The 60,948-nt window shown below is 42.8% G+C and overlaps 2 protein-coding genes across 3 annotated transcripts; one reads left to right on the forward strand and one right to left on the reverse strand.

Annotated features, from left to right (window-relative positions):
• The first annotated feature begins 6,534 nt into the window (after nucleotides 1-6,534).
• On the forward strand, nucleotides 6,535-28,823 carry PDIA6 (protein disulfide isomerase family A member 6). The gene is made up of 13 exons (XM_030555430.1): nucleotides 6,535-6,656; nucleotides 12,689-12,830; nucleotides 14,763-14,820; nucleotides 15,446-15,572; nucleotides 16,183-16,289; nucleotides 19,090-19,226; nucleotides 19,755-19,869; nucleotides 21,119-21,259; nucleotides 22,857-22,941; nucleotides 23,032-23,104; nucleotides 24,605-24,763; nucleotides 27,047-27,143; nucleotides 28,357-28,823. Exons 1-13 carry the CDS (start codon nucleotides 6,623-6,625, stop codon nucleotides 28,423-28,425), a joined length of 1,344 nt encoding a protein of 447 aa, XP_030411290.1. The 5' UTR covers nucleotides 6,535-6,622; the 3' UTR covers nucleotides 28,426-28,823.
• A 1,420-nt stretch (nucleotides 28,824-30,243) lies between these two features.
• ATP6V1C2 (ATPase H+ transporting V1 subunit C2) lies at nucleotides 30,244-59,245 on the reverse strand. Of its 2 annotated transcripts, XM_030558438.1 has the most exons (14): nucleotides 59,065-59,245; nucleotides 57,665-57,816; nucleotides 55,922-55,989; nucleotides 51,721-51,806; nucleotides 49,938-49,967; nucleotides 41,431-41,525; nucleotides 39,502-39,593; nucleotides 37,012-37,110; nucleotides 34,268-34,336; nucleotides 32,779-32,871; nucleotides 32,212-32,305; nucleotides 31,766-31,863; nucleotides 31,196-31,325; nucleotides 30,244-30,541 (listed from the first exon to the last, which is right to left on the reverse strand). In XM_030558438.1, the coding sequence occupies exons 2-14, from the start codon at nucleotides 57,791-57,793 to the stop codon at nucleotides 30,446-30,448; spliced, it is 1,179 nt and encodes a 392-aa protein (XP_030414298.1). In that variant the 5' UTR covers nucleotides 57,794-57,816; nucleotides 59,065-59,245; the 3' UTR covers nucleotides 30,244-30,445. The 2 variants fall into 2 exon arrangements, with proteins under 2 accessions (XP_030414298.1, XP_030414299.1); XM_030558439.1 differs by lacking the exon at nucleotides 49,938-49,967.
• Nucleotides 59,246-60,948: the final 1,703 nt, after the last annotated feature.

The following is a 60,948-nucleotide window of genomic DNA, read 5'->3' on the forward strand; positions in this document are numbered from 1 at the left end:
TCTCCATCTCTGGAGATATTTAAGAGTAGGTTAGATAAATATCTATTAGGGATGGTCTAGACAGTATTTGGTCCTGCCATGAGGGCAGGGGACTGGACTCAATGACCTCTCGAGGTCCCTTCCAGTCCTAGAGTCTATGAGTCTATGAGTCTATAAATTAGGCTTGAATGAAGACTGGGAGTGCATGGGTCATTACACAAACTAAAAACTATTTCCTCATATTAATTTTCCCCCTACTGTTACTCACACCTTCTTGTCAACTATTTGAAATGGGCCATCCTGATTATCACTACAAAAGTTTTTTTATCCTGCTGATAATAGCCCAACTTAATCAATTAGTCTAATTAGAGTTCATATGGCAACACTCATGTTTTCATGTTCTCTGTATATATACTGTATTTTCCACTGCATGGATCTGATGAAGTGGGTTTTAGCCCACAAAAGCTTATGCTCAAATAAATGTATTAGTGTCTAAGGTGCCACAAGTGCACCTTGTTCTTTTTGCTGATACAGACTAACATGGCTGCCACTCTGAAACCCTTCCCCATTTGTGAGATAACTTGGGGCTAATACTGTCTGGGAGTCATTTTCATTACTGTGCTAACAATGTAGTACTGTTGGGAGCCAAACATAAGTAGTACTAACTTCATTACTTGTGGGTACATCATCATCAACAGCAGGAAAAAGCTAAACACTGGATCTATGTGAGGTCTGCTCATCTTTGGTTCCAACCCTGAAACTGTACCATCAAAGTTGAAAATCGGACTAGCCATTTTTACTGCACCAAAAAAATCCTGACCTCAGCATATCCTCAAGCCTGAGCACTGCAAAAACCCCAATCTGATATCTGGATCCTGCTGTCTTCAGCCAAAGTTTGGCTCAAATTTCCCATATTCTAGGGGTTAGAGGAACAGTCTATCAACTCCTACTGCACCAAAACTTCTGGATCCTACAGTCCATAAGCCTTGTAAAAACTCAGATCACGCAACTGGTACCATGTATATGTGAAACCAGGTGTGTTTTCAGTGCTATTAGAATGGGATGCAGAGTTTTTCCAGTAAAGAAAGAGCAGCTACACTGATTTTCCATTTCTACTGAACAATTTAGGGCCAAAAATTGCCAAGGTGCACCTAGATGCAGGTGGTAGATCAAATTTTTTCAGTGCTCATGTGACAGGATGCATCAAAGCCCATAATGTTTTTGGTGCAATAGAAGAGGCTAGAGTTGTTCTTGATTTATGTATTTTAATGTGAGGAGCCTCGGGCCAAAACGTGCCTGGATCCAGGGGCTGGAACTGGGATTTTGCAGCAATTTTGCTCAAGGCTGTCAGAATCCAGTGGGGGTTGGTGAAGGAAAAGGGGACTTGAGACTAAATAGCAGCAGGATCCAGGCAGATTCCAGCTTTGGTCTTTTTCTCTGGTTGAATAAAAAAACTCTAAATGTGCAGTTGCCCTTTCTCTGCTCAGCGGGTGGGTGGCTGGAGGCTGGGCGAAAAAATCTGTTTGCATTTTGCCCTTGTCCCTCTCCAGGGTCTGTTCAGAGGGGCAGTGGGGCAGTGCCAGGGATTTACTACACACACCCCCCAAATCTTCTCAGACCCCCCGTCCCCATGATCAACTAGTTACATGCAGTCTTGTCAGTTTAGTCAGTGGCTAGAAATTTGAATTGAAACTGAAACATTAATACACACTTTAAAAGCACATACAGTATATAATAAAATACTTGTATCTGAAAAAGCACAATAGGTTTGAAAACTATAAACAAAGACTGGCTTCCTCGCACAGCTGTGTTTTTTATGACAATGTCAACACATTTGTTTTGGGGATGTTGGCTGATCTTTTGAATTATGATTTGCAAGCAGGGTCTGAATGAGCTCTCCCCTGACAGCTAGTGATGAGCTGGGGGTTGGTGGAGAGGTGAGGGGGAAAGGCTTCAGGACCAGACTGTATTTATATGAACACACCTACTCCTAGATAGCCAGCAGACTGAGCTGTGTTTTGGCTGGTGTTGGGTTATAAATCACTTGAGAATTGAATGCCAGGATAATGAAATACTGTTATCAATGTTATTTTATGATTAAAGGGCAGCAGAACTGTGCTTCGCCTGTCCTGATTGACAGGGTCACCTACCCTCAAGTGAACTGCTCTCGCTAAGCAGAGGGCTCGGGCCAGATCCAAGTGGAGAGAGAGCATGGAGGCAGGTGTTTTGCTTGGTGGTATGAGGTCTGCCTAAGGCTTTGTCTGCTGAAAGGTCTGCAGTGCAGACATAGCCTAAGGGCAAGTGGACACTACCGCGCTGTGTCACTGCAAGATGTCAGGTGAAGACGTGCTATGCCAGTCGAAGAGCGCTCTCCAGTCGGCATCATTGCTCCATCTCTGAGAGAGGTGGAAGCTATGCCAGCGGGAGAGCGTCTCCCACTGACAGCGCGATGTGGACAGCGCTTAGACCACTGTAACTTGCGTTGTTCAGGGGGTTTCTTTTTCACACCTCTGAGTGATGTCAGTTAGATTGACTTAAGTGGTAGTGTAGATCAGGCCTAAGAGTGACCAGCACTATTTGACCTGCCGCTCTCCCCTGTTAAAGACAGAGCTGATTAGGCACCATAGACAGTCTTTTGCTGTTAAGATACCGCAAGAGGTGAAATCACTGATAATCAGGACCAAGTGGGACAGAGTTTCCATGGAAGAGACTTACTCAGTCTTCACCAGCAGTGAGGTTCCCCCACTGAGAGATGAAATCACTGAGAGCTGGGTGGAACCTCAAGAGACCTACATGCAGAGGTTATAGTGGCAAGTGGCAGCAGAAGGTGACAGTGCAGGGCCGTCGGTGAAGGAGAGTGAAGGGCGACATGATGAACAACAGTAGCCAGAGCGAGTGGCGAGCAGCTGGAAGAACGAGCAAGGTACTTTTTCCCCACTCTCTCCACTATGGGAGGTGAACTCTTGTGAAAGAAAGCACCTCTGAACTCTGGATCTCCACTGAGCAAGGACAACAATGGTGAGTGGGGTGGGTGGAGGGAGACTTGACGGTCACGTTAAATGAACATTTGTCTGTTGGACTATGTTTTAGTGACTTCGCTCCAGAATGCTAGATTTGTGATTGGGAAACTTATATAAATATATATTTCCTAGTACGCCAAGATTTTTAAAATGTATTACTTGCCAAGGTCATTATCTCACATTGTTGCTATCTCAAGAGGTCATTATCTTGGGGAGTTTCTGTATTAAATATTTTTATTATTATATTATACACCTCTACTTCGATATAACGCTGTCTTCAGGAGCCAGAAAAATCTTACCACTTTATAGGTGAAACTGTGTTATATTGAACTTGATTTGATCCACTGGAGTGCGCAGCCTCAGCCCCCTGGAGCACTGCTTTAGTGAGTTATATCTGAACTTGGGTTATATCGGGTGGCATTATAATGGGGTAGAGATGTAATTAATTTTTACATTAGCACAGCCATATTGGTCAGACCAATGGTCCATCCAGCCCAGTATGCTGTCTTCAAACAGTGGTCAATGCCAGGTATGTCAGAGGGAATGAACAGAACAGGCAGTCATCAAGTGATCCATGCCATCATCCAATCCCAGCTTCTGGTGGACAGAGGCTAGGAACACTCAGACCATGCTGTTGCATTCCTGCTAATTTTGGCTAATAGCCATCGATGGACCTATCCTCCATGAACTTATCTAGTTCTTTTATGATCTCTCTCCTGCCGTCCATCACCACCCTCCGACAAACAGAGGCTAGGGACACCATTCCTTACCGATCCTGGCTAATAGCCATTAATGGACTTAACCTCTATGAATTTATCCAGTTCTCTTTTAAACCCTGTTATAGTCCTAGCCTTCACTGCCTCCGCAGGCAAGGAGTTCCACAAGCTGTGTTTTATTTATTTTAAACTTTCAGCCCATTAATTTCATTTGGTGACAGCTAGTTCTTATATTATGGGAACAAGTAAATAACTTTTCCTTATTTACTTTCTCGATATCACTCATGATTTTATATACCTCTATCATATCCTCCCTTAGTCTCCTCTTTTCCAAGCTGAAAAGTCCTAGCCTCTTTAATCTCTCCTCATATGGGACCTGTTCCAACCCCCTGATCATTTTAGTTGCCTTTCTCTGAACCTTTTCTAATGCCAGTATATCTTTTTTGAGATGAGGAGACCTGTACACAGTATTCAAGATGTGGGCATACAATGGATTTATATAAGGGAAATAATATATTCTCCATCTTATTCTCTATCTCCTTTTGAATGATTCCTAACATTCTGTTTGCTTTTTGACTGCCGCTGCACACTGCGTGGACGTCTTCAGAGAACTATCCACGATGACTCCAAGATCTCTTTCCTGATTAGTTGTAGCTAAATTTGCCCCCATCGTATTGTATGTATAGTTGGGGTTATTTTTCCCAATGTGCATTACTTTACATTTATCCACATTAAATTTCATTTGCTGTATTGTTGCCCAATCACTTAGTTTTGTGGGATCTTTTTGAAGTTTTTCACAGTCTGCTTTGGTCTTAACTATCTTGAGCAGTTTAGTATCATCTGCAAACTTTGCCATCTCACTTTTACCCCTTTCTCCAGATCATTTATGAGTAAGTTGAATAGGATTGGTCCTAGGACTTCCCGTTGGGAACACCGCTAGTTACCCCTCTCCATTCTGAAAATGTACCATTATTCCTACCCTTTGTTCCCTGTCATTTAACCAGTTCTCAGTCCATGAAAGGATCTTCCCTCTTATCCCATGACAATTTAATTGACGTAGGAACCTTTGGTGAGAGACCTTGTCAAAGGCTTTCTGAAAATCTAAGTACACTATGTCCACTGGATCCCCCTTGTCCACATGTTTGTTTACCCCTTCAAAGAACTCTAATAGATTAGTAAGACATGATTTCCTTTTACAGAAACCATGTTGACTTTTGCCTAACAATTTATGTTCTTCTATGTGTCTGACAATTTTATTCTTTACAATTGTTTCAACTAATTTGCCTGGTACTGACATTAGACTTACCAGCCTGTAATTGCCAGGATCCCTTTTTAAATATTGGCGTTACATTAGCTACCTTCCAGTCATTGGGTACAGAAGCCGATTTAAAGGGCAGGTTACAAACCATAGTTAGTAGTTCTGCAATTTCACATTTGAGTTCTTTCAGACTCTTGGGGTGAATGCCATCTGGTCCCGGTGACTTGTTATTGTTAAGTTTAGCAATTAATTCCAAAACCTCCTCTAGTGACACCTCAGTCTGTGACAATTCCTTAGATTTGTCACCTACAAAAGCCGGCTCAGGTTTGGGAATCTCTCAGCCTTGAAAACTGAAGCGAAGAATTCATTTAGTTTCTCCACAATGACTTTATCATCTTTAAGTGCTCCTTTTGTAACTCAATCATCCAAGGGCCCAGCTGGTTGTTTAGCAGGCTTCCTGCTTCTGATGTACTTAAAAAACATTTGTTATTACCTTTGGAGTTTTTGACTACCTGTTTTTCAAACTCCTTTTTGGCTTTTCTTATTACATTTTTACACTTGATTTGGCAGTGTTTATGCTCCTTTCTATTTACCTCACTGGGATTTGACTTCCACTTTTTAAAAGATGTCTTTTTATCTCCCACTGCTTCTTTTACATGGTTGTTAAGCCACAGTGGCTCTTTTTTAGTTCTTTTACTGAATTTTTTAATTTGGGGTATATATTTAAGTTGGGCCTCTAGTATGGTGTCTTTGAAAAGCATCCATGCAGCTTGCAGGGATTTCACTCTAGACATTGTACCTTTTAATTTCTGTTTAATTAACCCCTCATTTTGCATAGTTCCCCTTTCTGAAGTTAAATGCCACAGTGTTAGGCTTTTGAGGTATTTGTCCCATCACAGGAATGTTAAAAGTTATTATATTATGGTCACTATTTCCAAGCAGTCCTGTTATAGTTACCTCTTGGACCGGATCCTGTGCTCCACTCAGGACTAAATTGAGAATCCCCATGTGGGTTCCCGTACCAGTTGTTCCAAGAAGCAGTCATTTTAAGTATCCAGAAATTTTGTCTCTGCTTTTCATCCCGAGGTGACATGTTCCTAGTCAATATGAGGATAATTGAAATCCCCCACTATTATTGAGTTATTTATTTTGATAGCCTCTGTAATCTCCCTTAGCATTTCATCCCCACTATCACTGTCCTGATCAGGTGATGGATAATAGATCCCTAATTTTATAGTCTTATTAGAGCATGAAATTGCTATCCATAGAGATTCTATGGAACATGTGGAGTCACTTAAGATTTTTACTTTATTTGATTCTACATTTTCTTTCACACATAGTGGAGGAGAACAGGGCGGGGAACCCACGCACCCCTCCGGGCTACAACCTCAAACTCAGCCACGATTCCTTCCGCCATAGGCTCAGAGGGGCCGCCAGGCTCCACCCCCGAATGCTCTCACTCCTGCTGGGCATGACCCGGCCGCCATCTATTGGCTATGCAAATGAGAGAACGGCGGCAGCACCAATGAGCAGCGGCCACGGCTGGGAACGCGAGGCCGCGTGGGCAGGGTGCTGGCGGGGAGACGCGGATTGTAGCGGCCGGTTGCGGGGAGGGAGGCTGCCAGCGGGACCCGGAGCAGCCCAGCACCATGGGGATGTTCGGCACGAGCCGCCTCTTGCTCGGTAGGCTCCCTGCGGCCGGGCCGGAGGGGCGCGCGGTGGCCTGGGGTCGTGCGGGGCTACAGGCCGGGATCAGAGGGCTCCGCTGGGAGCAGGGGCAGGGGCAGGGTAGGGCGCTGCCCCAGCAGGGCAGAGACTCCATCGCTGGCCGAGCCCCCTGCTCTGATTGGGGCCGTGAGACCCTTGGCTCGGCACGAACCCACCTTGCCTGGGGGCGTAGGGCGGCGGGCCCTGCCTCTCGGGGCTGGGGGCCAGCGCTGCGGGCCGGAGGGGTGGGGTGAGTGGGTGTCCTGGGGCCCAGGGCACTGTGAGGAGCGGGGGCTCGCGGCCGAGTCCGGGCCTTCCCTGCTCAGTCCGTGGCAGCGCCTGCAGCTCGCCCGCGGGAGCGGCCATCGGGCCCAGCGCGCTATCTAGCTACTTTGGGTTTGCAGTGGGGGGGAGCGCGATGGGCTGAGTATCCGGGACACAAGAGGGGAGAAGTGTGTGGATGGGGGTGAAAGTGTGTGACCAGGAAATGGGGTGAAACTAACTGAAAAAGAACATAGATTCAGGCTCAAGGAAGAAACGTCCTAATGGGGAGATTTGTTAGGCTGCAGAATAATCTTTCAGAGGAAACAGTCCGAGCCCTAAACAATGACCGACACATTTAGAGACCGACACATTTATTTGGGCAAACAAATTTTTTAGTCTCTAAGGTGGCACAAGGAGGCCTCCTTGTTTTTGCTGATAGGGACTAACACTTTCTCTGAAAGGAGAAGCCCTGTTCCTGAAGACATTTTAAAATTAGGCCTGACAAATAGCCAGAAAGAATCCTGCTGCTTGCTCCTGGGGGAATGGGCTACACGAGCCAGTGGTAAGCCCCTTCCACCTCTCATTTATAGGAACCAGTTCTGTTCTAACTTCAGGCCAAGCTCCCGTTGAACAACTGTGGGAGTTCATGGGGACTGTTGGACTCTGAATTCTAAAAATGGTATTTCTTTGTGTATTTTCTAACCTTACCAAGGTATCCATCTGTAGCAAAACCTTATTCTTAGTTGAGTCACACTTTCCAGTGGAGGTGTAGAAGACTGTCTCCAGGCATGAAGATGATCATTCCAGGAGATAAGGGTTCAAGTTTGTGAGATGTAACATGATTGGGGATGCAAAGGCCAAATCATAGAATATGCTGCATTGTTATGCTACTGGATTCCTGAATTGTAAAAAGTGTTGAGTGTATAACTTCGAGGGCAGATCAAAACAGCAACTAAATCTAATCAAATTGGGGTAATGAGACTGCAATTATCTGTACATAGAAGCATCATGTCCTAATGGAATCATGTTGATAAATTGTGTCTCTTAACATCTTAAATAATTGCTTGCAACTGTTAGTCTTTGCTCTTGTGTGCTCTGGAGCTATCATTCTAAGTAACATACAGGTGAAGAATTAATGATTGCTAGGCTACTGAGTACTAGTGACCACAATGTAAGTAAGTTTTTGCATGGAAGGATAAGCATTGTGACACACAAGTTTAGAAGTGAGACTTTTTTTTTTAAAAGGAAGATAGTCAAAAACGAGAACTAAATTTCTCAGATCTCAGCATATATATCATAAGTAGCAAAATACATGTATAATACCCCCTAACCAAAATAATAATAATAATTACAAGAAGGCAACCAGTATGGATGGTTAAGTGGGAAGGCTCAAAATATGGATTGTCAGATGTGATACTGGAAAATGGAAATCCATTTTGAAACCAATAGAAATGTGCAGTACCTGGCAGGTGAAATGCAAGATGAATAAGAGGGAATGGCCAGAGAGAGGACATCCAAATGCAACATAAATATATTGGAAGTGAAAATAAGTGCTGAGATGATGACTCTCTTAACATAGAAAGCAAAGCTGTCTACAGTGTGCACTTTAAAACTATTGCAAAATGATGAAGCATTTGCAGTAGGAGGCATAGTGGAAAACACTTGAGATTTCCTGTTTGTTTTTTGTAGTACAGGCCCCACAGTATATTTTCCCCCCCCCCCCCAATCCAGGCCTAATTAAATAAATTTCTGTTTTACATCTCCAGTGAGTGTCTTAATGCTTTATTTACATGGCTACACATAACTGGGATCCTGCACGCTAGTGTAGACATTGATATTTTATCAGAAAGCATAGTGTTAATGGAGGGAAGAAGAAAATGTGAGGACTAATATGAATTTGTGGCCTTTTATTCACCTCCATACTCAACCTACACCTCCAAAACTTTTGCAAGTGTGGATCCCTTACAACGGGTAGGCAACCTATGGTATGCATGCTGAAAGCGGCACTCAAGCTGATTTTCAGTGGCATTCACACTTCCAAGGTCTCTGCTCACCGGTCCAGGGGGCTCTGCATTTTAATTTAATTTTAAATGAAGCTTCTTAAACATTTTAAAAGACTTATTTACTTTACATACAACAATAGTTTAGTTATATCTTATAGACTTATATAAAGAGACCGTCTAAAAACATTAAAGTATTACTGGCACGCGAAACCTTAAATTAGAGTGAATTTATGAAGATTCGGCACAGCACTTCTGAAAGGTTGCCGACCCCTACCTTAAAACATTCACAAAGTAGTGAGAATACTGAATAACAGCACCATGCAGGGCCAGGGTGGAGTTTCTTACCTGTCATGCATGTGCATCAGTTTATGAACTGCACAGTAATCAGTACTTATACAGAAATCCTTAGTAAGGGACACGTGAAGTAATCTGCCCTTAGGGGAAATTTCTTCCTTAGCCCGGTCAGTAGTTTGGCTTTTGTCATGACAGTGAAGGTTTCTATCTAGCATTTATACTTCTATTCTGTCATAACTGTGGATGTTCTTGTTTTCTGTATAATTCATTCAAATTGTAAAGCAAATTTGATTTGACAGCGCTGGAGATCCTTTATTTTGTATTACGCCCTTTGAGCTTTCCAGCCTTGATTACTGTTTGTGTGAAAGTGAGTTTTAACCTTGAATTTTTGCTGAAGACGAATTTCAAATTGGCATATGTGATTGTAGAAGTCCAAATCACGCTTTTGTGGTGTTCGATGTCTCCAGCCTGGGAACAGAAAATGACTTGGAGCAGATTTCATAATGACTGTGAACATTTGCTGACTAACAAAAGCTTCTGATAATTGGAAGATCCCTTTATGAAAAGGGGGGAAAAATGGCAGAAATTATTGAATAAAATTCATTGAGCTCTAGTTTTGACTTTATTCTGCCACAAATCTCTTAGGCGATGTAAAGTTACTTCTGAAAAAAATCTTGCTGTAATTGTACATACAGGTATTCAGCTCTGAGAGGAGTTTCCCTTTTCTCTTAAGAGCAGCTGTACCATGCAGTAAGGCTCTCTCTCACTTTCTCAGTGCCTTACCTCACCCCCAATGTTCAGGCTGACCTACAGTAACAGCTGCCATGCTGCAGGAGCGATTGTATGTGGGCTGCATATCACTCCTGAAGTACACTGGTGTGAGCTGATCACCTGTGGGTAGGGTAGCACTACTTCCTCTGGGGGAAGAGGATGAGGGGAAGAAAGATTCTCTAGAACATGAATAAACATTCATACGCTGGTCCAGGTTTAACTCCAAAAGAACTCATAGATTTAAGGCCAGAATGTACCATTATGAGCAGTGTTGGTAGAGTGGAGATCACTGGAATGGGACTCAGGAGAACTGTGCTATATTCCCAGCACTGCCACTGATTTTGTTGGGGTTGGAAAGGAACTTTCCATCCAGGTCAGATTGACAGAGATCGTGGAGGTGGGTTCTCGCCTTCCTCTGCAGAGGGGGGGCATGGGTCACTTGTTGGTCTGAAGTAGAGTAAAAGGTGTCTCTGTAACTTGAAGTCTGTAAATCAAGATTTGAGTAACTCAGCCAGAGGTTACGGGCCTATTACTGGAGTGGAGCAAGTGAGGTTCTGTGGCCTGCTATGTGGAGGAGGTCAGACTAGAAGATGATCACAGTGGACCCTTCTAGTCATAAGGTCTGACTCTGTGACTATGGGCAAATCTCCTTACCCTCCATGGCTTAGTTTCCCTATCTGTAAAATGGGATAATGATACTGACTTCCATTGTAAAGCACCTTTGAGACCTAACTGATGGAAAGTCCTGTGTAAGAGGTGGTATTATTACCTGCTCTGACCACCTTTATAATATGGGCCATAGAATTTCATCATCACTAAGGCAAATATTCCAGAAAGGCAGCAGTCTTTCATCTAAAGACTCCAAGAGATGGAGAATCACCATTTCCTTTGGTAGTTTGTTCCAATGGTTAATCACCCTCATTGTTAAATTCAAACTAGAAACACATCACAAATTTTTATCTGTCTTAACTTCCAGCCATTGGTTCTTGTTATGTTTTTCTCTTCTATTTGAAGAACCTTTTAGTACCTGGTATTTTCTCTCCATGAAGGTACTTAATATATTGTATTCAAGTCCCCTCTTGATCTTTAGATAAGGTTAAAACAGATTGAGTTCCTTAAGTCTCTCACTCTAAGGCATTTTTTCCAGCCCTTGAATAATTTTTGTGGCTCCTTCTCTGCACCATCTTCAGTTCAACAAAAAGAGTTGCTCAGCTTTTCACCATGAAAAATCTTCCAGAGTTCAAAGGGCCTTTTAGAGTAGGGATGTAATAGCAGTTAAAAAAGGAACCGTGTAAGCGATTACATTTTATTGGTTACACCAGAGGTCGGCAACCTTTCAGAAGTGCTGTGCCGAATCTTCATAAATTCACTCTAATTTAAGGTTTCACGTGCCAGTAATACCTTTTTAACTTTTTTAGAAGGTCTCTTTCTATAAGTCTATAATACAACAATAGTGTTAGTTATATATGTAACGTAAATAGTCTTTTAAAATGTTTAAGAAGCTTCATTTAAAATTAAATTAAAATGCAGAGCCCCCCACCCCCCGGACTGGTGGCCAGAACCTTGGCAGTGTGAGTGCCACTGAAATCAGCTTGAGTGCCACCTTCTGCACACGTGCCATAGGTTGCCTACCCTGGGTTACATGGTTAAATGTTTAATTGGGAAAATAAGGAGCGGGCGGTACTGCAGCACCCCCATGTTTTACGTGAGACTCTGATCCCGGCCCCCATGCCCAGGGACTCTGTTACCGGCCTTCATCACCCGCTGCCGCGCCCGGGACTCCGCTGTCAGCCCTGCACCTGGGGCAGCAGTGGAGTCCTGGGCTCCAGCGGGCAGCAGAGTTTAATCATTAACCGTTAACCAGAACAGGTAAGACTGATGCTTATAGGTTAACCGTTATCCTTTTACATCCCTATTTTAGAGGGTTTGTTATTCCAGGAGGTGTGACCCCAAGACTGACTGCTGGTTTGCCTCCCACCACCTGAGAAACAAAACAATACTATAGGTCCTGGGACTCATCTGTAACAAGGACAGAGGATTCCTTCCTTCCTACCCCTCCTGCTGCTGCAGTTTGGTACTAGTTCCAAATTGAATGTAGCAAGTCTTAGACTCCAAGCCAGTGTAACTTGAAATAATTGAACTAAGACACATGTCCTGTTATCTTGTGGGGAAAAGATCTGAGAATTTCTATGCTGTCCTTGTATCATGTTGTTGGGTAAGGGGTGTGACCAGCCAACCCTCCATTTTTCCTGAGGATACCCCACAGATTTCCAGGGTATGCACATGGAAGTTCTAGCCTGTCTGTACTGTTCCAGGCCTTCAGGTAGTTGCTATGGCCTCCAAACGTGAGCCAAAAATCTTTGAGGGAGTTTGGAGAGGCAGCATAAATTCCAGTAGGTTTTACTGGAAGATAGTGGTATAGAAAGTATCTGTCACCTAAACCCATGGAGTCCTGGACCCGTGATCTTTGCATGGGAAGGTTTCTGCAGAATGGTGAGAAGAGAGATGGGTTGCTGCAATTTCCCTCCCTCTGGCAGATTTGGTGTTCCTGTCTCTTTTCTTTCTCCCTACTGCTAAAAGAAAAAGGAGATGGGAGGGGAGTGATTCAGCCATGAATCTAGTAGGGCCATTGATATTTTTGATGGGAGTATAATTTGGGTTTGCTTTTTGTTCTAGGAGCTGTGAGCTGCACATTCTTTCTGGCAGCTAACAGCCTATATTCATCCAGTGATGATGTGATAGAGCTAACACCAACAAACTTCAACAAGGAAGTCATTCAGAGTGACAGTTTATGGCTGGTAGAATTCTACGCACCATGGTAAGTATCATAGCTAGTCAGAGAATCCTAGCACATGCTGTCCTAGCAGGTATGCTTGTAAGAAGGTTGACTAATTTCTATAAACAAAGGACTTCCTGTTGTATCTTGGAGGAATACAAAAGGCGACTTACTAGAAATCCTGGACCAACCATTCACTCTCTAGCACAGTTCTTACTTGGGTTTAAATGCATTTCAGTAGCCTTGTGGCAAGCAAAATAAACCTGGGTTTATAGAACAGCTTGGCAGGACATAATTAGTCTGGATTGGTAAGAGGTGCATTAGATCCCAGCCTAGATGCTCAAATCTTTTTACATTTATAACTTTCAGTACTAACTTCAGTAAAGATAGAAAAATAATTAGGGCTGTCAATCACCGTTAACTCAAGTGATTAACTCAAAACAAATTAACTTGATTAATTTTTATCACAATTGCAGCTTTAATCACACTACATTAATAGAGTACCAATTGAAATTTATTATAAATATTTAAGCCTACAATCCACTCAGTCCTACTTTTTGTTCAGTCAATATCTAAGATAGACAAATTTGTTTACATTTACCGGAGATAATGCTGCCTACTTCTTATTTTATGATGGCACCTGAAAGTGAGAATAGGCATTCATATGGCACTGTTGTAGCCGGTGTTGCAAGATATTTATGTGCCAGTTGAGTGCAGTTATGTAAAACATTTTTACAATTGTAAGTTGTGCTTTCATGAAAGAGATTGCACTACAGCAGTTCTATGAATTGAATTGAAAAATACTATTTCTTTCTTTTCTACAGTGCAAATATTTGTAATACAAATAATTTAAAGGGAGCCTTGTACACGTTGTATTCTGTTATAACTGAAGTCAATATATTTGAAAATGTAGAAAACATCCCAAAATATTTAAATAAATGACATTCTATTATTGTGTAACAGTGCAATTCAAACTGCGATTAATCACAATTAATTTTTTAATCATTTGGCAGCCTGAAAAATAATTGATTAGCAGTGTGTTCTAAATGAAGAGTTTCTCTCAGTCCTGTCTTTCCCAGCCTGACCCCGCCATGAAGGCATAAGGCTGAATTTATGGGTATGATCCCCCTCCCCCCCACATCTGCCCAACTTAGCTTGTATTACTATTCTAGACAAAGCTTTGTCTCCCTCTTCTCCTCTATGAAATGTAATAGCAGCATACTAATAACGGTGAATCATTGTTGGCCTAACACATCCAGGTTCTAATCCATTATAACTAAATAGTCTGTCATAAAGTAAACAGCAAAAAAAGGGAAGTCTTCAGGGATAGCCTGGGGCAAAGCATAATGAAAGTATAAGAAAATGGTAAGATCTCAGTGTATGCTCTTGCAGAAGAAAATGTCTTTTACACACCAGAAACAGAAGAGTAGCTTACTGAAAACCGTAGCTTGCTGGAAACCATAGCTTACCAGAGCATGTGTATTCCCTTACAGTTTTTCTCTGACATGCCTCTAGTTTTGTTTTTTTTTTTAAAGCAGATCTGCACAACTCAGTTATCACTTCTCAATCAGGATTGCTGGGGTGTTCTGCTTCACTGGAAAAACTTCTCTTGTGATTTCCCTTCTCCTTTGCCTTAAGGCTTAACAGTACTAGGAAGTCCAAGTTCTTATCATTACAGTTCTCTTGCTGGGTTGGAGCTCACTGTCTCAGTTTGAGGCTAGTTTTTAGATTACCGTTGTCAGCAGGGTAAGATCCCTTTGCAACGTTTGCTCTTCGTTTCTGCAGTGACATGATATCAGAACTTGGTATTCTTCCCCCTCACATGGCTAGAATCCCAACTCCATTGCAAAATAGTAATGATTGATTATACTCATATGCTGGACTCTTGCAGAGTTCAACTATATTGATTTCTTAGGTATTTGTGAAATGAAATATCTACCAGCTTGAGCGAAAATAAATTTATTTTTCCAAAAGGTGTGGTCACTGTCAAAGACTAACTCCTGAATGGAAGAAAGCAGCGACAGCATTAAAAGTAAGTTTAAACTTTCCCCACATACATGCAGTGCTTTGGAATTGCAGGGAGATTGGCTTTGTCAGCTCTCTTAGAAACTTGCAGCTAACTTTAGGTTAGTGAAATTGTACTAGCCCTGGAAATAGTAAATCCTTCTAACAGGCAAAATGTCAGGTTTTTCTAGATAATCTGTCAAGGGTTTTGCTTTTCCTGGTGAAAGTCCATTACTGCTTGGAAGGCTCTGATAGAATCAAAATCTGTGATTCCATGTTTATAATCCAGATTTTTTGGCTGAGCAATACTTCCCCTGCCTCCAATCCTCTGAATTCCTTTTAGATCTGAGAACTAGCACAGATTGGGTGTGTGGACCTCTGTAAACTGCTGCGTACTGGCATTTTGTTTCAGTATGGAAAAATGTGACAATTGCAGTGATCTGTTGATCTTAGAATAAATAGCAAATTCATTTCTACATGTTTTTTTGTTTTAAAAAAAAGCATTAATGATGACTTTGTCTCTCCCATTCCCTACTGCTGCTATGGCCCAAACTTCCCCAGTAAATTACTCACTGGTTCTTTCCACCTGACCATTTTTGGCTCCTGCTGTCAAATGCATTAAATTACAATGGAAGCTATTTAACATTAAATAGGGTGTTGTGAAAGTCGGTGCGGTTGATGCAGATAAGCATCAGTCCCTAGGTGGTCAGTATGGTGTTCGAGGATTTCCAACTATCAAGCTATTTGGATCCAACAAGAACAAAGCAGAAGATTACCAGGGTAAGTTTTGTCTTTCGTGTGTTGTGTGTCTTTCATGTCTCATGTGATATGATTGATGTGATAGATAAAAAAAATTGTAAATTTGCTTATTCCATATCTGCTATCTATAATCTGTAAGGTTGTTTTATTCACAGGTGTTTTTAGTAAAAGTCATGGACAGGTCACAGGCAGTAAACAAAAATTCACAGCCCATAAGCTGTCCATGACTTGTACTATATACCCCTGATTAAATCTTGGGGGAAGTAGGGAGGTGCAGCCTGGACCCCTGCTTGGGGGTGGGGGAGGGGCTGAGGAGCGGGTTTATTAGAGAGGGTATTCGTGTGCTCTCATGGTGGTAGTGACCTATTGCTTGTGAAGTATTGTGTTCAATGTCAATATTGCCTTGCATGTAACTTCCTTGCTTTTTAGCATTTGTAAGGAAATACACTTGAGCAACCTTAGTGCCCAAGTTAATTGACTCCCAACATACACAAAATGTCAGTAAGGGGCAATCTTGTGCCCACTGAAGCCAACAGGAGCAGGATTGGGCCTTGAATCTAAGATTGTTAAATAAGATGCTAATATGATTTTTCAGTTCAACCCTTTACCTCTTTGTTCTGCTGTGTCACAGGTGGCAGAACAAGTGACGCAATTGTTGATGCTGCTTTAAGTGCTCTTCGATCACTGGTAAAGGATCGTCTTAGTGGCAGAAGTGGAGGATATAGTTCTGGAAAGCAGGTAGTTCTCAGGAATGGATAATGCATTATTTTTATTGATGAATTTTCACGTCTTCTGCAGCAAATCAGAGACTTGTGCTCCAAGACCTGTGTAGCACTTGAGGGTGCAATGAATCACTTTCTATGTTCATGCTGGTACGACACTTGCAAAGTGTGTGAAAGAACTTGAGGTATTGGTTAATCTGACAGAAGATGATCTCTTTTGGGCTGTTTGGCAGCACTCCCAGAAAAGCCACAAGACTCATTCTTAGGATATGTCTGCATGGCAACCAGAAAGCCTAGGGAGGGAGATAGGCTTCAGAGCACAAGCCTGAATATCTATGCAGCTAATTTTTAGTGCTGTAACTTCAGTGCTGTTGACCCAGGCTCTGAGACTTGCTGCACGTTTCTGCTTGCTGTGTTGACATACCCATAAGGTAAGATAAAGTGAATTACAGAGTTTAGAAAACAGCCAGGTTACAGTAACTATTTAGGATGCCTATAAGCCTTTTAGAGATTCAGTAATTCAACTTGGAGGAACACTTTTTTTTCTTAACAGTAAAAAAAAAAATCATTTCAGCTGTTGACTTGTAGAAGTGGAATTTTTAGGTATTAGCTGACTTTTTCATCTCCACAATGTACTGATGATAAGTGTTATAATACAGAGTAATTAATAACTCGAGCAAGTTAAATGCTGATGGCAATCATCAAAAATATGATCAATATTTTATAAGTGGCCTGGTTCTTTAGCTTGACACATCCACTGCAGTCAGTGGGAGTAGCTTGGCTAAAGCAGTAACATAGTGATTTGAATATAACGTCATTAGGTTAATGGTGGACTAAAATCCTTTTTAAAAAGAAACTCGGACACTTGGAGATTCTGAATCCTTAACTGAATGTGTATAGACTAGAGGGACATTGTCAGGAAATTTAGGTTTTACATGCATCTCCCTGAAGGGTTGCAGAACCTAATCTGAACATCCACGTTTCATAAAACCAACTTTACGTCAGTGAAAACAGCTTTGTGCAACTCAAATACTTCACCGGTGCCCTGGTGAGGGGACCTGAGAGGCTCTTGTGGCACAGGACGCGGGAGCATTAGGTCTGTTCTTGGCTCTGCTGTAAAGGCTTTCTCTGTGACCTTGGCCAAGTCATTTTGAACCAAACTGTCCTGTCAGAATGCATGGCTAGAGGGGAGGAGACTTGGGCAAATTCCAGCCAAAACTGCCAAGCGGAAAGGCCTGGATGGTAGGGAAATTAAGCCTAAGAGCAACAGCCAATGTTGCTATAAGCCCTTCTGCAGGTTTGATGCTCTTTGGGTTCTGAGAGGACTTAGTTGGGCAGGTGAGGGGAGGAGCTGGGTTTGGGCCATTCTGAAGCATCTTCTGACTCTCTGGAAATGTACCGTGTAATATGGTAGTGATCCTGCTAGTATTTCCTTCCACGGAGCCTCCAGCATGTCCCTAAACCCAGCCATCATCTGGAATCTCCCATTTCTTTCTTTGCTACTGGCTGTGCCAGCATACGGCGAGCTGCTCCACTGCTGGCCTGCAGTAATGCATTAGTTCTTGCCTGCAGCAGATGTGCAAATCTCTGGAGTGCTCAGTGCATCGCTGTGCACAATGGCCTCATGACACCAGGACCTGCAGACCCCTCCATGAGGCGAGAAGTCCTGCTGTCCCAAAGAGATGAGTGACTGCGGCTACGTCTACACTAGAAACTTCAAAGTGCTGCGAAGTGAGAGTGTGGTCATGCGTGAGCGCTGGGAGAGAGCTGCTGGTAATCCACCTCCACAAGGGGAATAGCTCGCTCCCAGCCTGTCCACACTAGCGCTTTAAAGTGCTCAATCTTGCTGCCTTCTGGGGGCTGATTTTTCACAGGTTCGGAGCCAGCAAGTTAGAGCGCTATAAAATGTAAGTGTGGACAAGCCCTGCATGTGGAGGCTTGTCGCGTTTCTAGCACTAGTGCAGAGAAATCTGTGGAAGGGGCGACTGGCCTTCAATCTTTGTCTGTTTCTCCATGTGTTAAATGGGGTTCCTTCATCCCTTCCTCAGAGTTGTATTAAGGCTAAGTTCATTAGTGTTCGCAATTCTGTGGCACATTCCATCTGAGGACCTCAAAGTAGTTAGTTAAATTAATGTGAGAGCCAGAAAGCAAAACATAACCAGGAATGAGACCAGCTGCTAAGCATTAAGTGCTGCAGAGAATGAATGAGAAATGTAAACAGAACCGTGAAAAACAAGAACTCTCAAAAAAAATCATAGGGCAATGTTGTCAAAAACCCTTGGTACCCAGCTCCCATTTTCAAAAGTGACTGAAGACCATTGATTTTCAACAGGATTTGGGCTCCTCTATGTGCCTAAGTCACTTCTGAAAATATGACTTTGCACCTAACTGATTTAGGAACCTCCTGAAATTTTATATTTAACCTACCAAGTGGATTAGACTTTTTTTATGGTCACTTTTTTTAAGCTGACTGTGTCCCTTTATGTTCTGCCTGTGAGTCTTCTTTCTAAAAGTGCACCAAAAGGTCTTGAGCCATGAAGATCAGAGTTCTGTTCTTTCCAGAGACGATAGTGTTGCTTCCCATAGGTCTTTAGGCGGATAGCGGCAATCTGTATGCTCTCTGGATGTTATTGACATGGCTAGCTCTAGTGTGGGAAACTCAGGATTGTCTAATCGTGGATATTTCTGATAAACGGTGTTCTGATTTTGCAAAGAAGGTGTGTAGGTGATCACATCTGGGCTGCTGTGGTGTGGTTATGTGAGGGAGCAATGACAAAAGTTCCCCCACCTTAACAGATTTTATTTTTGACCTACAGAGTAGCCAAGAAAGTGGAGGCGGGGATAAGAAGGATGTGATTGAACTGACTGACGACAGCTTTGATAAGAATGTTGTGAATAGTGATGACGTTTGGCTGGTAGAGTTTTATGCCCCATGGTGTGGACACTGCAAAAAGTAAGTGGAGCTGTTGTCAATCATTTAAAATTCGTACTCGCTTGTCATCTACAATGTATGTAAACAGGCTTATTTTGTGAATTGGGACCCTCGCTCTCTTGATTATTGGAAGTGGACCTTTTTACAATGGTGCAAGTTACTCTTTAACTTGCCCACCCCAGAATTTACCAGGGAACCTGTGTCCGTTTCCCCTTTCTTTGCCCCCCCCTTCCCCGCCACACTCGCAGGTTTTAATTTCACATTTGTTGGACCCAATCCTGCTTCATTTGAAATCCCTGGCAGAATTCCACTACCACCAGTGGGAACAAGAACAGGCCCTTTGAAAGTTTCTTATCTTAGGAGAGTCTTCTAATCCCAGAATTTGAGATGTCTGAGAGATTCCATGTAGTCCTTGAGTCCTTTTCCAGAGCTGCTCCTACTCTGGAGAAAAACGCAGTCCTCCAGGTATAGCCTGTGGGTTGTAGTTTCACTGACTTGCCTCTAAAATGCCAATTTTACTATAGTAATTGGCATTATGTTGCTTTCCAGTCTGGAGCCAGAATGGGCAGCTGCTGCTACAGAAGTGAAAGAACAAACCAAAGGAAAAGTAAAACTGGCGGCTGTAGATGCTACAGTGAATCAGATGTTAGCCAGCCGGTATGGGGTGAGTGTGCTCTGCAGGCTTGAAAATTCCCTCCCTGTGTTGCAACATCTCTAATAGGTCACGTTCCAGGTATTACCAGAAGAACTCTCTTACCTCAGCACTTACTAATATTTCTTAGTACTGAGAGATAAAAGTATTAAAGGGACTTGAGCAATTCATGGAGAAATTAGTGTTTTTCCCAAACGCTGAGAGAAGGTGGAATAAATATAATAGACATTGCCATTGAGAGAGTATTTTTACGATTCCTGCAATTTGCTTCCATGAGGTCTGGCATAACTGCGCCCTATAGCAGTTTACTAAGTGCCATCCTGAAGTGTGTACCACCTCTGTAAGACTGGCGGGGTTTGTACATGGGTCTGAGTGCAGCCAGTATCTCCAGCTGAAAGAATTCCAGAGGTGTCATTTTAGCTATACAGATGTAGTGAGATTGCAGGCTCAGAACGTGTTGCTTCATTGTGTCTCTGTCCCCCAGAAAGAAGTTTGTCCTGATTTTTAAAGGTCTTTAGGCACCTAATGAGGTTTTCAGAGGCACCTAGGCACATAACTTATTGATTTCAATGAGTGTGAGGTGTCTAGTTGCTTTTGAAAAAACGCACTTGGCTCCTAAGGGCCTGATTTTTAAAAGTATTACATGTCCTTCCATATCCCGCTAATACTAAAATAGTTTAAGAAGGTAGAAAGAAAAAACACCATTGAGTAGTGTGAGGATGAAGGGTGAATTCAATCTCACTGAAATACAACTGTAACTGATAATCCGTTGACAATCAGTGAAGGTACTTGAACAAACTCTTATTAAAACCAAGTTGCTTTTTAAGGTCCATGTGATGTAGAGGTGGCCACAGTTCTTAACAGGGCTCCTCCTCTCCCCTAATAAACTCAGTGGATCTTCACCTTTCCCTTCAGAGGCATGAAGGATTAAGCTGGCCTTGCTTATATTTAAATCCATGGTTTTAGGGAGATCTGGTGTCAAAACTTGGACTCTTGATGCACCACAGACACTGATACTACAATATCTGATAGTGTTTTTAACATGTATTGACTAACACAATTTTAGCTTGTAGCATAGACGAGAAATAACTAACTTGCCTTTAAAATGTTTAGGCTAAGGGTGTAGCCCTGCGATGTAATGTGGAGATCCCCTATTTTGATGCAAACTCTCCCTCTTTATCTAGAGCACATCGTGGTGGTACTCTTGCAACCACTAACATTCTTGTTAATTTGAACTAATAACTTACACATTTTATTGCAGATCCGTGGATTTCCCACAATCAAGATCTTTCAGAAAGGAGAAGACCCTGTTGATTATGATGGTGGAAGAACAAGATCTGATATAGTTGCTCGAGCTCTGGATCTTTTTTCTGAAAGTGCCCCACCACCTGAGCTTCTAGAGGTATCCCTGCTCGGCAAACTTAACTTCTCTGAGCACTTCTCCATCCTGTCTCTTGGGCCCTGCAGTTATTTTTAAGAAAAATAGTGATGGTGAAGAAAATTACCAAAGTGGTGCATGAGCAGAACTATCTTTGGGTACTTTTGATCCAAGAATCGCAACCCAGTCCATGGGTAGCTTTACATCTTTTACCATGAATAGTACTGCTCATTAAAGAAACTGGACTGATAGTCCTGAATGTTGAAGACCTTGATCCACGGAATAGACACTGTGAATGTAGCAGCAATACGAGCTATCTTGCCAGCGTATCTAAATCCTCATTTGAAGAGAGGGGGTGACAGGAAAGTTTAGATTCCATTTCCACTAAAACCTGCAGAGACTCTGGTGGTGGCTTTGTCTTGCAGACCACCTGTACACTAAGAACTGGCTGGAAGCCACACTCACGTCACTTAGTCTAACAGCAGCCTACAGGTGGTAGCTTCTAGATTTGATTGACATGGACTGGATTTGAACCACTGACTTGGAAGCAGAAATTGACTCCTGTTATGTAGTGTGTTGTGCTGCCATTATTTTAACAAGGAGCTCCCACAAACCTTGTGCCTTAGCCTGTGATAAAATCTGTGCACTGAGGTGAAGGACTAGCCAATTGAATAACTTTCCCATTTAAACAAAAACTGACATCACAGAGGCTAATGACACTACTGGGCAAACTTCTACTGAGCTGTACGTTGTAGCAATGTGTTTAGGGTAGGTATGGAGAATGTTGATTGACATTGCAGCACCATTAACAGTTCATGTAATCTGACACGCATACAAGTTTCACCGGGGTTGGGTGCCTGCATCACTTGGGTGCAATTTGATCCATTTCACAGGAAATAAACTGTTGTTCAGAAGTAAGTTACCTAGCCTGGCATCACACTGCCCCCCTTCTCTCCCCTCCTCCCCTCAATTCATGGTATCTTAGTGGCTGAAAAAATTATAACGTGCATGCACCGCTCTCACCCCCTGGAGATTGGCAGGGTTGGACTAGGCCTTTTTTGTTGTTGACAGACCACAGTATGTCTGTCTAATGAGCCTCAAGACTCGAAGTCCCTCTTGGCAGGGAAGATTTAGCAGCATCCCAACTGGGGTTGGCTCCACCAAAGGCACAGAAGTCACCCTAACTGCTTTCAGTTCAGTGGAATTCTTACTATGGAGATTCAGTCTGCTGCACCACCCCCCTTCTTCCCACATGTTACTGGTAACCACTTCACTGGCTTTTATCGTTAGCCTGCTGACAAGCTATTTAAAACTTTATTCCCTATCAACTGAGTCTCCACTTGATCTCTCCTCACATCTGAATATGCAGCATCAACAGTATTGGTGGGAATATGCATAGGTTTGGGCATGGTGTTTCAGATGAGCATCCTGCTAGTAGACTAGAGGGAGGCTCGCAGTGTCTCTTCTGGCATGTTACCATGGGGAAAAGTAGTTTTCTTTCTCACTCAAAGCAGTGGTCTCTTCAGGTAGGACCAAGTTTGAGGTTATGGCACCCAGCACTGTTAATCATCTGAGTGCTGTGGCGTTTTATAATCTGTGATTTCTTGTTTCATTCTCCCAGATTATTGATGAAAATGTTGTGAAGAGTACCTGTGATGCCCACCAGCTCTGTGTCATTGCTGTGTTGCCCCATATTCTTGATACAGGTAGAATAAAAGGAAGCATTTTTCTTTATAATGTCACTTAAGAAAAAAATTGACCTGCCTTAACTTGTTAAAATTCTGTCTGGCAAACAGGAGCTGCAGGTAGAAATTCCTACTTGGAAGTCATGTTAAAAATGGCAGACAAATACAAAAAGAAAATGTGGGGGTAAGTGTAATTTCTGGCTTGGCCACTTCTCTTGAAAAAGGGGTGGGGGGTACGGAGGACATCAGATGTCCACATTAGATTCGAAGAGGTAGTTACCCTCTATTCCGTAAGATCCCGTGTCTATTTTTCTATAGAAATACTTGGATACCTTGCAGAGATGGGCACAGCCTTGCATCTGATGGTGCTATATTGCAGATAAGCTAGGAGCATGGTTAAAACAAAAAGCCCTGTGAATAAGTCAGTGGGATACCTCTTGTCAACATGATATTTTTTAAACAGGATCTGTTTAAAAAAAACCAAACTGAATTTAATCCTTTTTTCACCTTGCTTTTAAATGTGCATTTTGACTACTTAAGGCTAATGCCATCTAAACATTGAGATTAGATCAAACATACCTCCTAGGTCTGAATGTTGAAAGCAATATTTAAGCTGTAAAATGAGTCTGGTTTCTTTGGAGCCTTACTTTGGTAGGCTGGTTTCTCTCTGTTGTTGTGTCTGATTATATTTCAGAAGTGCAGGCTCTGTTAATGCCTTGCCTCGCATTCCCACTGTGGGCCAGCTGGCATTTTCTTTCTCCTTCTCTCCCTCTTCCTCCATGCTGGGTTGAGCCAGTGCGTTTTTCCTTTCCCACCAGCCAGGGAGAGGTCTGCTAAGGAGGGTGATGCCTTAGTGTTAGCTGTGGACTCCAGGTTGCTGGGCATCACAGGAAGTGTGGGGGAGCATTCTGACATGGCAGATGCTGGGAAAGAGGCCATGGGAGGGAGAGGGGGTGGCATGACAGACTTGAGGGGAGTGCTGAGACCCTATCAACTCCTGACTGGTCTAATGCTTCACTTTCCCCGGAGGACTAGTTAGGGGCAAGAGAAACTGCATTAGTCAACTGGGGAGTGGAAACATCACGCTCCCTTTCTCTGCTCAGCAACCTGCCTCAGGTGTGATTTAAGGCTCCAGTTTTTCTTGTTTAGGTATGTGGCTTAGCCCACTGTAAGACTTGCCTGCTCAGGTTAAAGCACAGAAATCTGCTGAAATAGAGCAAGTCTGTAGCTGTTCAACTGTGCTTAAGCATTGGTTGAGTAACATGGTTCCTGTCTTGTAGGAGCATCTGTGTATAGCCACTTCTATGGTACAGACTTCAATGGCTGGGCCTCCTTTGGGACCTTGGGCTAGAAGTCATTGTTGAAGATGGAAAGGTTTTCCTCACATAGTCAGAGTATGATTCCACATCACAGCTAGGCCTTACTGATTTGAATAGCAAGAGACTGGAGAGAGATGAGATTCTCCGTTAATAGTGCAGACACTATTGCTATGATGCTACTGATCTAAAACTTTGGAATCTTCCTTAAACTTTATAGGTTTATCTGTGCAGCATTGTGAACAATGCTACAAAGGCCAAGGATGTTTTTGCTAATGAAAAAGCAGACCTGCCAAAAACTGGTGTAAAAGCAATAATACAGTATTGTCATCAAGGTTCTTTTTTTTTTTTTTTTTCTTTTTTTTAAGGTGGCTGTGGACAGAGGCTGGAGCTCAGTCTGAGCTTGAAAACTCATTGGGAATTGGAGGATTTGGGTACCCAGCTATGGCAGCAGTTAATGCACGGAAGATGAAATTTGCCCTCCTGAAAGGATCTTTCAGTGAACAAGGGATTAATGAGTTTCTCAGGTACAAACTGTCTTTTTTGTCTTTATTTATTTTTTTATTTTTAAGTAATTTAAACTGTTCATTTAACTAAGTCTCTGGATCTGTGGAGACACAGAACACAGTGTACATTGGCATCCAGTGTAAATTCAGTCAGGAGTGTGGAGCTCTGGAAATAAGATTACTAGTTGCTGTGGGATGGTTTGGGTTTTTTTGGTTGGCTTTTTTTTTCTTTTTTTTTTTTTTTAAACTAAAATGTAGGGCTAGGGAAGAGTCTCAGAAAATATAAGAGCCTGATCCTGTAGAGGATTTGCAGGATCAGACTGAGCCCTTAAACTGTAAATTGCCAAATAATCGAAGTAGCTAGCATGGCAGACCGTGATTGTGCTAATAATTCAAGTCCAGTGCAGAATTTTCCTTTACCCAGTGTCTGAAGGGAGGTCTGCACCATCGCCATTCTTCCTACGTATTACAAATGCACTGCGAAGCAAAAACATCAGTGTGGATTTCTGTGCTCCATGTCTCTCCCAGCCACCACTCTTCCTCCCTCCACCAGACTGGGCATGAACTAAGCGTGGACAGTTCTAACCACCACTTCAGAAGAAGTTGGTTTTGCACCTGTGACATCCTGGGACAGTGACTTCACCAATATTAGAAGTTCATTTTAATCCAGAGTACTTCACATCGTGATTATGCGCTCTGGGTAGCTTCAGTGAATCAGGAAGTACCGTGAAGTTTACTAGTATGAATCCATTGGTTGAGAGCAGCTGAGTTAAGGGATTTGTTGAAATAACTCCTTGGAAAATCCGATAACTGCCAACACCAGTGAGTTCATAAGAGTATTCTTTCAAACCAGTGGACACACTGTTAACCCTAGCACTCCTTTGTGACAGTGGCACAGAACAGAATCTGCCGCATAATGTACATACTTACAAGGATGTAAAAAATCATTGTGGAGGCATCAGTCTAAACCAAGTTTATTAGACTGAGATAGTGGGTTTTCCATTTAGTTTTGGGTTGGGATCTACCAACATTTTTTTCCTTGAAGCAGAAATATTTAAGTTTATCCCATGAAATTTGAGGCCTACTAAATACAAAAGAAATATCCTCAAAAAGCATATCAGGAAATGTTCATACGCTGATGGTCAGCACTGTTGTGACAAATGTCTGTCATTTCTCAAGTTCTTGCATGTTTTAAAACAACGTTAGTGAGACCTCTGCAGGGGCTGTGAATAGTGATGCTACAGGACAATCTTCCTAGGACAGATATCCCACAGCACCATATTGGTGGGCTGTATAATTAAAGATTGGTGTTACCTTACCAAAGAGAAGGACTTGCAAAGTAGAAGATGACATTAACATTTCAGCTCAGGTGTTCCGTGTCTAAGGGAAGTAGTACAGTCACAGTAGCTCTAGTTAGCTCTCTTAGTGCAAGCTGAGCATGGTGCTGTAACACTGATGACTTTATGTAATGTGATAGGAAGCCTGTCAACTGAAATCAGGAAAACGAAGCCTCCTCGGAGGCTTCGAGGAGCAGGAAAACATAGACTTTGACAAGATAATGAAGGGCAACCTCAGAATAAGTGTGAATTTACCACGGGAAAAAAATACTGAAAGGAATAATGCTTGCTCTTGTTTGCAGACTGAATTAGCAAGGCAGGTTGAGATGAATGCAGAAGCTGTTCACACTCTGAGTCACTCTGTAACTGATAAAGATTTAGGCTTCTGATTTGAAGGAGATGAACTTCTGCAGTTGGCAACTAAGTGCCTAATCCAGGATGGCAAAATAACATTACTCTCCATCTTAAAGTAAAAACAACATTGCTAGAAATTAGAACATGTAAACCAGCTAATGACTTTGGGCTTGTCTCATCTTTACTGTGTGTGGCACAAGTAGGTAATCCATTATAAAAAGGTGCTTAGAAGCTGACCAGTCATGCCGCTGCATTTGTCAACTTGTGATGCTTGGGGACTTGGCAATAGATTGTTTTTAAAAACAAATCTCCCCTGTTTATGGGTTGAATAGTTTCAAGTTTGTTTCTTGGTGTTTATCTTTGAATCTCCCTAAAAATTATTCTTGTCCTCTTCAAAGTTTTTACCATTCTCTAATGATCTGTGAACCTCAAATTAGGGTTATTTGATATTTTGGAATGGGGATCCTCTCAAGCTAAACATCCAGTAGCACACCTAATTCCCTATTAAATGTATACAAAGTAATACAGTGTGTTTAAGGTGGATGAGATTGGAAACTTCTTAAATGTTTATCTTTTTTCTCTCCCCCCCCCACTCCCCCATCCTCTCTCCCAGGGAGCTCTCCTTTGGTCGTGGATCTACTGCACCAGTAGGTGGTGGGGGTTTCCCTAAAATTAACACAGTCGAGCCGTGGGATGGCAAAGATGGTGAGGTAAGAGGCACCAGTTCTGGGTGCATGAACACCTTGTTAGGTTAAAAAGGAAATACTGGACAGAGGAACTGAACCAGGGGGGACATGCTCTCAAAATGCCTATTCCCAGAGTAAGTGAAACACTTAGTAGTTTCCCTCACAAAGTATTCAGAGTGCTACTTTTTAAACTTACCTCCATAGCCACTTGGTAATAAAGAATAGCACGGTAATACCGTAATGCTGATTCTCTAAACTAAACCTCTATTGATTCTCCTAGTTACAAAAACAACAGGATTTAAACCAGGGGTTCTCAAGACTTTTATACTGAAGACCCCTTTCATGCAGTAAGCCTCTGAGTGTGACACCCCCCCATACATTAAAAACACTTTTTTAATATATTTAACAGCAAGGTTTATGGTGGAGGCTGACAGCTCGTGACCCCCCCCCCCATGTAATAACCTCACATCCCCCTGAGGGGTCCTGAACCCCGTTTGAGAACCTCTGATTTAAACAATAGGAAACCTAACCAGGCCTACCAGATAGCTAGTTATCTGAAGTCATGGACAGTTATACTCTGCCTTGTTAATAATGTCTTATGTCCTAGTCAATAGTATTCAATTTCAAACCATTGAGGCTGAAATGCAATTTATTGCCAGCATGCGGTAATGAGGGAACTTCAGTGTGTGAACTAAAGGGGTGACTACATTATAGCACCTGAAACTTAGATGGGCCTTGACCCTGCAGCATAGTGACTGAAACTCAAAAGTTTCACTTGCATGGGACTTAACTACACAGTTCTCATTGAAAATTGAGGCATGCAGTAAATCCTTGATTATATAGGGCTCAGTGGCAAAAGTCTGTTTTGTTTTTTAAAAAGGCGGGGAGGAGCCAAAGAATCAGTGATGTGGCTTTGTTTTAATAAGAACTTGGCAATGCCGCAGAAGTTCCAACTAAATTCCTTGGTAGAAAGCACCCCAAGAAACATGTATTGTACTGGTCCCAAGCTCAGTTAAGTGGCCACTGGGCTTATGTTGAAATGCACTAAGGGTCTTTCAGTCATGTGAGCATCAGCTTTTTCCACTGAAGTGCTATTTAGCTCTCTGTGTACATCCAGACTTAATCTTATTTTGGAAGACACGTCTGTCATCCTCAGCAGGGCATTGATTTTTCAAGTCCCATATTAGAACAGCATTACAAGCACTGGCATTCAAAAACTCTGCTTGTGGTTCCACAGCTTCCAGTTGAAGATGACATTGATCTCAGTGATGTGGATCTTGAAGACTGGGATAAAGACGAATTGTGAGATCTTCAGGAAGTTTCTTTTCTTGGGAGGGTTTGGAACATTGTTCACAATCAAATGGATATTCCAGTGGCCTTTTTACAGAGAAGTAGCACTGGGCCAGCTCTCTGCACCACTGCGACAGTGAACTGTATGCCTCTCAAGAAAACATTGCAAAAATTCTATGAATTGTTGTAACCAGTAAATTTGATTGTATTCTGTGTAACAAATATTTTGAGGACAACACTGATCTTTGATTACAACATCTTGGTTTTTATTTTGTCCATAGAGTGTGTGCTCTTTGAATGTTTCTGGGGGATGTTACTGTAACCAGTTTTAAATGTAATTTTTTTTTCATTCAGATGGAACTTGACCAGCTTCTGTTTCAATTAAAGAATAAAACAAGATATTTTTGACATAGAGTATTAGTCTTGTACTGAGCAACAAACTTCCATACAATTAAAGCTGTCCAGCTTCAGATGACTGTTGCAAAGTGAACAGTGTATATCATAAGGAACGGTGCTGTAAGACTCTTAAACTACCCTGCCATTATAAAACTTATTGACAGTCTTTGCCTGAAGATTAGACCAGACAATCGTGGTTTAAAATGCTCTTTCTAGTCTTTCCTCCTATTTTCAGGGATTTTCAGTTTCTTGGAAACAACATATCACCTCAAATGGTGATCTTGTCATCTGATAGCTGGGTCGCTGCTTGAATGGGAGATCTCTAGGGAAAATGCAAGCTGGTGAAAAGTGCTGCTGATTTCAGAAAGTGGCAGTTTTCCTCTGAGTTGGTGGTGAGCCAGTGACCTCCCCCCCCAGAGTGTGAAGGGTCAATGTGCTGTTGTAGCAGCTTTCTCTCTGGGGAGAGGCCTAAAACTGATACTGACTGGTCTCTTAAACAGAATCTAAGTATTATCTCCAGCATCCTGGCCAAATTCCAACTTAGGTGATTATGTTCTGCTTCTTAAATTTCCTCTGCATTTTCCACTGGATCTGGTGGTATTTGCTTCCCATCTTACACTGTTAAAATCCTTAGTGTTTCACCCCAGGGGTGGTTACACTTTGGTGTTTGGTATAATTATTGCTGTTTGTAAAATCAATATTATTAAAAACTTAAGGCCAAAGGTATTAAATTATTCTATGGCTGGCCCCCTATTGTATCAATGTCTAGCAAAGTTACTGTGCATGGGACTGACCTGTGTGAGATATGGAGATGGCATAGCTGAAAGCTCCTTTTCACAATAGTAATTTTACAAATCTACCCCAACCCAATATTGTCTTTAAAGAGTCTTTCCCACTGACAAGTTGATGGAATTTACCAGCTCTGAGTGGTAATTTCATGCTGGCCTTCAATAATTAAATTCTAAGTAAAGGATCTGGGATAAAAATCCCAGGGAGGTGGAGTACTTATGTTGACGGGAGAAGCTCTCCTGTCAGCAGAGATTGCATCTCCACTAAGTGCTGCAGCTGCATCGGTATAGCTGTGCTGCTGCTGCTGCATTTTAAATGTAGACAGGCCCTTAGGCTCTAACGTTGTGTTTTCAGAAGTGACTTAGGCACTTGGAGCCTTTGAAAATTTTACCCCATCTGGTTTTAAGGTTAAGGGCAGGATTTCCTCACTTTGTTGGATTAGTAACATCTGAAACTAGAGCTGAAAAACAAATCTGTTGCCAAAACCTGATTGTACACTGCTAGTTAATCCACTAACCACCAGACTCTTAACTTTTGATTTTATTTTAAATTCCAGTAAAGATGATCCCCTCTGTAACTTACAAAATAAATAAATAAAATCCACCTGCTTGTGAATTGTTTTCTAACCATACAAAGTGAAGAGACAGTATAAAATAGTAAAACACTTTACTTTCACAGTGGAGTAGATTGACAATTTTAAATTACTGTGCTACATATGCAAAAGAATTCTTATAAAATTATCCAGCTGAGCAGGTGCCTGCATTTTAATTTGATTGTTAATGGCTGAAGAGCATAACTCTACTGGGACACTGGGGACTTGCACATGAGTAAGTCAAGCTTGATTTTAATTCTTAACTGTAATCAAGAAGACTGAGGTCGATCTTGAAATAGACATAAGGATAGTATTCTTGATTGCTCAGTTGTAAACCAGGAATGTCCATACTCATCTGCAAAAGGAGACAAAGTAATTTAGGTGCTAGAAATAAACTTGAGAGATGATCACTTGTGTTTTTACATCCCTGTCAGTAAATAGAACATACTCCTATACCTGCTTTAATCAAAGCGTTCTGTCTGAGAAGTCATGCTCAGTTCCAACTTGGTGGATTCTTTTTGAAGTATTTATAAATTAGTTTTGAACAATTAAAAAATTAACTTCACAGTCTCCATCTCCACCTTCTAGGGTGGACACCGATTAGCCACTTGTCTGTAACTTGCTCCCTACCAGGTGACTGTGCTCACCTCCATTAGACTAAAGTGAGGGTTTTGTAAATATTACTTAGGAGTAGCCAACATAGAGGCTGGGGAGAAACTAGGGGGCTTTTTGTTCACAGGACTTGCCACCTGGGATCTGAAGTGAGGACTGTCTAGTCCAGTATCCTCTGATGGTGGCCAGATGCTTCAGAGGGAGGTGTACGAAATGTCCCATTAGGCCTCCCACACTAGATCTCAACCTTGAGATAAGCCTAAACCCTGGAGCATGAAGTGCTACATGATCTGGTTCTTGAGCCCTGGTTTTAACTAAATTGATACGAAGTCTTGCAAATATATAGTCTTGTTCAGAACTAATGGCCATAGTCTCCTGCAGTAGACTGAACACATACATCCATTATACTTGCTGCTGCTACTTCATCCAGATGTTTGAAGACAGCATTAAGAACATCTCTCAGACGTTTTACAGACTTCTTGCTGGGCTGCAGCAGCATTGCCTGGAAATTCACAGGTAGGCCGTACCTTTAAATACACAGACATACACTTAGTGCTGTTGGTACAGTGCAGTCATTTCAAACCTCTCTGGGAACTCCCTCCTATCTCCAGTCTCGTATCAGCTTGTTTTCACCAGCTCACTCCTCTCCATCGGTGCAGACTGTCTCTTCATCTGATAATAATGCATGGGAGCACCCTTGTGAAGCCTAGAGTGGATTAAACGTGCTCTCTCCCCCATATAGCCTTCATTTTACTCCTCCCCTGTAAATACACTTGAATAGTTACTTTCAGCCTTTTGCCTCCTCCAAGCTGCAGCGCTGTTCTCAGTCATCTAAATTTTCCATATGCTGGTAGGAATTGCTAGAGCTGACTCTGTAAACCGGTGAGTCTTTCCTGCTGAAGTTATATCTGAACACTGCTATGTGAAAATAAACTTTGTTTTAACTTCTGCATATTGACGAGCTTACCTGAGGACAGATTCAACAAAAACTCTCAGGGCTTTCACGTGAATCCAAGCCACAAATGCTTCACTGAAGTTCACTTTCAGCCAGCGCAGTAGTGGCCCCTATGGCAATAAACAGATTAACATTGCTATTTCTCAAGTTGCTTTGGAAGTATTGATAGTGGTGCTAATTACAGACCATTCACATTTGTGATTGGGGGCCTGTAGGGTAGGAAGGATGATTTAGTGGATGAGGCACTAGACAGGGTTCCAGGCTCATCCACAAGCTTGAGTGACCTTGGGCAAATCAATGACTCTAGCCTGTGCCTCAGTTTCCCCAGTGTAAAAGATTTTTCTACCCTACAGTGCTGCTGTGAGCTTAAAAATCCATTTATGATTATGAGCTACTGAGATACTACAGTGATAAAGGCTGTATCAGTCGCTGGAAGATGAAATCAAAGTGTTACTTACATATTGTTGTTTCTTATCAGAAGCTAATTTCATTATTTCTTCCTTTTCACATTTCAGTTCTTTCTCATCAAAATAAAATTCTCGGACCATGAACCTTAAAACAAATATATTGACTTGTAATAGCTGCTGCTCATGTAACTTGCCTGGTCCTTTGTCATATGCTTTTGGAATAATATGCATTTCTAAATTGCCAGCTAATACCATACAGCATGCAGAATGGTGCTGTTACCCCAGAGTAATGTGGAGTCACTTTAGCATAGCAGGAGTTATTCTCCCAGACACACTGTGCCTTAGGCAAGCAGGTCGGACAGCGCCAGGAGTGATGGCTGTGGATAGCTGCTGTGCCACTCTTGGAGAACACAGCGTACATTCACCCCCATAGAGGACAGACCCTGCTGGGCTTCCCTGCTCTCAATGAATCTAGGGCCAGCAGCAGCAGGAGCCATGAGCAGTCCTTGCACTTAGAGGAGTGTAAAGGGTAGGGTTGTGCTCCCTGCATCCTCTCCCACCCTGAACAACCATGTGAGGCTGGCCCATGCTGCGGGAGCAGTTCCGTAACTACAGTACCTGTTTTCTCTGGCTTTGGCTTTGAAATCATCCATTACTTTTCTAAACAGTGTCACAGTGAAGAGTCCTCCTTCTGCGTCCTCAGCAATCATTCTGCAGGAAGAAATGCACTGCAGTGACCGAGCACGGAGAATGCCCTGTGCTTTGATTAGCTGCTTTCTGTTGCAATTCTCTTTTCCATTTACAGAACTGAACAATAGCATGAACTTTCTTAGATCTGCTGCTATTGAAAGCAAGGGCAAAATGTTCATTGATTTCAGCTGGAGCAGGACTGGGCCTTCAGTTCTAGGCCCCCTATGATCAAGCTTCTGAACCCTGCCAGCTGAGTGGGTGTCTATGTGTCTGCTTGCTTCTTTCCTGTTATTCCTTATCTCTGGCTCCTCTTCTTCCTTTCTGTCCACCTATTTTTTGAGACAGGAAGTAGCAGACAATCCTCCTTCCTGCCCTCTCCCTAACTTGCCCTCCTCCACTTTCTCCTGCTTCCATTGATTCCTTCCCTCCTGATCTTTCCTCTCAAAGCCTTGTATCTCTGGACTGGATCTTCTCTCCTGCCATGATCTATGCTTTCCTGCTGCTGGCTACCCACTCAAACTTTTACTTCCTGGTAAGTCTGATAGGGCAGGGCCGGCGCTTCCATTTAGGTGGCCTAGGCAATCGCCTAGGGCGCCAGGATTATTGGGGGGCAGCATTTTGCCGGGGGAGGGGGGCGGCAGGCGGCTCCAGTGGACCTGCCTCAGTCGTGCCTGCGGAGGGTCCCCTGGTCCCGCGGTGCCAGTGGAGCTGCCGCAGGCATTCCTGCGGAAGGTCCACTGCTCCTGTGGCTCTGGTGGACCTCCCGAGGGCACAGCTGCGGCAGCTCCACCGGAGCTGCGGGACCAGCATGCCGGCTGGCGAAATGGCCGTGCGCCTAGGGCGCTAAAAACACTAGCGCCGGTCCTGTGATAGGGTAAGCGCTAACTAGGCTTTTGCTGCTACAGGAGACATCTTGGAAGCTAAATGAACCCATCCCCAATCAGGAAACAGTTAAATGGCAGCACGTGAGTGAGTGTCTGTAACTCCACTAGTTTTAATGACGTGCCTATTTACATCAGGACAGAACTTGAACTATATTATTGTAACAACGTGTTCCTCTATTTTCATAACAATAGCAGGCAAAATAAGCGGTTTGTTGAGTAGTCAGGTGGCAAGGTAAAAGCAGAGAGACCTGAATCACTGGACATTTCAAAGGAAAAGCAAGGTTACTGGAAAATAGCTCACTTAAGCATTTTCATTCATCTGCACTTTCCCACAACCAAGCAGCTTCCATTTTAATCAAGGATTGAAGTAGCAAGAATGAGATTGAGATGACAGTGCTGCTCCATACATTCTCATAGAGCTCTTTTGTTACATGTACTATTCCCTCTGCCAGCCAGGGACTTCAAATGATTAAGATGAAAACAGCATAGAGATCTCAAGAGCAAACGAGAGCTAGGTCAGGAATTTCACTTACTTTGTGGATCGAGGCACTACCATATCAGAGAGGGATTCATATGTTTTTTGCCACTGTGCATAGTTCGACCTGTGGGCAACACAAAAGAAAGTGCATTAAGTAACTGAAAAGAGCAGGCATTTCTACTAAGTATATACATGTGTATGTGATAGCCCTATGCTAAGCTAAATGGAGCATATTATAAATTAACTTATCAAATGCCTATTACCACATCACCTGCCTTATGAAGCTCTTTCACTGGGATTTATTCTACCATTCCAAACTCTAGAGCTATTTCAAATTGCAGCCATTAAAAAAAAAAAAATCAGCCTGCCAGCATATATTTCCTCATTCCCATGTGGAATTCCTCCACTCCATTATTCAAGCTGGAGGCCCAGCATGACCAAGGTTTCCAGTGATGGCTCTTCTAGATCTCAAAATAGCACAACTTTAAAATCTGCCATCGTACACCCTTGAAGGTCTAGAAACAGCAGCTTTATCCCATGGGAGAGGGGAGATTCCCAGCTTCCCAAAGGGACCCAACACTTATTCCTAGCCCACCCTGGAAGGGCCTGAGATAACAGACTATACACAGTGACATTTTGATGTTTAGACAAGGTCTTTTTTAGAACGGTTTTCCATCTGTTAGTTTGATTTTTTTTTCTCCCTTTGAGCCTTAGCCAGTTGGCATCATGGTAAAAAGATGCACTTAATGTGCCACTACGAGCACCCTAAAGCCACAGGACAAGGGGCTCCCAGGTGAAGCACAGAGTCTCAGCTGGCCTGTACACACAGCTCGGTGTACACGCACCCACCCGCTGTCATGTCTATTTAACAATACATCACTGGAAAGCTAACTCACTGATCAATTAGTATGCTTGCATGGGGCATCTACAGTTAGTAGATAAAGAATTATAAATGTGAGCTGGAACTATGTTCTTCAACTAGGTTTGGCAGGTAGGGCTCAAGGAACCCAGCCCTAGACTAAGGAATGTGGTTCCCAGCCTGCTTGAATATATCATCAGTGTAAACTGAGCAAGGGGAGACTATGGAAATGTATTTACAGCAGAGGTCAACAAAGCCACCAAACTAGCAGTGGGTGAGATAACTACTTAATTATCATGACAGTGGGAGGAGACTGCAAATATTAACATGGCATCAGCTCCCTGGTGGACATAGCAAGCTGAGCCCCCAGGAAGGCTTCCTGACTGGGGGGGGGGGGGGGAGATAAAATTTGAGAATATAAGCAGAGAGAAAAAGCCATTCTGACATCCTTCTGATGAGACAAAGGAACTGAGCGCTTTGAGCTCTCTGTTGGCTCCTGGTTAAGAACTCGCCAGCCATGCTGGAAGAATGACCATGTTGAGAAAATTAATTTGTTTAAGAAAACTAGTTCATTAAGTTAGGTTTTAGTCTTAGAAGCATACTTTTACTTCTGTTTGGTTGTAGCCATTTCTATCCCAATGCCTTCTCCTTGGGATCGCTTAAATGCCTGCTATTTGTTAAAGAGCCAAGGTGGGTGAGGTAATAGTTTTATTGGACCAGCTTCTGTTGGTGAGAGACACAAGCTTTCGAGAGCTCTCTGGGGCTCAAAAGCGTGTCTCTCTCTCTCACCACCAGAAGTTGGTCCAATAAAAGATATTACCTCACCCACCTTGGCTCTCTAATAACCTGGAACCGACACAGCTACAACTCTGCTGCATGTGCTTTGTTACTAAACCTGATTTTGTTTTATTACACACCCATCTCAGTGCATTATTTCCAAATGAGGGGTAAAAGCCTCAGCCAAATGAATAGCTGGTGCTGTGCACTGTCTCGTTAAAGGAACAGCAAACTGGATAAGCTTTGGGAAGTGCTACAGTGAGAGGGGCTGAGCATTGCAGGGGAGAGGGTTTTGAGGAGACTCAGGACTGGAAGGGCTGGTGGTGTCACCCTGCAAGGAGTAATCAGGCTGGTGGAGCCAGGGTGAGGCCATCGTGCTGTGAGCAAGCTGCTGGGATCAGGGCTCTGAGCCAAAGCTGCACAGCACAGAAGCACTCAGGTTTACAGGGCAGATGGTGACACAACCCCTCACTGTCTGGGTGAACCCCCAAAGTATCACACACAGCTTTAAAGGTACAAAGGTTTTTTTTTTTTAAAGTCCTAGTAAAAGTATTTTAAACTCTCAAAAAGTTTCTTAAAATATTCTGTACAATGTGTCATGAAAGAAACCATGATGATGGGGGTTGGTATAAAGGTTTAATCGGCTCTCAGTTGGCATGACTTGTGATGTGTGCATGCAGATACAAAAAACTGCCCATTTCTGTAATTGCTATATGTATCTTAGACCTGGTCTACACTCAAAAATTAGACTGACCTAGCTCCATGTGAAAAATTTCACATCCTGAACAACGTAGTTACATCCACCTAAGCCCCAGTGTAGATGTGGTTAGGTTGATGGAAGAATTCTTACATTGACCTAGTTACTACCTCTCAGAGAAGTGGATTAGCTACATGGATGGGAAAAAAACCCTTTCCTGTTAATGTAGGAAGTGTCTACACTATGTAGCTACAGTGCAATAACTGCAGCAGCACAGCTGCGCTGCTGTAGTGTAGACATACCCTTAGAGATAGACCCAAACCAAAACTCTATATCCAAACTTTGTGACTCTGGCCCAATCTTTCATAATTACACTCCCTCCCTCCCTCTTAAAAGGAAGCCACACACACTTGCACTTGCTCTGTCTCTCTCCCTCCCCGAAAGGGAAGACTTGAGATAATCTTACTTTGGAACTACAACGAGAAGAGTGATGAGATATTCTGAATTCAGCACAAAGTCTTCTTTGTTCACTATATCAGCTAAAGTACGAGTCAACAGATTTCCCCTAAAATAAAACAAACCAGAAAAAAAGAATCATGATTGGAACATATACAGGGGACTACAGAACTTTGGAAATATCAAGTGCCATACAGCTAACTGCGAAGTAGTGTTATATACAGAGGAATGCACGTTCCAGATCTGACACGTCTAAAGGCCTCGCACAGGTTTTGTACTAGTATATCTATTTTGGTAAGGGGGTGAGATTTCTTATACAAGTTATACCAGTACAACCCGTAGTGTGGACTCAGTTATACCAATATAAAGTTGCCTTACATCAGTTTAGTTTATTCCCCTTCTCATATGGGAATATTTATTACACCAGTACCACTGTATACACTAGCAATGTTGTACCACGTTAACTAAAACTGGTTAAAGCCGTGTACATTTTGTGCAGAGAAGCCCTTCAGCCCTTCCCCATTGCTAGGAGATACTGTATAGAAAGACAACCCCCCTGCCCCTGAGTCTTTGTGATGGTGAGTAGAACTGAAGCTTTCACCATTACCTTCATTAAGGTTCTTCACATTTTTGCCTCATCTCTTATTACAGCTCAATATATAACTGGAAACAGGACCACAGCAGCCATGTTACTTCTAGCCTTGTCTTACTGTCATACTGGGGGTCAATCCCTCTGAGGAACTGGAGAGGGGACAGCTAGTCTGGGAGCACCTGTCCCAGCTCCTCTTAACCACCAATGGGTATCTTCTGTCCCATGCAGCAAGTGCTCCTCTGCTGAGTTGGGGTTGGGAGGAAAGAACCAGGGAGCACAGCAAAACAAGTGAACAAACATGAATAAAAAACAGAAAGCAAAAGCAAAACCATCAGCAAAGAGGAGGGTAAAAGGCATGAAGGGAGTAAAGAATGCAGCCCCAAAAGGAGAGACAGAGTAACCCTGCCAGTATATGGCATAAGCAATTAAGTGGGTGTTGGGAGAGGGAAGATGCTAATCCACCAATTTGTTGCAAGAGGGGGACAGGGGGCTGTGTCCTAAACAGAGCTAGGCAGGAAACAGTTTTTGTCTTTCTGCAGAAAATGTTGAGATTTTGAATTTTCACATCCTAAATCTGGATGAAGTCAAAAATCTCAAATTTTTGTGAACCGAAGCTCCAAAATATTTTTACCATGTTCTATTTTACTATAATTAGCTTACATTTTTAAACAAAACCAGAATCTTTCAAAAATGCTAAAATGAAACAGTTCAACAATTTCCAACCTTTTTTTCAAAAATGTTTTGAGTCAAAAAAATTCATTGACATGGACCTGTTCCCGCTAAAAATTTGGTTTTGACAGAAAACCGCCCCCGCTAAGATGAAAAATGCCTGGCCACTTCTCATCCTAACCACTCTCCAGAGTGCTAAGCTACATTGCGTGTGGCACTCTTCTCCATTCCTGGAGCCCTACTTCCCCTGCTACAGAGCATGGGTAACTTCCATTAGTACAGTTCAGCTCCCTGGGAACAGTCCCAGGAATGTGGAGTGGCAGCTGTGAGGCTGATACTCACTGTGCTGTTTATGCCACTTGAGAACCTGCACAGGAAAGGTTAGCTCACATTAGCATTGAGATGTCTGTTGGCACTGACAGTGGATTTGCCTGGCACTCTCTAAGATGCTCTAAAAGTTCTGTTTACAGATGTTTTCTTCTCAAATGGGTTGCTTAAAACTCACCTTACCTAGGATTTTCCAACTCCCATTGGAAGTGGGGAAATGATCAAAGCAGACTTGAATTTAGAAAGAATGGAGCTTGCCAGCCAAATCTCATTGCTCGTTTAAGGAAAATTACAGAAGTAGTGAATCAAGAGAACTCAACATACCCTATATTTAGAATAGTCTCAACGTGTTTAAAGAGTGAACTTATTTAACCCAGTGAAGAGAGGAGAGAAAACATTTACTAAGGCAAGAGGGGGGTGTAGCTATGAGTAACAGGATGAAATTAAGAAAGGGAAGGCTGATCAGTGAGTGTATTGGTCTCCCAGGGGAAATAATGGAAGCATGATTGCATGTGACTTCTATAACCGAGTATAGGATACAATCTGCATTGCATGGGATTGCACTGGTTGACTTAATAGAACTTCCCCATCTCTTATTTCTGATACTATGCAATATGCTCAGAACAAATGCAATGATGCTAGGTTTTGACGCAAGTCAGTCACATTGCCTCTACACAGTTAACAGTTATGAACTTTAGCCTAAGCAAAGAGAAGGAATCTATTGGTCCGATTTTAAGAGGTAATGGAAAACGGGGGTGTCCAGTAACTTCCGCTAGATCTGTGGATGCTTACCATTTCTGACAATTATTCCCAATACTCATTCCTGTCAGAACAAGCAGGCAGGAAAGTACATACATACAAACAACACACCAGTATCAACACTCAACATACACTGGCACACACTGTACATACACAGTTTTTCTTTCCAGGCTTTGCAAATTTCCTTTGATGTTGTTGTACGCTGCTGTTCGGGACTTCAGGTCTGTTTCTATTTGTGTGATTTGCTAAATACAAAAGCAAAAATGCAATTGACGTAAACTGACTGCATTTATGTTTATGAAGTCAACAGTGCTGTAAATAAGTAGCACGATGCAAGGAGCTGGACCAAATGATAATTTCATTACATAACTTTTCATTACATTTTCAGCGCATCTCCAGCATAAGTAAGAGAGTATCAGATGGCATGTTTGTTAATGAAGGATGTTATACTTGCAAAGAGTAGCTTCACCCGGATTTAAGAAAATAACTATAGATAAGGTGGTTGTAAACAGAATTCATTGTTTCCCTGCTCTCTCCATTTCACTTCCCCTCCCATTATATCCAATGCATTAGGCCTCAACCGGGATCAGGGCCCTATTGTACTAGGCAGTATAGTGACATAAAATAGCCGATGGCTCCTGCAAAGAAGTTTACAGTGTAAATAATTCATCCATCCTGTGATGCTTTGATTTAATGTAAAACCATGAATACTGTAGAAAAAAATACAGTATTTTCTATATGAAGAACAACATTACAACATATAATAATAACAAAAGTATTATAATAAAGGAGATTAAAGCTGTGGGAAGCCTATATAAAAATATTCTAGGAAGATGGGGTTGCCAGCCATTTGTTTTTTGACCGGAATGCCCAGTCAAAAAGAGATCCTAGCGGCCGCTTCCTCGGAGCCATGTTAGGACCCCGCACCCTCCCTCGTACACCAACCCCCTGGTCCAGCCCGCACTCCATTCCCCTGGCCCAGCCTGGAGAGCCCCCTCCTACAACCCAAACCCATCTTCCCTGGCCCCAGCCAGAGCCCTCACCACTCCCATGTTCCAACCCCTTGGCCCAGCCTGGAGTCCCCTCCCATACCCCAAACCCCTCATCCCCAGCCCCAGCCAGAGCCTTCACCCACCCCGCACTCCAACCTCCTGGCCCAGCCTGGAACCCCCTCCTACACCCCAAACCCATCATCCCTGGCCCTAGCCAGAGCCCTCACCCCCCACACCCAACCCCTTGGCTCAGCCTGGAGCCTTCTCCTGCACCCCAAACCCCTCATCCTTGGCCCTACCCCCAGCCGGAGCCCTCACCCTGCTCTGCATCCCAACCCCCTGGCCCAGATCAAAGTCCCCTCCCACATTCCACACCTCTCATCCCTGGCCCCAGCCAAAGCCCTCACCCCTCCCATGCACTTCAACTGCCTGGCCCAGCCCGGAGTCCCCTCCTACACCCCAAACCCATCATCCCCGGCCCCAGCCCAGATCCCACACCCCCAGCTGGAGCCCTCACCTCCCCCAAACCCCAACCCCCTGCCCCAGCCCAGAGCCCCTTCTGTACCCCAAATCCCTCATCCCCAGGTCCAACCCAGAGCCTGCACCTCAGCCCAGAGCTCATACCCCTTCCCACACCCCAACCCCCAGCCCCAGCTTGGTGAAAGTAAGTGAGGGTGAGGAAGAGTTGTGGGGGTGTTATAGAGCAAGTGGGAGCAGGACCTCGGAGAATTAGCAGGGCCTGGGTGGGGCCTCAGAGAAGGGGCAGGGCAGGGATGTTTGGTTTTGTGTGACTAGAAAGTTGGCAACCCTACAGGAAGAGCTGTTAAGGCACATTTTCATCCTCCTGTGACATGAGTAGGTTTCACCATATAATATTCTGAGTAGATTTCACCAGCATTATTTCATAATGAAAAAAATCACCCTGACTATTTCAGTTCAGAGGGTCTGCTTATGCTCCTACTCAAATCAATGGCAAAATGCCCTTGACTCTGATAAGGGAAGGATCAGACACTGATACTAGCCCTGAGAACTGCAACAGCATGATACTCACATTTGGATGCCTTTTTAGAAGTCAGCGAGTATGATTTACCTTTGCTAATGCTTCTGAAATATTCTTCAGTGGCTGCTTTATGGGATATTTGGCCATGTCCCACTCAAACCGGGTCAGGTAACTAATTAGGTCAACTGAAAAGATACAAATAAATGTATGAAACAAGCAAGTTGAGAAATCCACTACACTATGTTGTAAAACTGAAAGTAAAATACAACTTTGGGAGCTATTCTCCACTTGCTCCACTAGCCACATCTTTCGTTAACATTAGAGATGGGCTCAACCCAGAATCCCAGTTCTGAATGGCCCCAGAGTTCCGCACCAGATCTGAACTTCACAAAACAGAACCACAACTCTAAAAACCCCTCAAGACCCTGCCCCCACCCCCACCCCCACCCCCACCCTCGCTTTTCCCAAACTTGGAAAAAGTTCAGATCCAGAATTTAACTTTGTAGCACAGGTTCAACTGTCATTAATAATCAAGTCACACATCTTCACTGAGGCAAATTGTTCCTAATCAATCCAGATCCTCAACAATATTCAAGCTCCTAATTTCCAGTGGAAAATATTTTTGAGGATCGGGGCATTAGTATCTATCACCAAACTAGAGTCACTATAAAATTAGCTGTGACTGTTCTGGACAAAAAAATATTCAACAGTATCAGATTTTCCAGTCATTCTCATACAGGCAAACATGCTCATGAAACACACCTCAGTTTTGATTAGTAAAGTGTGGCTTAAGTTTATAATCCTATCAGTAGGTGTGATCATTGGAGCAAACACTGGAGTTAATGGAATTGCACTGAGAGAAGTATTTGATCCACTTTACTACCAATACAGCTGATACTGTTACTCAGTTTTGACTCTGTCAGACTCCTCCTGATGTCAAACCTGAATACGGAGTGAGTCAAAACTGAGCAAGAAACTCCTGATTTGGCTTTGATAGTGTACCAGGGAAAACATAAACTCAGAATTCCCAAGCTAATGGAAGCAAAACTATGCAACAGTGTTTCTACAAAAGAATAAATCAATCACAGCACCCAAAATGAGAAATTCACAGCAAGTTCTGTTATGCATACAGCCCTCATGAATGAGTCACTCTGAAACTGAGTAATGGGAGCCTCTACTCCTTCCTGTGATGTGGCAGAAATTTACCAGTGACTCCTAGCTAGCAAAAAGGATTCTTGCCATGATGCACCACTTGGAAAACAGGGATCTTTAGTGTCTGGTACCGTCAAAGGTTGAGTAGACATTACAAAACCAAATGAATGTTTTCTCCCATCAATATGTCAAATGCTGTTATGAAACAGGCAATTTTTTGCATAATTCAACCCAGAAAAGTTGTACACTGATGTTATCTCAGTGTAGGGTTGTCTTTATGCAAGTTTGTCTGATGGGATAAACTCACATGTCCTCATGTTGTCATGATGTGACAAGACCATGATGTTACATTAAAATTCTATTGTGTCCCATCAAAAGTTCAGGCAACCCCTGGAAATTATTGTGGGACTGTCACAGGGTAAGCTGGGTCTTGGCTGCACCTTGTGCCAGGCTGAGGCTGCCTTCCCAACAGAAGGGAATAAGTCCTATGATCACATGGTAGAAGATTGGGCCTCAGAATTGGGCCTGGTGGAATATAATGGGCAGCCTGAGTTGAGGGAGGAGGCTGGAGACAAGAAGGAAGAGAAAGGCTCTCTTCCATATCCAGGCAGCAGGTCTGAGACACAGGACCGGCGCTTCTATTTAGGCGACTAGGGCGGCAGGATTTGTGAGGGCGGTAGACTGCTCCAGTGGACCTCCCGCAGGTGTGCCTGCGGACAGTCCGCTGGTCCCGCGGCTCTGGTGGAGCATCCGCAGGCATCCTGCGGCTCCGGTGGACCTCCTGCAGGCGTCCCTGCAGACGGTCTGCTGGTCCCGCGGGAGCCGTGGGACCAGCAGACCATCTGCAGGGACGCCTGCAGGAGGTCCACCGGAGCCACAGGACCGGTAAGCCGGCCCTGCACCTAGGGCGGCAAAAACCCTCATGCTGCTCCTGCTGGGAATGTAACCCTGTAGGCTTGGAAGCTCGAAGCCCGTATATTGGAGAAAGGCCACAGCAGGCCAGCAGAGGACATGGGAAGTGAGACCTATAGGGAGCAGATAGACTCCTGCAGGATTCTGTGCGCCAGGGGAAAGGACCTGGAGCATATGTGGAACTTATATTCATCTGATTTATTTGGGAGAAATAAAGCTCAAGCGCTTAAAAAAAGGGAGTGAAATCCTGTGGCTGCTGAGTTCTTTGATGAGTTGGCTCACTGGATTACATGGATCCATTAACATCCTACAAACTGGGCTTCTGGGACATGGCATCATCCTGTCAATACCGAGATCCTCCTGAGAACCCTCTGTGATGCTCTGTGAAATGCATTTAATGCACTACGTTCTCTCAGATCTGTAGCGAAAAACCATTCTAACTGCTGTACTAACAAGTTGCAGCTACTGCAGCCTCTTCTTGTGACAAAACACAGTCACTCTTCCACACACTGTTATCCTTTCCCTGCACTTCTCTCAGCCCAGGAGTCAGTTTACTTTAGTAGACTTTCTAAGTGTGAAAAGTCAGGTATTTTACCTATCAACAGAAGCTGCAGCACAAGAGGCAGATAGCATTGGAGTGACTATGCTCCTACCACTTCTACACAAAATGCTCTTAGGACAGGCCACAAAAAAAAGCCAACACAGTGGAGCTTTAGGACAAAATCCTGCACCTCCTCTATAAATATGAAGTAGGATCAGCACAATTCTGCAGCATTCTGTGTGATGGGGAGAGATTGCAGCAGCCACAGAGAAGACTCCACCCCTTGGCATGCATGGAGTTGCTCTCTGAGGTGGCCTTTGCTCCAGCAACATGGGCTTGGGAGTGGGCCAGGGGAATAGATCTGCCAAAGTGGAGAACTATGTACACAAAGGCTCTGACAGCACTAAGAAAGGCCATAGTGGGTCAGACTATGCCCAGTATCCTGTCTTCTAATGCCAGGTGCCCCAGAGGGATGAACAGAAGAGGTAATCACCAAGTCATCCATCCCCTGTCACCCATTCCCAGCTTCTGGCAAACAGCGTCTAGGGATACCATCCCTGCCCATCCTGGCTAATTGCCATTGATGGATCTATCCTCCATTAATTTATCTAGTTTGTTTTTAAGCCCTGTTATAGTCTTGGCCTTCACAACATCCTCTGGCAAAGAGTTCCACAGGTCGACTGTGCATTGTGTGAAAAAATACTTCCTTTTGTTTGTTTTAAACATGTTGCCTGTTAATTTCATTTGGTGCCCCCTAGTTCTTGTGTTATAAGGCTGCCATAGCATCCATGGAACAGTTCCGCGGGTATTCCCTGATCCAGGGGAAGGGGCCTAGGATTTCATTCCTCAAACAAAGCCTTTTTTCTTAGACTTTGCAGGCAGGGCTGGATTAACCATTAGGCTAATAGGGCTATAGCCTTAGGCCTTCCTATTTTTAGGCACTACTGGTCAGTCAAGGAGCATGGCCAGGACCGGGTGAGGGGGAGTGAGCTTGCTCACGCAGCCCTTCTGGAGTACTCCTGCCAGCAGGAAAGGCAAAGCAGCCCCCTGTGGCTTGGAAGGAGCTCAGCCGGCAGCCTGCTGCGTCTCCCCCACACTACAGGAACACACTGTCAGGTATCCGGTTAAAAACTGGTGACCGGACATTAAAAATCCAGTTACCACGGGAATCTGTGCCAGCTGTGGGTGTAGTCTGAGTAGGCAATGTCCGCTCTGCGATTTCTCCGGAGCTCTGCTTAGCTGTCAGGGAGGGAAGATGCTCCCTCTGTCCCTCTCCTCAGGCAAGGCTGGCAGGCGGCTCTAGGATGCTGCCTCCTGGGTCCCAGTTCCTGTCACGGTCATCTTCTGTGTGTGCTGGGTCCCCTTTCTGGACAACTGGTGAATGCCTGGTGGGCGGGGGCAGGGCAAGGAGCTGGCAAGGGGAAGAGGCAGTACCAGAGCGATAGGGTGGGAAGTCTGCACAAAATCTGCACACGTTATCCAGCTCCAACCAGAACTATTGCCCCTCCCAGGTATAAGGAACGAATTCCCACACATGTGTAGGAAAAACAAAACTAAACATCTCATTCTGGATACCAGTATTTTAACTTTTACAGTACCTTCCATTGAGGGCTTCAGATTTATGCTGCACTGTGTTCAATACTGTAGTGAACTTTACTAAAAGTTGAAGAAATCAATTTTTTTCTTTGATGTATTTTTCTGTACTGGGATGCACAAGCAACCAAGTTCTGTCCTTATGTTCAGCCTAGTTCCACAGACCAACACATCTTTGTGCTTTTAAGGGTTGCAAAAGCACCTGAGGAAGCTCAACACACAGTGTTGTAGGTTTCTCCCTCCCTTCTCCTTTGGAGATTTTAAATCCATTTCTTAGCAGGCTATGACAGAAAGACTGGCTGAATAGGCTAAAGGCAGGTTCTGTCCATTGGCTGGTTCTCTAGCAGTTCAATCCATCATAAAAGTACCTCACATTTGATTTCTTTTGAGTTTAATTCCAAAAACTTAAAGCTAAATAAACTTGAAGTTAGTCCTCATTTTTCTGCCCCAACTCAAACTAACTTCTTTCCCAACTGGAAAATGCTGGGTAAGCCTGGAATGTGTGTGATCTGAGAAGGGAATGAGAACACAGGCCAATTCCTGCTGATAGTTACACCTGTGTGGCCTTATTGACTTCGGGAAGAACAGATTTTTGCAAAGGAATAGAATTTGGTCTCTTCTGCTTTTTCACAACTGGTATAAGCAGAATCTCATTCACTTTCCTTCCCTAAACTATGAGCACTTTAAAGGGGAAAAAATAGCAAGGTCTGCTTGATTTACACATGCAAAAGACACAGGATTCCCTTCGTTCTACATCAGCCTTAATCAAACACCAGACTTGATGTAACAAGGTTGTCACTACAGCAGCCTTGGTTGGACTGTTCTTTTGAAAGGTCTGTAATGGTTCTTTTAAGATGCTGATTTTCAATTAAGTCTTTTTGTTCAGGGAGGCAGAGAACACAACAGGGAATAGTTCGGTTTTTTCAACTCCTAGTCATACAAAAGCTGAAAGCCTTGATGTTAAGTTTGTTTAATGTTTGTACAGTGATTTTGAAGAGCTAACATAGTAGAGAAGTGTTAAATATTATGACTGGGCGACCATCTAAAGAGCTGTGTCACTTCTAGCTGTTACCTTTTTCTTACAGAAAGCTTAAAACAAACAAATTCAAACCCTAGGGGCCTGGTACACACAGAACTCATGCTTAAAAAACCTCATGTCAGGGCTGCTGATCACACATTCTAGAACAGATAATACTTAGTCCTGCCATGAGTGCAGGGGACCGGACTAGATGACCTCTCAAGGTCCCTTCCAGTCCTATGATTCTATTCAATTATTCTAATTGTGGAAGACCTTAGTGACAGAATGGTCTGATGTGGTGATTAACTATACAAACTGGGTATCATCCCACAAATAATATTTGGGTTCAATGTGAAATCAGTAATTGTCCTCAGCCAGTGCAACATTGAGAGGCAGCTTTCACAACAAGACAACCTAAAATACGCCACCCAATGTAATTTTCCCACTACTACTTCCTCTACTTCAGTGGATTTTACACCTGAGTGGTTTTATTTTACATAATATAAGTTGGCTGCCTCCCAGACTGCAGTCAGATAGGATAGGATATGTGGTGAGATAGGATATGTGGTGTAGAGTCCATAGCGTGGGTGAAACACCTGCAGCCTTGGCTTTGCACTGTGCCATGTGGAGAGCTGAGGGTAGAAGCACAATGTTAAAAAGGTGAGCAGGATGGGGAATGTTGCAGTGTTCATCCTCATACAGATGAGCACTCCACTACCTAGGAGGAGGGAGGCCTAAGAGAAGGACAGTGTAGCATCCCCTGTGCTACCTCTTACTCAGAAGTATCTGTTCGAAGAAATGAGTGTAGTGAGAGTAAAATAAACTTGTTAATTTTACATAAGTAAATAATATATAAGGGCAGGGGACTGGACTCGATGATCTCTCGAGGTCCCTTCCAGTCCTGGAGTCTGGAGTCTATGAGTCTATGTATGTAGATAAATGTTTGATGACTTCATAATTGTTTTGGCAATATGTAATTCACATTTAGACCCATCCCTCCCATTAGCCCAGCCCTGACCTTAAAAACAACCCCCTACTCAAAATAGATCAGCATTTGGAGGGAAGTTGGCATTTGAGCAGCAGGAGAGAAAATCTGCAGTGCTAAATTCATACATATCCAGCTTGATACCACTTGTCAGAAGAAAGAGATGAGCACTGGTAGTCTGTGAATGATCTGACAGTGTCAATCAGCCTAGTTTGGATAATAAATAGATGTAGCAAATTTTACACAAACTTCCACAAGCATTTGTTCAAACTTCACAGTCACTCTGACCCTGTTTATGCCCTTTGTGTCTGCATTTCACTCAAACTAGTACTTCCAAAGTGACCTTAAAGTTGTTGTGCAATAGTATTTGGAACTGGGATAATTTGAGATGGGACGCCACTTGAGACAGCAGAGAGATGCTATTCTCTAAACCCCTCACCAGGCAACTAAATGAGCTACACAATCTACCACACGTTTGCAGCTGGGATGGCACACACAATCAATACTCTGTCCCTTAGTGTCCTAATTGTAGTAGGAATGGCACTTCAGACAAGCCTTTGTTTCCTCTTATAGGTCACACATTACCCCTTCTAAAACTGATTCAACTGCTATTCATCCCTGAGATTCAAAGCCCCAGTGCTTCAACAAGCCCCTCCTCCTGATCACAAATTACATTTATCCACCTAGGAAGTAAACAGAATACCAATACCATCACAAACTTTCAATACTGAATACCAAATATTTGCAGAAAACTGTAAAGAATCAATCCAAAGGTGAGAGAAAGCTCCTCAAAAAATTGTATTAATTCAAATACTGAATACCCTTGAGAAAAATCACGCTAGTAGTCAAAAATATTTATATTATGGTAGCACCCAAGGTCTGACCTAGGATTAGGGGCTCCATTGTGCTGGGTGTTGTATAAACAAAGAAAAGAGACTTTCCTACCCTGAAGTGTCTACAGTCCAGCTGCTGTTGGCACTCCAAGAGCCAAAAAAACAGGCCACAGGCTAAATCCTTCAAGGAAATTATTGGCTGTGAATTAGTCACTCAGCTGTAATAATTTTATTCCATACTGTTTAATTCTTCAAAATGTACATGTATTTCCACCCGTGTTTTATCCCCTCTTGCTGTTCCTATGACTTTTGAGCTCCTTCTACTATAGATCATAATTTGTGAAGCTGGCGTAACTCCACTGAATTTCGAGTCACCTCGAATCAACGCTGCTATAAATGACAGCAGATTTTGGCCTATTGCCTTTGGAAAAGCTTTATTTTCACTCTCTGGCTTTTGAAGTTTGTATAATTATGCCGCAAGAAGGCATTTCTTGCTGTTGTGATGGGCTAGTGTTCCTGGAGGCATATTTGTTTTGTTTTTTTATAAAAGGTGTATCCCACCTGTCCAGCACTAACTGGCTCCTGCCCCAGTGAACTCTGTTGGCTAAACTAAAAAGGTGATGTGTTGCGCTGTTCCCAGCACTCCCTGCATGAATGTAGACAAGCCACTGTCATACAGGCACACATGCCATTTTGATAGTTTAGTCTCCTGAGGGCTGAAATACTTTGGTTTAATTCTGGCTGTTGGGTTGGTTTGGGGCTGGCTGGATGGTATTTTGTCAATTGTTGTTTACAGGAAATCAGACTAGATGATGTGGTGACCCCTTCTGGCCTTAAACTCTAAGAATTCAGAAAGTCTGGGCCATATTTCCATCAATCACACAATCTAGCTGAAATCAGTGGGATTGCATGGGTGTAACTGAAGGGAGAATTTGAGCTAGTATGATTGAGGGGGCTGAAAATGAGAGTAGGAAGCAGGAGCTCAAGTGTTATAGTATTGATGCTGAGTTGCTCTGTGGCCTTGGGCAAATCCTTAATTTTGAGGTGTTCCTTTCTCCCACTGTGAAGTGGGGATAATATTTATCTCAGACAGTGTCAGGAGGATTAATTAGCTGGTGTCTATGCATGACATCCTAACGTACAAGAACTCTTTAGTGTACAAAAATATGACTCCATTTTGCAAGATGCAATAGTCTTTGAAAGGCTGAAGGACTCCTAACCTGAGTTTAAGAAAGAAATGCATTATCCTGATCATCAGAACATAAATGTTTGTAACAAATATTGCACAGCCAACTCATTCTCACATCTGTCTGTTGTGCATGAAGAGCTGTTAGAAGAGGAGAGGAAAAGGGCAAAACAAGGAAATAAAAGAAGAAAATGGGTTAAACCTGTTGTTATCTAAGTCATAGGGATATCGTGACCGAGCTACGAGGTTGTTACTTGAGAAATCCCTCGTAACCTGATCACTGTATCCCTACAACCAGACCGAGAGACCCATCATTAGCATTAACACACTCAAGTGCATGCTTGTCAAAACACAGCAACAATCAATACTCAACATACTCTTTAGACACTTCATTTTATTCTTCAGTCCTGAAACATAATAAGTGGGATTATTAAACTCTCAGAGTTCGACTCATCAGATGCAAATCTTATTATATGCAAGAGGAGCTTTTCTAAAAGAGGAAGCCCTACACTATTCCTACAGGGTTTGGAAAGAAAATAGTGCAAATAGTCAAAATTGTTTAAAATTGGAACACACAGACTATGACTGCTAATGTCACACTCTGCCATCTAAGGATTTCTCGCTCCAGGTCTGTGGTAGCATTCCGAACCCTAGGAAAACACGAGGAGAACAGACATTTCTAAACAGCTGAGACACTCATAGGCTAATGATATGAGCACAAGACTTGGAGCTAGAAGCTCTTAAATGTTAATTCCAGTTTTGGCATAGACTCTCACTGGGGCCTTGGGGATGGCCTGTAACCTTAATTTCTCCTTCTGTAAAATGTGAATGATGTTTACCACAGGGGTACAATGAGGAGTGGTCACTGTAATATTTGTAAAGTGCTTTGAGAACGAAGAGCAGTCTACAGAGTTCAAATGCTGCTGGCAATGGCAGAATAGCACAGGGAAAATTGAAGGGAACACACTCCAAACAGGACCAGCATGTGTGTGTATCCAGCTACTACACAGCCACTGACTGCCACACTGGAGTTGGCAGGGGTGGCTCCAGGCACCAGCACTCCAAGCGCATGCTTGGGGCGGCAAGTTGTGGCGGCGCTCTGCCAGTCGCCGCTAGGGCAGCAGGCAGGGTGCCTTCCGCGGTATGCCTGCGGAAAGTCCACTGGTCCCGCGGCTTCGGTGGACCTCCCGCAGGCATGCCTGCAGAGGTTCCGCTGATCCCGCGGGACCAGCGGACCCTTCGTGCTTGGGGCGGCAAAATGTCTAGAGCCGCCCCTGGGAGTTGGTCCTGCCCTGTAATTGGCAGACTAGTGCCCTGGCCACACACTGTGTCCTCAAGAGAACATAGGCAGCCCATCTCAAAACACTTCCAGCACTGTAGTGAGATCATGCCCTGGAAAAAGCCCCTCATTTGCTCTTTCTTCTTATACAGAATAAAGCAGGATTTTTGCTCTATGCATCAAGCAGGAACATCATTTTTCTAAGTGCTTGGTATAGAAAACTGCTTAAAGTTATGCTTACCACTGAAGTATTGTGACTACTGTATTATGCAAATACGTCTGCTGTCCTGCTGCCCAGAATTGGCACTTAATGTCCATTAGATGAAGCGACTCTTAATGAGTGGCTCTGAGGCAGACTGACATGTCCACTTATGATGTCAGGTAGGTAAAGCTGTAGTTACCAGAGAGTTCCTCTTCTCTCAGTATTGTAGTGGAGAATGAGCCATACATGCCTTTGCTAACTGATGTCACAAACTAGCATTCCAGTCTGATAGTCAATCAGAGCAGATTAAGCCTTAATGGTCCATATATTTTCAAAACCACGCAGTCCGTGGAGGGTCGTGAGTCGGTCACGCAATGACAGACAATGACGCCTACCTTTTCTAGTCCCCTCCCAGGTTGATAAACGTTTTTTCTTGAATGAAAAATGGACATTGGACAATGGAAAGGGGAAGTGAAACTGAAATAAACTGGAAAAAGCTTGTACTAACATCAGTGGAAGGACGACTAGGCTTAAGATCTGTTTTTGAAAACAGTATGACAAAATTTCCTGTATCTTCCCCCCGCAAAAAAGACAGATGTCTTAATCCTATTTGTTCAAATTCTAACTTAAATATAGAAAGCATCAATGAATTAAAAACATTCATATTCACAGCACCTACCTCCATTGGCCAGAAGATTCTCCTGGACTTTATCTTTTGAGTCCTCCATAACTTCTCCTATGTACTGTGCTATTTTCTTTATTACACTTAGGTGTAACAAGAGAAGCTTTTGTTAGTGACAGAATCTAATTGAAGATAAAACAGTTACAACAATTATCTTATTAACAAGGAGGTACTGGTTCAACCTATTTCTGAAGCAAGGCTTTTAATTTGTAATTCAAATGATGATGAACAAAAGGCTTATGGCATACTGCATAACTACACTGCTTATTTCTAAATACACTGTACTTCGTAAATATTCTCTAGTCTAGGCTGTAACCTGGTCCCATTCAAACTATGGGAATCTTGCAATTAATTTCTTTGGGATTAGGATTTGACCTCATGTGCATCTCCTACACTTCATAACATCTATGCACAAAGACTTAATCCTAGAAAAATGTATGTGTGCATAAAATTCCAAGGATGATCAAGGGATTGTCTTCTAAATATTGAGTATTCCGGAATGCTCAAGTGGTTGAAATTAAAAAAAGTAATGCAAATGTGCAACTAGAACAAAAATAAATCAGTTTCATAGGATGCTAAATCAATTTCTGTAGTTAATTAAGATTTAAAAAACTTCCTAAGGACAAAACCAAAATCCTACTGTACGGCAAAGGTGCACCCCCTGTGTATTGTTCCACAGAGGGAAGGGCCTAACTGCCCCTCTCCTGCAGAAATATCCATGGGAGGTAGCTGGGGGAGTGCAGGTTCCTCTGACAGAGTTTCCTCCAAATTCTACTTCTGCTGGGAATTCCTCCTTACCCCTTCAGAAAAAGCTGCAAGTCCAGACTCCTAAACTGGCAGGTTCCACAAGATATGAAGGGATCTGGAGATTGACTGCCTACTAAGAGCCATCTATGCTGAGCCCTTGTGCCTGTGATCCAGTTCCTTGAACCCCCTACTGTCTTCTCTGGTTCACTAGCAGCACAGCTATTTCTTCCAGTCTAGGCTTTTTCCCTGTGGCTCCTTGAGAGAGATGGCAGCACTTGGCTCCTCACCACTCCTTCACTGGGCTGTACTAACAAGCATCGATGTCATACTCTCCTGCCAAGGAGAAAACTGAAGCAAAATATGCTTCAATTAAGCCTCTTATTTGAGTAATAAGAATCAGAACTGTGAACTGTGTTCTGTCCAAATAACCATCTTGTAGTCTATTATAATGGTCTAGTACAGTGGTTCTCAAACTGGGTCGGGACCCCTTTTTAATGGGGTCACTAGGGCTGACGTTAGACTTGCTGGGGCCCAGGACTGAAGCTGAAGCTCGAGCCCCGCTGCCCGGGGCCAAAGCTGAAGCCTGAGGGCTTCAGCTCTAGGTGGTGGGGCTAAAATTACAGGCCTCCTGCAATCTAGAAGAATCAAATATATTGCATGTGAAAGCAGTTTGCAATGTCATCACCTAAAGAAAACTATCCAGCACTGGATGTGTAGGCAACAATGCACTGAACAGCAGTTAGTAGATAGACCCAGAGGATACTAATGGAAAGGTTAGAGCAGTGGTAATGGTATGTGATCTGCAGCTCCTTTTCAATTGACATGTGGATGAAATATTTTGAGAATGGAACAGTGCAGAGGGGTGCAGGGAAGATAGGGGATGGGGATGGAACAGGACAGGGGTCAATGTCAGCATCTCTCTCAGGAACCAATTCTGCAAAGGTATTGAACACTCTCAACAGCCTTTGAAACCAGTGAATGTGAATGTGTTCAGCACCTTGTAGGATCAGGCCCTTACAGAGTGGTCCATGGAACAAAAGTGCTGGTGAATCTCTGAGTAAAGGCACGTATGAAGAGTGAGCAATCAGAAAGCATCAGAGCCTAACGCTGCCTTACAGTGACCTGGAAAAACACTCTGTCTTGCTGTGTAAATAAATAATAAAAGTATGCGGAAACAAGAGACCCTGAAAACTCTTGCCCCTTCTCTGCTGTCCTAGTGAGAAGTAGTGCTGACAGGTTTGAGCCGCCTAGCTTTAACCAGCATTTCTTGCATTTGTTTATCTAACAACAGTTCAGCAGGGAGCTCCTTTCAATGAGCAGGAAAGTAAATGTCCAGTTCATTTGCATCGCCTGTCACTAATAACCAACTGTATGTGGTTATTCTTGTTTACTTCTACTGAGGCATGTGTGTTTGGTACATTAACCCTTGGATTACACAATCTATTCTCAAAAACCTACCGGACTATTTATATAGTGTATAAAACATATGCTTTTTTTTTTTTTTTTTTGGTATTTCACTGTGCTAAGGCCTTAACACAATTGTATCGACTGATATCTTTCTCTGCTCATCCTTTGCTTTGATATTGTATATATTTGTCTTATATTTAAACTAGTTTAATTCCTCAGTATTACTTAGCAGCACTGAGCAGAGCTTTACAAAGCAAATATGCTGAGGCCCTGCCTCAAAGACCTTATAATATAAGGGCCTGATCCTGATCCCTTTGCTGATGTTACTTCACACATGGGACTGGTGAAGTCAATGGGGCCATTTGTGGAGTCAGGTGCTACGTGATAAGGGATCAGAATCTGATACGAAGTTAAGACAAGGAAAACACAAGGAGATGACAAACGAAGGGAAGGTCTGAGGGAGGGATGAAGACACCTTGTATTTCTACACACACTGAAATAATTCAGTGCATAGTCCAAGCTTTAGGGGCTTGATTTTTAACGAGGACTGAGCACTCACTGTAGTTAATGGGAGCTATGCATACTCAGCACCTCTGAAAATCAGGACCTAAGTGCTTTTGACAAACATTCAGACTAAAATCATGCAGTAGCTTGACACTGGCTCACTTAGATAACGGGTACCCTACTGTTACAGCTGGTGACTACAAAGTGAAAACCATCTTCTTCATTTCTTGCCACTCTTTACCCCACACCACTGTGGACACTGACTGCTGTGACTAGGTTTTCAAAGAGTCTGGGAAGAAAATCTGACTCCCTCTGCCACTACAGGAACGGAGGAGGTGAGGACTGATCATTGAACTAAGCATTGAATAGCTCTGTTTTGCTAAGAGGCTGGAGAAGCAGCCATAAGAAGTGCAATTGAATGTACACCATATAATGATTAAAAGCAATGGTCCATTCAGCTCTGCTATAACTCCCTCGAAGTTGAGAATTACACCAGGAGTCAGTTTGCTCTAATGGGTTTAATCCTGATTTAGCCATCTGATGTAGTTGTAAGAAGCCCTCATACCCCCTCACAGCTAGCCCTGCACACAGCTTCAGCTGCTGGACAAAATCCCTTCAGGTACCTGGGCTAGGAAAACAGCCTGAAGAGGGTTAGCATGACTAGCCCTTAAGCGAGCATGTGCACATTCCACTGCCACAACCATGACTATGAGCAATGTATGCTGCCAAAAAAAGAGGAGCAAAGAGCACCCAAAAGCAGGTTGTGTTGGCTCAGCATGTGAAGTCTTGCCCTGTGCTACAGAGTGCCTTGTAACCAGGCAACGTCTTTGTTCCCTTCATGATGCATGCAGCCCTCTGTGCGCAGGTGTGATTTGGCCCAAAGATCAGACCGTAGAGCTGTCACTCATTCACTCAGGTGAGTCCCAGTGAGCTCAGTGTGGCTCTTTGCTTGCGTACCTGTTGCTTCTCAGCAGGAATAAGGGCTCAACAATCTGGCCCGATGTTGGCATGGCGGGAGTTGAGGAATGTGAATTGGGCTCCTGGAGAACTCAAACTTCTTGCTTAGACAAACATTCCCCTGAAAAATCCTGCCTCTTATTGAGGAGGGAATGGAGTCTTTTGAGAAATCCTTTATAGGACAGTGGGGGCTTTTTGCTCTGCAAATCCTGCTGTATTCATTGGAGTTCCTGTTTTTAAAAACCTCCTACATTTCTCATTGGAGCTTCCTTCCTAGTACTATCGCCTTACTCAGGATTACCTTTCAAACAAACTCTGCACAAGGACCCCCATCCTGCGGCTCTTACTTGGACAAAACTGCCACTGACTTCCGTGGGCCTGTTGGTTAAGGAATGTAGAATCTGGCCCCTTATTTGTGGTGACCCGCTATAGGCTAGCCAAGGGTTAAGCCAAACCTATCAACTTTAGTTGAGTTCTAGAACCAGGTTTAGACAAGTCAGGGGTAGATGAACACAAGGACACTGTGTCCTGTGAAAACAATGTCTGTTTCTCATTTGTATGCAGTAAATAACATCTATTTTACCTTTCAGCAAAGCTATCAAGTTTTCCCAACTCATCTGAGAGACCAACAAGAGCATCCAATGTCCCCACCTGTACAAAGGACCATAAATAAGTTAAATGTACACAAGCCTGTGCAAGGCATATGCTTTCAAAGCTTTATCAGCACTGACTTTTCTTGAGCAATTATAAAATCAGCAAACTTGGTAGAACTTTATTTGCTTAATGGAAAATGGCAGCAGGGGCTCTTTTTAGATTTTGGAACTAAAAAGCCCATTTAGATAAATGGAAAAAATGCACACATTAGTCTCATGATCATGCACTGATGTCCTCCTTCCTATTTTTGATTCCTGAATCATCACATAGAATAGACTGGATATTTCACTAAGAAAATACTGTATTTTCATAAGCATTTAAGAGACTAACACATACACATAGGAACAAACTTAGTGTGGGAGGAAGAACAGTATTTATACTAAAGAAATGCTTTTGAGCAATGTTTGTCTGTTTTCTTTGCTATTACTGAAGATCGTATCTTCCTCCAAGCCCAGCTTCTCCTTTTTGTATGATTCTGCACGACAGTCATAATCGTATGTTTATGACATCAGAGCCTGTTGCTGAATCTATTATTGTAATGTTGCCAATTCATCATGATGGACTTTACTGTAGGGTCATATCAAGAGAGAAGAAGGGTTGAGTGGAAGCAAATTCTACACAGTGTAATTAGCAAAAATATGGTAATAAAAGGAATAGGGCTACATCTTCAGTTGATGTAAATCAGCATAGCTCCCCTGGCTTCAAAGGAGATCTATTAACTTACACCAACTAATCTCCTTTGATGCCAAGGGAGCTATGCTAATTTATGACAACTGAAGATGTGGCTCATAGTAGGCAACTATGTATTTGGAAAGCTGGCCTCAATTTGAACGTCCTGCGTTTTCGTTTTGGTGTTTTAACAGCCAGAAAGCCAGACTCCAATCTCCATTACATCAGTAGAAATCCGCAGTAACTCAATTTATAGATGGTTAGTGGTTCCTCTGGATTTAGGGCTGGATTCCCAGACGTTCTGAGATTCTCCTTCAAAATGCTGCACATCATCAACTTGGATTGCTCCCTCAAAAAATCTGTTCCTAAATCTAGTGTAACTCCATTGACTTTGATGGAACTGCTCTAATTGAGATCAAAATAAGACTCGGAGCTTTAAAAATAAAGATTAATAATGGGCTGAAATCTGAAGTGTAATCATCTATCTATCTAAGAGAGATTCAGTCCATTATCATATCTGAATGTGCACACCTTGCTGTACAACTCTTAGTTTCCTCAGAGCAACATTTGTCATACAGACTGTCTATTTTCTTCATCAAGTTTCTCATTAGCACACTTCTGGGTACCCATATATCTAACTACTTCCATTGTGTTAGTGAGCCTGTTGTGCGTAATAGTATACTACCTTGAAGAGCATGGGTAAATGGTGAGCAGAGTGCAACAGAGATCAACCAGCGTGTGTAGAGTTTTAACTGGCTAGCCACCCCTGGCATGCATCACTCCTTGCAGATATCCTCTCAGTAAAGTAAAATGTGTGCAGGCAACCTCAGAAGACCCATTCTTTTTTCTCTCCTGATCATCTCTGTCTCAAATCCATTTTCATTGGACTCCCTGCCTAATTCTCTTCATTTCCCAACATATGTACCCCCATAAAGAAAAAGAAAGATTTCTCTGTTTGTGTTCTTTATGCCACCCAAACCCTGTCCTCTCTTTCTGCTTTTACCTTGAGGTCTGGGATGAGGAATTTATTGTTGCTGGACAAGTTGGCTTTGGATGTCACTGTGTTCATCCTCTCCAGGGCTTGCAGATTTACTTTATCCCCCGGTGCAGAAATTAACCAGAACTCCGACATGCTTTTTATCTTTCTCTTCACTCCTGATCATTATAGCCACAAATAACAAGTCAAGCAAAGGTCATTGTTTTAAATGTATTTACCCTGTGAACTGAATCCAGGTAGAATGAAGCACTATATAGACAGATTATCCAAACTAACTTTATAAATAAGTTAAAGAACATTGTAGCTCCCTCAGTTTGAAACCTAAATTGAATGTGACCTTCTTCTGAACATTATGAAAAGGCAGCAGAAGTTCCTCCTCTCCCAGAGTTGTTTCATCTGGTTTCTGGAGACGAATCTCCATGATAGCACACCCTCCTCTATCAGATTTAAGGCTCTGACCCTGCTCCCACTGCAGTCAATGGGAAAACTCCCACTGGCTGCAGCATCTCTGAGGCAGGGAAGGAAGAGTGAGCCTTTCGTAGGTTGCAAAAAATCCAAATGTAATATGTGTTTCTGTTTGTTAAACACAATCTCTTAAAAAACTTTAATACAATGGTGGTTGTGTACAAAAGGAAAAGTAGATTGTAAAATAAGCTTTGTGTGTTTTCAGGCAGTCAGAAAATGCTACTGCCATGGTGATCAATTTCCACAATTATATTATTTATGTACAGAGAAGGAAGATGGGGGAAACCATCCTAAATGGTCTCAAATCCACAGCGTAAAGAACACGTCAGTAAATACAATATATTTAGCAACTGATAATGCAAACTGCAGAAAAAATAGGGAGGAGAAGGAGAAAGTACATTATTAAACAGTTCAGAGTAAAGGAACAGCTGGGGCAGATGGGAAGAGAATTTCCCTCTCTGTCACACAGAGATTGCTGATTTTTGTCATCTTCTTCATAAAAATACCTTAAAAGAACCTTCAAATAACATCTCCTGCAGTGGAATTAATGATTTAGATTTCTTTGCCCATGTTCGCAGGTTGTCCTAGGAGGGACATAACTAGTTTGATCATTTAGGGCTTAATCATGAATTATTTGTGCGCACACACACAGCTCCTTGGGAGTTTGGGGAGCACAAGAATTGCAGAATCAGACGTTAGAGTATAAACTCCTTGAGGCACAGCCAACATTTACTTATATGTTCTGTACAGCGCTTAGAACATTGTGGTAATTACTAATAAAACATAACTGTTGTAATTTGCCTCACATTTAGGATTCTGAGACAAGGCACTAGAGAGACTCTGTTACACAACACACTAAATCACTTTAAAATGACATAAAAGACTCAGGGCATAAATCGTTTCCCCAGCTCACTATAGTTCAGTTGCTTTGTTTCTCTTACCTTGTGCTGGATGGAAGTTTTCATTCCATGAGAGAAGAGACGTTGATGCTCTGAGCCCCTGCTGGTGAGAACGATGGCTTGTTCTGAACTAGCTGTGCAGTGCAGCTTGCGAGGGAGTGAAGAATTTCAGGCGTAGTGTCAGACACTGCTTCCTGCAACTGAGTATGCCCCAGTGATCTGCATGCTCTATAACATCCTCTGAAGGCACTGCGCTAGCTGTACCTTTCTTTGCTATCAGAACGGGAAGGGAAGGATGGGCAGAACTTATGCAGGAAGGATAAACTGGTGCAAGAAGGGGATGGAGGACAGACGGGCAGAACTGGGGACCTGATGAAAGAGCTGAGTCCCTGGAAAAGTGGCAGAAGGGAAAACCACACGAAAGGAGACTTGATTCAGTGAAATATTTTACACATACAAAATTCCAGAATTTTTCATAATTCTCATATGTTTTTGGTATTTAAAAGAATTCCTTGTCAGCTTCTGTAGCTGCAATGTGTCTATATATAACCTCATGGCAAATCACAAATTCCTTATCTGCTGTTCTGATTGCCCGCGTACTACTCCATTCCTTGGTCTCTCTCCACTCTTAATATAGTTTTCACTCCTGAAGTGCGTTTATTTAAAAAATGGTATTTTTATGACTTACTGTCCTGAACTAAGGTAAATAATGTGCTAACATTGTGCTACTTATTATTCAAATAGCAAATAACCACAGATATTAATAACATGCTAGTAGCTAAGCACTTGTATCTTTGTGTTTTTTTTAATTTTAATAATTCCTATGTTCTGACTTTGTAATTTTATAACTTTTTTTCTACATTTATTTATTTCTATTCTACAGCACAAGTTTATTTTTTGCTGGGTTTCCTGCATTTCTGTCATGATTTTTTTTCATTCCCTTTGGTCCACTTGTGAAGATTGCCTTTCTTAACTGTTATTTTGCCTTTCTCTTACCTGTTTTTTCACATTAGCACTTGTGTGTAGAATTTATTCTTCAAATATTCAGTAAGAGCACTACACTATCATATCTGAGGAACTGTCCCAGGCTGAAGTGTCAATAGAGGAGTTTCCGGAACAAATTGATAAATTAAACAGTAATAAAAGTCACCAGGACCAGATGGTATTCACCCAAGTTCTGAAGGAACTCAAATTCGAAATCGCTGCACTAGTAATATGTAACCTGTTGCTATGTGATATGTAACCTGTTGCTTAAATCAGTCTCCAATACCAAATGACTTGTGGATACCTAATGTAATGTCATTTTTTTAAAAATGCTCCAGAGGTGATCCTGGCAATTACAGGCCAGTAAACCTAACTTCAATATCAGGCAAATTGGTTGAAACTATAGTAAAGAATAGAATTATCAGACACATAGATGAACACGATATGTTGGGGAACAGTCACTGTGGCTTTTGAAAAGGGAAATCATGCCCCACCAATCTGTTAGAAGTCTTTGAGGGCTTAACAAACATGGACAAGAGTGATCCAATGGATATGGTGTACTTGGACTTTCAGAAAGCCTTTGACAAAGTCCTTTCACCAAGGGCTTTAAGCAAAGTAAGCACTCATGGATAATAGGGAAAATCCTCCCATGGACAGGTAACTGGTTAAAAGATAAGAAACAAAGGGTAAGAATAAATTATCAGTTTTCACAATGGAGCGAGGTAAATAGCGGGGTTCCCTCAAGGATCCATACTGGGACCAGTGCTGTTCAACATATTCATAAATGATCTGGGAAAAGGGCTAAACAGTGAGGTGGCAAAGTTTACAGATGACACAAAATTACTCAAGATGTGTCCAAAACTGACTGAGAAGAGTTACAGAGTGATCTCATAAAACTGGGTGACTGGACAACAGAATGGCAGATTAAATTCAATGTTGATA

This window comes from Gopherus evgoodei, chromosome 3, assembly GCF_007399415.2.
Source record: "Gopherus evgoodei ecotype Sinaloan lineage chromosome 3, rGopEvg1_v1.p, whole genome shotgun sequence".
Classification (NCBI taxonomy): Eukaryota; Metazoa; Chordata; order Testudines; family Testudinidae; genus Gopherus; species Gopherus evgoodei.

Excerpts from the sequence above, each read along its gene's own strand:
- PDIA6 (XM_030555430.1), top strand. The coding sequence starts at position 6,623 with ATGGGGATGTTCGGCACGAGCCGCCTCTTGCTCG. Across the intron at positions 12,831-14,762 it reads GTAGAATTCTACGCACCATG|GTGTGGTCACTGTCAAAGAC; the intron begins GTAAGTATCATA and ends TTTTTCCAAAAG. Across the intron at positions 14,821-15,445 it reads AAGCAGCGACAGCATTAAAA|GGTGTTGTGAAAGTCGGTGC; the intron begins GTAAGTTTAAAC and ends AACATTAAATAG.
- ATP6V1C2 (XM_030558438.1), bottom strand. The coding sequence starts at position 57,793 with ATGTCGGAGTTCTGGTTAATTTCTGCACCGGGGGATAAAGTAAATCTG. Across the intron at positions 51,807-55,921 it reads CTTGATAGCTTTGCTGAAAG|TGTAATAAAGAAAATAGCAC; the intron begins GTAAAATAGATG and ends GTTACACCTAAG. Across the intron at positions 32,306-32,778 it reads GCCAAAGCCAGAGAAAACAG|GTTCATGGTCCGAGAATTTT; the intron begins GTACTGTAGTTA and ends ATTTGTTTTAAG.